The sequence below is a fragment of the Pimephales promelas genome, chromosome 9, assembly GCF_988280905.1.
Source record: "Pimephales promelas chromosome 9, fPimPro1.hap1.1, whole genome shotgun sequence".
Taxonomy (NCBI): Eukaryota; Metazoa; Chordata; class Actinopteri; order Cypriniformes; family Leuciscidae; genus Pimephales; species Pimephales promelas.
The window spans coordinates 28,038,440-28,094,376 of record NC_142777.1 but is presented as its reverse complement, the minus strand read 5'-3'; the positions used below and the strand labels follow the sequence as shown (position 1 = coordinate 28,094,376).

The 55,937-nt window shown below is 38.6% G+C and overlaps 1 protein-coding gene and 1 long non-coding RNA gene across 3 annotated transcripts; one reads left to right on the top strand and one right to left on the bottom strand.

Moving 5' to 3' along the window:
* Positions 1-13,041: 13,041 nt before the first annotated feature.
* Positions 13,042-18,760, bottom strand: pcdh18b (protocadherin 18b). 2 transcript variants are annotated; one of them, XM_039649085.2, is made up of 4 exons: positions 15,990-18,760; positions 15,569-15,657; positions 15,080-15,240; positions 13,042-14,377 (listed from the first exon to the last, which is right to left on the bottom strand). In XM_039649085.2, the coding sequence occupies exons 1-4, from the start codon at positions 18,480-18,482 to the stop codon at positions 13,635-13,637; spliced, it is 3,486 nt and encodes a 1,161-aa protein (XP_039505019.1). In that variant the 5' UTR covers positions 18,483-18,760; the 3' UTR covers positions 13,042-13,634. The 2 variants fall into 2 exon arrangements, with proteins under 2 accessions (XP_039505019.1, XP_039505020.1); XM_039649086.2 differs by having other exon boundaries at positions 15,569-15,624.
* Positions 18,761-20,962: 2,202 nt separating this feature from the next.
* On the top strand, positions 20,963-33,269 carry LOC148977569 (uncharacterized). The gene is made up of 3 exons (XR_016169703.1): positions 20,963-21,451; positions 22,764-22,801; positions 30,650-33,269. It is a non-coding gene; the product is annotated as an uncharacterized LOC148977569 (long non-coding RNA).
* Positions 33,270-55,937: the final 22,668 nt, after the last annotated feature.

The window sequence follows — 55,937 nt, the reverse complement described above, 5'->3', positions numbered from 1 at the left end:
TTTTTTTTGAACATTGAATTGTTTGTTCGGGTGAAGGTTGGGTGAGTTCCACCTCAAAGGACTAGTAGTGAGTGTGAAGGTTTCGGAAAGTGTCCTTGTACCAGGCTGCCATGGTAAGCATGTGTTTTCAGGGCTTACATAATTCGTGGTTGAACCATGGGAAAAGACAGTGACCTCACTTTTCCACCTTGTGTTTTCACAGTGTGTCTTACACATTCAGTCAAATGCAATGTACTACACATTACTCATTACCCCCTGTGTCTACACAACCTCAGAAATCATCTTTCACATTACTGAAAGCATGCAAGATTAATGTGTCATCTCCTAGCCTTCATATAAAACCATATGAATGAACATTAATATTAAATAGGTTTGCCTTAGGGAGATGAACCTCTCTCTGCTTAGTTTTCCTTATACTCTCCTCTCTCTCTCTCTCTCTCTCTCTCTCTCTCTCTCTCTCTCTCTCTCTCTCTCTCTCTCTCTCTCTCTCTCTCTCTCTCTCTCTCTCTCTCTCTCTCTCTCTCTCTCTCTCTCTCTCTCTCTCTCTCTCTCTCTCTCTCTCTCTCTCTCTCTCTCTCTCTCTGATGACTTATAGCTGTTACAATGTGAGAGCCACTTTAATTTGTCTAGTGTTCATGGTGCCATACATTCAGAAATATGGCTTTTCTGAGAGGGGAAAAGCATTGTGGGAACATCATGCACAACACAATGGTGACAGTTCATTTGTAACCCCCTTTGCCTCATGCTATTAAATGCAGACAGTGTGACTCCTTCCAATAAGGCTTCTAGTTTAATTAGTTCGTCAGGTTATCTGAAATTGTATGAATTTAAGATTTAAGAGATACTGATTTATTAGGTCACCTCTCAAAACAGAGGCCTGCAGGACTTTCTACCCTCTGAAAGCAAAGATCGGGCTCTCTATGGAGGTCACTTATTGTATCCTGTCAGATGGCAAGAATGATTTATTGTAGTATAGCTTAGCCTGACTGTGTCAGACTTCGAACTTCCACTCTATTTCAGTTCGCTTCTGTACTGAGATAGCGAGTTTTCCTCTGGCCTGAAAACAGCCGGCCAATCAATGAACAGAGGGCGGGCTGAGAGCCGTGATGTAGACACTAAGCACCGAGTTTAAGATTGTATTTTAGGTTAGGAAAATCGAAAACGACCGCGGATATGGACACACGGGATGTAATTCGCTCTGTTGTGGAGAATATTCGCAGCATTTGCAAACTAAAGCCCGAACAAGAAGAGTGTTTATTAAACATTTTGAATGGAGTTGATGTTGCGGCCCTACTGCTGACAGGTTTTGGGAAGTTTAATTTATCAACTATTACTGATCGTCAGCGAGAAACTGGGCAGGCCAAAGGCTGGCAAGGTGATAGTTGTGATTGTGTCCACCTTGGTTCCACTCAACCTGATTTCACGAGAATTCGTACGAATTTTACGAGGTGGCTAATTCGTAATAATTCGTATGACCTCACTCGTACGAATTAGTACGTTTTTGCTAAATCGTACATATTTTACAAATTGGCCAATTCGTATGAATTCGTACGAATGACCTACCCCTGATCCCGCCCCTAAACCTACCCATCACGTGGGTTTGGACAAATCGTACGAATTCGTACGAGTGAGTTCGAATTCGAACGATAGGAGGAGGTTAAGGAGGCAGCAAAACTCAATCAGCCGTGGTATTTCTTTGCTAAGTTTTATTTAGCATGCATTTAACCACTGATATAATAGACGGAAAATACCATTTACAGCCAATCCTGAAAATTTACCAAATGACATATGGTTATAAAGCTTTGTAACAGTTATAGCATCACCTATGTCCCGATCTCCATAAATAGAATTGCCCTAGGCTGGTTTGGTTCCGATCGGGCTAGTTTGCAAGAGTAGGTTTTGGACACAATTCAACATAGCAGAAACTTTTTCCTGCCTAAATCGAAATCGGATATATTTTTAATGATTTATTTAGTGTTTTGATGGGGGCAAAGCATGTTGATAAAATCCGGTACAAGCCGGATTGTATCAGTATTGCTCATTTACGTCCGTAGTACCTAGGCAGGTAAACACAATAACAAATACTCACTATAAACAAGACTCAACTAAAAACACAATGCATAAAAGCACATCACAACAATTACTAAAAAAATGTTACACCTTGTCCGTCTTGATTCTTAATCAGCGAGTTATGCACAAGTTAGTACGTTTGGTTGCTGTAGCGCCACCTATGGGCCAATCGGGGTCATTTTCTAATTTGGGGTTCTCCCCAAATTGAGACCTACCATCTGGTCGAGTTTCAAGTCTCTAGGCCTTACCTTTTTTTTTGTTGTTGTTGTTGTTTTAAACCACAACAATTACAATAGGTTTTCAGCACTTCGTGCTTGAACACCTAATAATAATCTAATTTAATTATAGTCTTAGTGGTGGTGTGTGGATATGTAGATGCAGTCTATATAATGCTTTATACCTCATGAATGCTTGGCAATTAACACTACTTATATTTATTTAGCAGACCATAACACTTATTTACATTACCTTATATTTGTATATAACATACCTGTACATATTTCATATGTTTTTATTATCTGTCTTGTCGCGGTCATTCTGTCTGTGCTGTGGAAGCTTCTGTCACCAAAACAAATTCTTTGTATGTTTAAATGAAGCTCATTCTGATTCTGATTTTGAAAGGTCATTGCTTTTTGGAAATACAGATTTGATGCCTTACTAGAAAATGTACCTGTCAACTTTATAGCAATTTTTACAGTCAAAAATAGAGGTACAGTATATTTTCTGGTCATGTGATTTTGTCAAACAATGAGGTGACCCGATCCACATAAAAAAATAAATAAATAGAAAAGAGCTTTTGATAGGTTGCTAAAAATGACGTGTATGTGAGTGTGCATTTTTAAACACATTATTTATTTAGGTGTAAATAAAGAGAGACTGAATGCAACTGTAAAAACACTACGGTGAATAAAATATCATCATAATTTCCTAAGACATTTTTTATGTAAGTTTTCTAAAATATGTTTACAATTTGCAAATGAGGTCGTTCCCAATTAAATATGCACTATTTTGCATAAATGTGAGAGAGAATATGAATATTGGATAAAGTCAGGTTCAAAAATTATAGTTTGCTGAATGTAAGATTTCTGTAGGACAAAAAGTTAATTTTGAGAAAACGGCCTTTATTTGTGTCTGCAGGATTTCATTCACAATACGCATATTTAGACACAGCGAAAGTAGATAATCACTTAAAAGTGTATTTTGGATGTTTTTCCTCCACTAGCCTGTTATGGAAGTGTAATAGCCCAAAATCTCAAAATCGACTTGTGATCAGAAAAAAAAAAAAACGGTCTCGGTTACGTTGCCTGTGTAGTGTCTTGCCTTATGAATATTTTGAACATACAGCATGACATGTAGATTTTTAGCATCATCTGTCAAAGGCTGAAAATTAATATTAATTCCTCTCAAAACATGAAAACTTTATTGATGATCAAATGAATAATTTGGATTTTACAGGAAATAAGTGAAACTTACTGATGGCTTTGTGAGTTATTGCGGCAAGTGTGTTTGTTTTAGAAACTTTGTTCTTTGTCATTCCTGTGTAGTTAAATATTAGGTGACAGATAAGTCATTCATTCTGACATAACTAGACCACACGTCAGACTGACACATTGAGCACTGAAGAGAGAGAAAGAGAAAGAGAGAGAACACACAATTCCATAATCCATACATAATTAACATGCTGCCTGTAGAAATATTTGAATATTTGTATTATATTTGAAGATAAGCTTGTACAGCCAAATCAAAGCAATCTGTACAATATTACCTTGCCAAATTGCACCGTGCAATATTTGATATTATATCTTTTTTTCATGCCGCATGTCGAGACACTATCACTAATCCAAATGTCTTTTTCATGAATACAGATGACTAAAATTAAACCTTGCACACGTAAATCCCCACGAAAGCCTAATATTCTACTCTGGGTCTGAATCAGTACCAGGGGCTGCAGTATACAAGCAATTCTTTATACACTTCTAGAAAATGTGATGTAGCCTCTTGAGGGGGTCGGTTTATCCTCTGTGCCAAAAAAAAACTCTGAATAAATGCATGTGAATGCACTAAAAATATGCCGTCCATGTCCATGGAGAGAGACATGGCTGGCTGTCATATCGGGCAGCTAGCATTAACTGTCTGGTCTGAGAGAAGAGGTAATATATCTGAAACATAGGGGTTTGGGTTTAACCTCGCTTTAGTTCCCACAAACACCTAAGGCTATGTCCTTTCCACTACACTGTGATTAACGGTTACTACTCCTGGCTCGGGTTAAAAGTGTGTTAAATGTGCGGTTTCGATTGCTCTGTTGTTATCCGCTGGTTAAAGCACATCTGTGTTCCGACTCTGGAAACCGTGTAGTGTGCCATAGGCTAACGGCTCTATTGAGATGCTCACTGAGCAGAATTATCACAGTAAATACAGACGCTGAATTTTTATTGTCTCATTATGATGAGTCACCGCCTCGACTGAATAATGGACGAGCCTCGTAGCGTGATTGGGCAGTTTCAGGACACACTTTAGTAATCCTAGCGTCATTATGAAGCGAATGATCTGCAGATCATCAATTTTACTGAATAACAGATAAAAATCACATCACCTGAGGAAATGAAATATCAGTAGCAAGGTGAGTATAGCGTTACACAATCTTTTTTGTTTTTAGCTCTATTGAACACATTGTATTTTTCCAGGGGTTCAGAAATAATATAAATAAAAAGAATTAATTTATGTTAATGGACATGCTTGCAAACAAGAAGTGTCTTCAAACAGGGATTCTGAGTACCAAAAGTATGAATGGGGACCTTAAGCTTTCTCTTATTCATTTGTTAAGACATATTTGAAGCAGCTGAATAAATTAGCTTGCTAATGCGACGTCACGTGAGGAGAAAAGGTAAACGCAAGTGAACAAAGAGCAGGGCCCTGTGAGGCCTCGACAACCTTCATTCGCCTTCTATCTGGGCTAATAAAACTTTGGGTAACACTTTAGAAAACGGTTCTTTTGTTAATGAATAACTACACAATAACTAATGAGTAACACAATATTAACAATCTGGTAACTATTATTGACTAACAAGAAATTCTGATTAACGAACTAGTAAGTAATAGCGCACAGACGAAAGTGGTAGTTCACTATTAAGTAATAAATAACTACATTTTTTTTAATACTTCCCAGAGAACTACTGAAAAAGTTTATTAATAATCTAGTAACTACTATTAACTAAAATAAACTCTTATTAACGAATTAGTAAGTAATAGCGCACAGATGAAAGTGTTACTAGATACTTCTGTGGGAATTACTAATTATTTTGATTCGTATTATAAAGTGAAGATCGTTGGAACTAACTAGTAATGACTCAAGTGTTACATGATCTAGTCATGATTTGTGCAAACGTTTGACATTTTTGGTGAACTTTAGTAACTTTTAGAAAATGTCTTTAGTAACACTTACTGAGTAATTACTAGTTAGTTCCAATGATCTTCACTTTATAATACGAATCCAAATAATTAGTAATTCCCACAGAAGTATCTAGAAACACTTTCATCTGTGAGTTATTACTTACTAATTTGTTAATAAGAGTTTATTTTAGTTAATAGTAGTTACTAGATTGTTAATAAACTTTTTCAGTAGTTCTCTGGGAAGTATTAAAAAAATAGTAGTTATTGATTAGTTAATAGTGAACTACCACTTTCGTCTGTGCGCTATTACTTACTAGTTCGTTAATCAGAGTTTCTTGTTAGTTAATGATAGTTACTAGATTGTTAATATTGTGTTACTCATTAGTAATGTGTAGTTATTCATTAACGAAGGAACCATATTCTAAAGTGTTACCAAACTTTGCTATGGTTGGAAGCAAATATTCTTTAAAATGGGAAATAGAAAGTTCGCAAAGACACTCAATGTTTGAGTTGTGTGTCATTTCTCAATAAATGTTTACCCACACCCCACGCAGCATAAATATTGAGTTACCACATGCATGTGGGGTAAACCTATTTATACAAAGTTGTTATAAATGGAGGCAGAAGCAGAATGAAGATTTATGTTATTATATCTGAATACATTGTGCCTCCATTGTGTCAGTTTGTTTGTTTAGTTGCATAAATATTCAACAGAGAGGCATTTTTAGATAAATGAATAGCTAAATAATTAATGCAATTAAAAGAAAAAGGTTTATTCTCACCTAAATACTCCTGAACATGTGAAATTTTAGGCTCAGTGTGTTAATTTAAAATCAAGATAACATTTACAGCAAGGCGTTAAAATCTAAATGTATAAATCTCATGTTTGCAATGTACTCCATTTTGCATGTAATTTTAAGAAAGTTGAATAGAGTGCTGTGTTTGTGTATGTGATAATATAGATGCTTAATCTCATCATGTATTTTCTGAACATATTTTTTCAACTTGTGATCTGAACTCATATTTCTTAGGTCTAATTGTTCTTTATTAAATTGTGTTTGTTCAAATGAGCTGCCGATAACCAGTCACTGGGACTGATGGGAAACATCCTTTTTTTTCTATCATTTCTCATTTGCCTTCCTCCCAGTTATTTGACTGGGGCGATGCATGGAGGTGAACAAATACACAAAGGCAGACTTACAAAGCCCACCTCAGCACATTTAGCTCCCAGTCAGATTACCTTTGATGCGGTTACAATCCTGAGATTTATACATGCTGAATTTCACTTTAGGGATCAATGAACTATGTCTCTCTCTATTTTTCTATCTGCCTGTCTATCTAGGTATATGCATTCTGCAGTCAGCCATGTGAAGGGCTTTGCTGCAGGATACAAGTGCTAATTCATTTCTCTCATTGCCTCTGCTTTTGCCAGGTCACTCAGGGGCCACTGCCTCGTGAATGGCTGTTGTGGCCCATCGATCGCCATTGTTGATCAGGGTCACTGTGGTTAATTTTGCACGAGACTAGAATGTGTTGTGTGTTGCGTTACAATTGTGGAGAACCTGTTGGTGCTTCAAAAAACCTGTCAATCCAACCCGATCTCAAGGGAATTCGTACGAATTTTACGAGGTGGCTAATTCGTAACAATTCGTACTACCTCACTCGTACGAATTAGTACGATTTGCTAAATCGTACATATTTTACGAATGAGCCAATTCGTATGAATTCGTACGAATGACCTACCCCTGACCCCGCCCCTAAACATAACCGTCACGTGGGTTTAGACAAATCGTACAAATTCGTACGAGTGAGGTCGTATGAATTAGTACGAATTAGCCACTTTTGAATCACTCGTACGAATTCGTACGAATTGGTCGTGAGATAGGGTAGGTCAATCACAGCTTTCAATCATGATGTCACAGCACCGATTTTATAGCATCAAATAACTAACTAAAAACAAACTTATTTAAAAAAAAGAACACTTTCATCACTTACATCAATTACATCATAAATTACATCAATTACAAATTACATCACCATGAAACTACAGTAAAGGACCGAAACTGTCTTTACAAAAAGATATTTGAAGTTTAAATTAATTGTTTGTTTCAGTGCAACCACTGAGACCCCCATTTCCCCAAGAAAATATTTTAGGGCCACCCTTTTAGGGGGGGGAGCTCAGGGGCTCCAATGCGTCATCGGCCCCCGTTTTAGCCCCGCCCAAAAAATCCATAACACAGCAGTGGTGAAAAACTGTTTAACAATCTTCAACGCATTCTCACCCCAAGGCGTCACCTTTGACCATGCTTCAATATTTGACGTTTTAGGCGCCCTTTAGCGTCACTTACATGACGCAATCCTACGGCGTCATCTAACTGACGCTAAAGGAAAGCGTCAGTTGGAGGACGCGGTTAGGTTTAGGTGTGGGGTGGGGGTAGGGTACACGCGATCCTAGGGCGTCATCTAACTGACGCTAAAGGGCGCCTAAAGCGTCAGATATTGAAGCATGTCCAAATGCTTCCCAAGGCGTCAGTTAGGTGACGCCTTGGGAGTGAGAATGGGCTGCAATCTTTGTACTTCACAGTTCACAGTATTTGTAATAAGTTTTAGCAATTACATTTCTAACATTTAAAATGTGTTTTTTTTTATTGCCTTCACATGGACTTTAATGACCTTAAATAAGTCTACCATTAATTAACACTGATGTATTTACTAAGCCATACAGGCAGTATAGGTAAATCTTAAGCAGTATAGATAAATCTGTCATATTCAATGGAGTTCATTCATTGCCTGAACAAGCACATGTATGTGTTGTTATTGGAGAGGATGTGGGTGTGGTGTTTAATGCTCATTTCTTGTAGATTTTTTTTTCTTTAGTCTTTGGTCTCTTGTAGTTAAACATGGCAGCTAGAAATACTGGCTGAAAAAAAGCCTAAATTCTATCTTATTCTTTTTTCCACTTATTTATACGTATACACTACCATTCAAAAGTTACACATAATATAGTGAAATACTATTATAACTGTAATGTATTCCTGTGATTGAAGTTTCAGCAGCCATTACATTTTTTTTTCTTTTTTTTTTTTTTGTGAACATTTTTTTTTCAGGATTCTTTGATAAAAGTTGTATGTGTGTGTGTGTGTGTGTGTGTGTGTGTGTCTTTGAGGTTTGTTTACAGTGTGTCTAGGTGTGTTGCTTGTGTATGATATGCACATATCTTTGAGGTTTGTTTACACTGTTACACTACGTTTTTGGACTGTGGAAGACTGAAAAGCATTAGCTTGTCGCTCATTAGGCTGAATAACTTTGTGGAATATCACCTGTCATCCTCCTCCACATCAAAGATTAACTGCTGTCTGCCTACAGGCCACAGCTCAGATTAATATAATGACAATTTTACTGACAGTGAGAGACATAAACGTTACCTTTTAAGATGGACAGAAGTGCTTTTCTTTTTTCTTTTTTTACATATGCATTTTATATCAATAATGACTTTCAGAGAACGACCACATTGATTTTGCTATTCAGCTTGAAGGGGTCACATAGATCTCCATGCGGTTGGTCTGCGGGGCAGGTTTATATTTTTTAATGAACTGATAAGGAACCCACCCAATGATAATGACTGTCTGGATGTGCATATTAATGCAATGTATGAAAGTGAGGGCATCTGTAGAAATAATGCCATCTAGTGGTGAAAATCAGCCCCAGTGATGTCAGACATAACACACCACACACCTTTTTGTCAGTAAAACATACTGGTGTCAGCATATATGCCGGCATTTCACTGCACATGCATTATGGATGACGAACAATCATGTTTGTCACATGAGGTCTCAGGTGCTGTGTGCTCAATTAAATGTCGATATATGCATATAATGTGTCTTAAATGTTTTCTAAGCACATAACCATTTATAAAATACTTTCCTCATTCCATAGGAATCACTGACTGGTCATATTATTACTATTACTCAGATTTATTTGTTTATTCAGAAAACAATATGCAAAAAGTCTACCTTTATTGGTGTGATGCCTTCCTACTTTGTATGATAGCTACCCATGAAGATATTGCTATAAACCTTTTAGGGGTAAATGAGATACAAAGATGGTCCTCTAAGTTAATTTACCTAGTGGCAAGCTGCTGTACCACTAAAGGAACAGAGAGAGAGAGAGCGAGTACTGCTGTAATATTACCAAATATAACTAGCTGTAAATTGTCAAAATATGAATGAAGCTCTAATGTCCAATGACAGTGTGCAACATGGCACAATGATAATTCTGATAGAAGTTATCATAATTCTCATAAAATTAATGATCATAACTTTTATGTTAAGGAACAGAGGTCGGAAATGAGTATGTAACCAAATAATTCATCATTCTGTTTATCTTATAAGGTCTTTAAACACATATAACCCCAGAAGCTGGAATGGAAGACGCCACAACCTTTTCTGGCTCAAGAGCTCTAAATTAATATGCACACTTATTAGACAAGAATTAATGAGCCAATTTAAAATGCCAAGTCTGTTCTTGTTCGTTTGATGGAGAATGAAAATAGGTGTATTCAGAAACAAATGGAATATAGTCCTGCAGTAAATGACTTTTTTATATATGCCAGCCACTCAAATATTGCATTCTGACTTTCATGTTGAAATATATTCAACCTATAGACTAGTTAAAGGGACAGTTCATCCAAAATACTTACCATTTTAAACCTAAATGACTTTCTTTCTTTTGTGGAACAAAAAACTACACGTTTTGAAGAATGATCCAGCTGTTTTACATATAATCAGTCACAAATTTTCACTGTATAAATACACAGACGTTTGTTTCTAAATATGAAAAGTTCAGATGCAAAAGCCTCTAAATGCCATTTGAAATTTTCTTCTAAAATGACCATTTTTATCAAGCTTGTATATTTAAGTTCAGTAATTTCACTTAAATGACAATTCATAGGTAATCTTCATTGCCATTTAAATGAAATTACTTAACTTAAATATTAGGGCTGTGCAAAAGTTAATTGCGATTAATCGCATCCAAAATAAAAGTCTGTGTTTACATAATATATTTGTGTGTGCTGTATATAATTATTTTGTATATATAAATATATATGCATGCATGTATATATTTAAGAATTATTTGCGCTTAAATTCTGTATATATTTATAAATACATAATCTATATTATATAAATATAAATATTTTATATATGAATAACATATTTTCTTAAATATATACATGCATGTGTGTGTATTTATATATACAAAATAATTATATACAGCACACACAAATATATTATGTAAACACAGACTTTTATTTTGGATGCGATTAATCGCAATTAACTTTTGCACAGCCCTATTAAATATACAAGCTTGATAAAAATGATCATTTTAGAAGAAAATTTCAAATGGCACTTAGAGGCTTTTGCATCTGAACTCTTCATATATTATTTTATGTTCCACAGAAGTCCATTGCTAGGTAGTACTTGGATATACACCTTGAAAGAGATACAAGTCAGCTATTGGCACTTCCAGACCATTAAACACACCAGCTCATGCCTTTCTTGTAATTTGCCATGCTTTACTGAAAAGCTGGCTGGCTACCAAAAGTGTCATACGGCGATGCTCTGGCCAACAGCTGCACTGAACAGCCACAGATGTTTTGCTGTTTTCATAATGCATCATGGGAGAAAGCATTTGGTCATAAAATATGTTCCACCTGAGAGATACGAGGGGAGAACGAGAATGGGGCGAAAACAAAATGATCTCTTTGTGTAATTTCGTGCTTTTATAGGAAGCAAATAAGACTAAAGCTATTTTAGTCTCTAAAAGACTCACAATCACCCACAGTTATTGCTGCTCCTAGATCGCACACACACATACACAAAGTGATAATGATAAGAGACTGTTAGCAGACTTATCATCAGGACTTGAAATGATGGAGGAAGAAGACAGGTGTATTTTTAGAGGTAGACACGTGAGAGACGAAGAGGAAGACGTGAATTTACACCCTCGACTCCACCGCAAGCTAATCAGAAACTCACCTCAGTAATTATGTCAATTTATCAACCTGCTTGGTGACAAGAACTCTCCAGAGTGACATGACTTTGTATGCAATGCGTAGCTTGGCATGTTTTCCCAGATGCAAAAAAGGCACAGCAAAAAATAGAGGGGAAGGAGAAACGGAATGAATTATTCATTTAAAGCAATACAAGTTTACTGTACAATTGAATTACAATGCACAAATATTGCAAAATTAGGCAGATTAGGTCTGTTCAGTGTCCTTAGGGCTACAGCACATAAGAAAAGAAGTCACAGGATTATGCATGTGTGTAATGTGTGTGAATAAAGAGAGTGAGAGGGAGATAGAAAGTAGCATAGGTTTTTCTTTCTCTCTCTCTCTCTTTATTTTTTCTTCACTTTAAGCTGAAAGTCAAGGCCAATGTATGTCAAAATAAGCTTTCAGAGAGGTTGTTATTTTCTTCCTTGAGCAACTCAAATAGGAGGGACAAAACATTCTCATTTTGTTTGAGTTTGAAAATTCTTAGCTTACAAAATAACACCTTATATTTAGTCATATACGTCTTTAAATGTCATCACTAAGCATTTAGTTTAGCATATTTTCAAGACTTGTGTTGCCAGAAAAGTAAATCTGGTTACTGAGAAGTTGGATGAAAAAGGTCAAGCTAAATTATGACTCTAAACTGTTTATCAGCTATTACTTTTGTAAATAACAAAAATATGCAGCATTAATTTGCTCTGAAATGTGTGTGATGGCAATATGCTAAATCCATGTCCTTGTGTAATATTTGGTCCCCATGAGGAAAAAAGCTTATGCATCATTTATTTTATTTTTTTAACTGCAGCTAGTTTTCCGTGATGGACAGGTTTAGGGGAATGGTTAGTGTAAGGGGAAAGAAGTTTGTACAGTCACGACTGAATTATGACAAATTATTACAATGTTTGAGTTTCAGACATTTGATGTTTTTTTTTTTTTTTTTTTTTTTTTTAATGAATTTTAATGCTAAATTTTAGGTAATACTTTATTCGAGTTATTTGTTCTCATCAACAACAACAACGACAACAAAGACGTGGAATATGCCAAGAACACAGTTGCTGTTGTTCTGCTATCCCGCCTCTAGGGGGCTCTAGTCAGAACAAATAATCTAATTTCTCCTTCAGTGATTACACTGTGAAACATAGTTTATATTACTTTAGTGACCTATTATTCACTTCTGTGTCTCACAATTATAAATTGAGTACATCAACAAGTATGGTTTTCTCTTTTACCTCACTTATCTCTGTGTGCATTATTCTTGCTTGCACCCTTTCAATCATTAATGAAATATAATGACTCTTTCCGTCAGTAGGCGGCGCTCATAACGAGTGCAGAGAATGTGACTAAAAATGGCATTTTCCCTGCAAGGTCTGTGAAGAGGAGGAACACAACTGCACACTCCCATTTTACTGGAAATTTCAGGAACATAAAAACTAAACGGAGTAACATGCTGTAATTTACAAGTATAGGCTATTGCTTTAAATATATAAAAATAAACAGAGAAACTTAAAAAAAAAGTCAAACCAGAAGTGTATGTTTGACATAATATCTTCATTTCTCTTTATTTTGTCATTTGTTTAATGTAAAACAGAATTGGCACAAAGTATACACCATTATAAATACCACTCACCCCTAAAACATGCTTTCAGTAACTGTCCCACCCCACATAACACATACTCAATAATATTAACGTACTTATATTATGCTCATATATAACAACACCACTGAAAAGGGAAAGATAAATAAGAAATAAGAATAAATAAGAATATTCACATCAAGGCATGTTGATTTTGATTATTTTCCCAACATGCATATATAAAAATAGAAATCTCTTTATATACATTTTAACTTAGGTATATACACATATATAAATATAAAGACTACAAATTGTATTTTTAAAATACAAAGATAAATACACTCACATTGTGTACACTGTGCCCCAAAACCAGAAAATACAAACATCATTTGGATAATTAGCATTCACAAAACACATTACATCCAGAAATGCAACTTTAATGACAATTGCAGGTCTCTGCGTTTTTTGTTTTTTTTTCATCTTCAGTCTCATATACATATATATGTATATAAAAAAAATATTTTATTGTAGAGAGCGAGAGTTTAGTCTTCAGCTTTGCCTGACATCTTGAAGGAGTTTGTTGATTTCAGCCACCAGCTCGCTGGCGTCCATAATTTCGCTGCGACTGTCACAGCGCTTCCCGTGCAAGTGGCCGAGCACAGACTCTAACTCGTCTTCCTCATGATTCTCCGGAATTTCTTCCATTGCAGGGAGCCATTTTGAAGAGGAAGCTGTTGTTGCCATGGTAGCTGGCAGAGGGGCGGGGAGTGGAGCCACCAGGGCAGTCATGTGACTAGCAGGGGCGTGGCCATGTCCAGGATTTTGAAAGTGTGTATTAGCAGCCCAAACAGCCACGTTCTGCTGATAAGTGGCAGGGCTTGGCTTTCCAGGTAAGTGGCCCTTCCTTCTTTCCAACGACCCCACCCCTGCAGCACACACTGTTGCCTTTTCAGTTTCATTAGTCTCGTTGTAATTATCCAGGGAGGACGGGAGGAGTCTCTGGAACACGCTGTTCATTTCAGACAACAGAGAACTCGTTCCGCACAGGTCTTCCCCATCACCTGCCTCCCCCTCTCCCTCCTCGCTCTCCTTACCAAATGTGGAGAAACACTTCTTCCTCAGTGTTGACTCGCCAGATTGTGGTGCTTCAGGGGTGGCTTTCTGCTGGGGATCTTCTCCGGGGATGTAGAGGTTACTGCGGTAGTCGGAGGAGGCTGGGGAAGGCAACGGAGGCATCCAGCACTGGTCAGAGTGACCGAGGACACGACACTCTTCAGTGCACAGCTTCATCGCTACAGTGATTAGAAAGGAAACAAAAGCATTAGTGGAAGAGGTTAGTTAATGATTGTTGTTTCTGGCACAACATGCAAAGACTGCACACACCCTTAGCTAGTCAAATACATCAATTGGAAGCCAAATGGCTAAACAAATCTTTCCAGTTCCATCCGAGCCAGCTTTGTTTTATGGAAAACAAATCAAATATGCCAACTTATAGCGTTCATTGAACATGTTCGGCATTACTCATTCATGTTCTAGGAGCTGATTATAGTGTCATTCATCTTGAAAGGCCATTTATAATAGATCTTACAGTTAATAAATGCCCAGTCTGGTGCATTTGCAAAACAGGCCCTCATTTATCTCACTCTCTCATGCAGAGAATGAATGATTGAACATGCTGATTTACAGAAATCTATGATCCATCCCTGTGCACAACCCAATTCATGTTCTAGTCACATTAATGATTGTATTATAGATCAAGCATATATATATTTTTTTCCATCAAAAACCATTTTGTGTTTCAAAGGCTGTTTCATCTTTAAGAGAAACATTGTAAATGGAGGTTATAGTCACAAGTGTGTGCGTGAAGTCTTGAGTAATGCTGTCCAGAGAACAATTACATTTCTTTGTTACATTTTTTTGTAACTTTTTTTAAAGGTCTGGTATCTACAGCTTCATCTAAAGGAGTCCTCCTCAGAATCTCATCTCTTGCTTACTTGGATGCAGTCTGTGGTGTCCATCAGGAGTGAAGAGCTCACTGAAGCCTTCTCCAAGAAGAGGAGACTCCCTCCCCATCTCACAATCACTGTCTCCTGCCTCACTATCCCCTCGTCCACTGTCCTTCAGGCTGAACTTATCCATCTCATTCAAAGCGTACCTAGGGACAATGAACAAACAAAATTGGCTATTACAATAGCTTTGACTTAGCTGCTGTATATCCACTATCACACTTTTTTTTTTTTACTTTTTAATTTATTGGTGCTGTGAAAAAAAAAATGGGCCTCTTAAGGAGGCAGCAGTTAATGCATAAACAAAAAAGGGGTTATTCAAAGGGCAGTTGACTTGCTAACATGATGCAGCTTTCATTTATGGTCAGCATCTATTACTAAAGTACTCCAGGGTGTCCAGACTCTCACGGACTAGAACTTTGAACCCTCTGTAGGACGGTCTGTTAAAGGCGGCAACAGGCTGAAGTGATTGGTTACCTGTAGCTCCGGGTGTATTTGTTGCCACGGAAACTGGGTCTGGGTTGGTACTGGCCCTGATGAAGTATGGACAGAAGCTGTGAGACTTGCTATAGCCAAAAAGAAAAGGAAACAGGGCGGGAAACAAACAAAGAAAGAAAAAAAATGGAAATAAAAATGAATAATGGCAGACCAGACAGCAAACCAACACAAATACAAACAAACCATGGTAGTGATCGGGTGGACAGGGGAGGGGATTGGTGGGGTGAATGAGGGAATGATATGGATGGATACTTAAGCATGATGAAACAATCTATGGCTATACGTACAAATAAACATGCTATAAATAAAACAAACATTGGGTATTGTAACAGGTTTAGGGGGAATTAAATAGGAATAAACAGAGTTCACTTTGAATAGTTACTGAACAAATTTTTTTTACCTCGACGGGGGGTGTGGCATGAGCAAGCTCTAGGGCGAAGTTCTCTGGCACGTGATTGGAGGAGATGGTGACCAGGCTGTTGAGTGATTGGCGGCTGTGGTGGCTCTGGCGACTCTCTGGAGCAGGTGAGGCTGACGGGGAGCGAGGATGGGCCCTCACAGGCAGGGTCCCATTTACAGTAGGGACCAATGTGATATCGGCCTTGTGGATCTGCCGAGCAGGTTTTTTGGGATGGTTTTGGTAGGTGGACTCAGCCACTCTGCAGTTATAGGAATGTCTTGGGTCCTTCTGCTCTCTCGAGCACCTGGTTGCGAACATCACCATAACGATGAGAAGTACACCACAGATGGCACCGAGGGAAATGATAATGATCATAGATACGTCTAGAGCCGATTGGTTGTTTATGTCTGAAGGGTTCAGGGAGTAGCTTTCTGGATAGTCCCGCAGACTAACGTGCAGAACGGCCCTCGCAGAGAGCCGAATCGATGCCCCTCTGTCTTGTACTAGGATTGCGAGATCAAATCCCTCACGCCCAGAGGCCTCAACGCTTCCGTTGGTTCGTAACTCACATCTACGTGGGTCAATGACAAAAAGTCCTTCATCATTACCACCAACTATGGAGCAAGTCAACTCGCTGTTGGCCCCTGCATCACGATCTGTGGCCTTTATGATTGTCACCAGATGACCAGCCTCAGCATGCCTCCATAATGGCACCTCAGCTGTGTGGTTTATTAGTAGTGGAGCAACAATGATGGGTACGTTATCATTTTCATCTAGTACAGTGAGGAAAACCGTGGCATTGCTGCTCTGCGAAACTGGGCCTCCGCCATCCCTCGCTTGCACGGTGAACGAAAGACGGCCAACTTCTTCCCGATCAAAGCTTCGGAGCGCGTACACAGCCCCGTTGGATGGGTCAATGGTCACATAGGTTGAAATAGAGCTACCTTGAACCTGGCTCTCCACAATTGAATAGGTCACCTGACCGTTAGAGCCCAAATCCGGGTCGGTGGCCACCACTGACGTCAGGTATGCCCCCGGCGAATTGTTCTCAGACTTGAAGATTTCATACCGGCTCTTTTCGAAGCGAGGAGGGTTGTCGTTTTCATCCTGCACCTGCACTATGAAGTGTTTGATGGTGGATAGGCTTGGCGAGCCGCGGTCTTCAGCGATCACCGTCAGGCTATATTCAGAGCGCTTCTCACGGTCCAGCGACACATTTGTGAGAATCATGTAGTTGTTCTCGTAGGTCTTCTGCAAGCGGAAATGCCCGTGGCCATGAAGACGGCACACAACCTCGCCGTTTAGACCTGAGTCGCTGTCATCCACGCGCACTAATGCGATGAAGGTATCGACAGGGGAGGCCTCTGAGATGTAGGCCACCTCCTCTTTACCCTGAGTCATAAGGTTGATGTTGATTTTTGGCTTGTTGTCGTTGACATCAACCACTTTGATGATTATCTTACAATGGCCTGGAATGGAGTTGGGACCCATATCCTGGGCCTGCACATCTATTTCATATGAGGAAGTAGTTTCGTAGTCCACTTTTTTAATTAGAGTGATGTGGCCATTATCTGGATTAATTTTAAATGTCTCCAGGATTTTGGGTGGCACGTGACTGCTGAAAGAATACACTATTTTCCCATTATTGCCTTCATCTGGGTCTGTGGCATTCAAGTCCACTAGTAGCGTGCCCAGTGATGAATTTTCTAGGAGGTTGACCACATAAGCCTGCTCGTCAAACGCCGGGCTATTATCGTTGGAATCAGATATGCTGATTTTAAGCAGTGTTGAACCAGATTTCGGCGGCACGCCAGAGTCTGACGCTGTGAGTTGTAGTTGGTAGCTGGACTGTGTTTCCCTGTCAAGGTCCCTCATCACAACAAGGTCTGCATACTTTGCGCCATCCGTTCTCGTCCTGATATCGATTTTGAAAAAGTTATTCCGAGTAAGCGAGTAGGTGTGTAGCGCGTTGTCCCCGACATCCGGGTCCAACGCGCTATCCAAAGGGAAGCGCGTGCCCACAGACGCGCTCTCGGATATCTCTATGGGGATTATGGCGCGCGAGAACTGCGGAGCGTTGTCGTTGATGTCCAACACTTCCACTTGAATGTGAAACAACTGGAGGTATTCCGTGGGAAGCGTGATCACGTCGAACTCGATAGTGCAGTTCAAGTTTTTCTCGCAGAGCTTCTCGCGGTCGATTTTGGTGGCGATGCTGATCTCTCCGTCCTCCTCGCGCACGGAAAGTAGAGGGGTGCTGCCTCTCTGCATCGCGCGGAAGCGCGGAGACACGGAGCTCGGGAGTTTGGATAAAATACCGGCTACATCCTCTTTCAGTCTGGCAATCACAGTCCCGACTCTCTGCTCCTCCGAAACTTTGTATTTTAAAGTCTTCCCTGAAACTCTGTGCGCCACGACCGCCAGAAGTATAAGTTTCAGAAGCATCTTGCAAAACAGTACATTCCTTTCGTTGGAGTATTTAGTTGTCCCCATTTTTGAAGCCGTGGGCAATTCCGCACACAGAGAAAACCGGCTGGTCGTTTGTTCGGTGTAAATTAAAGCATGATAAATCCTCAGATGCAAATGGAGTCGAGGATCCAGCACTTCCCCTCTCTGTGTGTTTTCAGCGCCTCGGAGAACGCGTCAAGACGCGGTATTGGTGCTGCACACATCCACTTTCCTCTTCGTCTGACTGTGTGTGAGTTGGTGCGCGGGTGTGTGGGAGGCGCAGCTCCTTGTGTGTGTGTGTGCTCTGTCTGTGACTCTGAGAACACTGACTGGCCCCTTGCAGCCCACCTCAGACTGTGGCCCCCACCCTCTCCAAACTCCAGCCTCCCCTCCTCGCCCCACGGCAGTACATCCATGAAAAGAAAAGAAAAGGCAATGAAGGAAAGAAAGAGCAGTGATTGAGGTGGAGCTGGCAAACAGATCTCGCCATGAGGAGGACAGAGTTTTAGAAGTGTGCCTTAACAATAGATAAAAGGACATTTATTCAAGACCAAACTTTCTTGAGTCACCCCGGCACACTTTGGGTACTTCCCACTATAGAAATATTTTCATCATTATAACACATTTGTTTCCACCTATTTCACCTATAATGCTGTCGTTTCCAGAGTTTCAGTTCATTTTACAAACAAGTGGTCGACATCGATCCCTGCATGTTTTCACTTTGGCTTCACTTTTACAGTGTTCTAATATTTAAAATCGTATTTATTGCACCAATCATTTTATAAACTTGAGTAAGAAAAATGTAGGGGAACAAAAAAAAAAAGAAAAAAATAGGCTATAAGCACTATATCCAGCCAGTAGTTTTCATACTTAGCGAATTTTGTAATAAAATGTCTAAACCACGCAGCTAGAATTCTGTGGATGAAGGGTAACTGGAGGATATCAGCGCGCTATTGTGTCTCACTGGAGAAGTTTGCGCGCGTGGCGAATCGCGCGCTGTGAAAAGGATTCCCCCAACCTCCCTTAACCCGCAGTCAATGTGATTTATCACTGAGGTCACACCCGGCCCCCGTGCACAATGCCACTTTACGACTCACGATCTCTGATTCCGCCGCATTAGCATCATTATGCGCATTCACCCACAAACAAAAAGCAAACATGAGCTTCTGGATGTTTCACGGCCATATGGCCATCACGGCCAATCGTCCAGAAAACCCAAACTCTTGTGCATATAAGTCAGTCCTGCGAGTGCGAGAAACACCTTTTAGCAGCTAGAAGTGGATATCACTGTATGTTTTTATATATATTAAATTATCCTATTTTAACGTCATACATAAGGTTCCTTTGCGCGTAACGCATGTGTAGTTTACTCATTCAGCGCACGCCCAAATCGTCTGTTTAAATACTACAACAAATTCACTAAGAGTTTAATCGAATGTCTATGTTTGTAGATGCGTTCTGATAAAACAGAACGTGTGCCGTATGGAGATGCACCGTGAGAATGCATTGAAATTCGGTCCTGTGACCTGTGGCTGTCCATCTGCCGTGGGCCAGCTGAAGTCTTAAGCTGTTCTCGGTGAAACTGCTCAACATAGCAGTGACCCTCAATCACTGTTTTTTGTAAGCAAATGTAATATTTTAGTTCGTGTTTTCTGCATGTAGTCAAGACCGTGTCATCATTTTCAATTAGTCATTTAACTGTTGTTCCCAGAGAGCCAAAGTGCAGGTGACTGCTTTCTTAACATCTAAACCTCAGGCGTTTGTCACACAACACTCAACGTTACCTACATGTTTTACTTAAGCAATTTACTGTTTGTTATCCATTCGGAAGACTTTCCGTGTGAAAGTCATCTTTGAAATGTAATTTCATTACTTCTTTGTCAGGTTTCTTGCTCAACAAAGTTCGAGTCAGTGTGTTTTAAACAAGTGGGTGGTTTAGCCTATTCACACGCCATGAAGACGCATGTGCCCAAGCAGATGCGCATAATCAAGTTGGGATGCTAATCACATATGCTATTTTCAAACTAGAATTAAGTGCATGAGATAGGCTAGCTCTGCAAAAGTGTAGGCTTATAGATTTGTATGTTGTGGTTTTCTGTGGAGTTCTCTTAAAGGAGTAGTTAACTTTAAAAAAAAAAAAAAAAAAAAAAAAAACTTTTGCTGATAATTTACTTATCACTTATAATTAGACCCAAGTTATTCATCGTCTGGTGTCGTTAAATTGAAATTCATAAAAGTATACAATCTGGTGTCGCCATTTGAAGCTGCACTGAAACTCTCATTTGGACCTTGAACCGTTTGGTTCCCAATGAAATCCATTATATGGAGAAAATCCTGGAATGTTTTCACCAAAAACCTTAATTTCTTTTCGACTGAAGAAAGAAAGACATCGACATCTTGGATGACATGGGGGTGACTAGCCTAAATTATCAGCAAAAGTTTTTTTTTTTTTTTTTTTTTTTTAAGTGAACTACTCCTTTAAAGTAGCTTAGGCTATGGGAACCAAATTACGCAGCTATATTAAACTATTGATTAAGCCTTTGTCTTCACGTTTTTGACTTTAAAAGTTGACAGGTGTGTTACTTTGTTCGTAAAGTGACCAAACAGTTGAATGTAGTTATAGGCTATAATAAACGTAAATAGTTTTACAGCAGCAGCCCAATTAAGCAAACGTGGCCTACAATGTAAGCGGGTGTTGAAATCTGCCTGCATCATATGTCCTCATCAGATGGCTTTTTTTTTTTTTTTTTAGATGCATTTTCAAGCTGTGGTCGTAAAGTCACCCCGGGCTGAAGATAGGGAGGGGGAATTAACTTTGTCATTGAAATGAAAAAGGATCGCGCGCACAATGGAGCATGGCAGGTGGGACGTCGCAATTCGCAGAGGGGCCGTGGAAACCGGCGGTGAAGCGGAGCGCGGAGGGAGGAGGGGATCACCGCGGAATTCTCCGGCGCCACGGGTCGAGAGGGCACCGTGGGTGTTTGTAAAGGCACGCGAGCATCTGCCGCTGTGTGGTAACTAATCCCCCTTCCTCCTTATTTCTCATACCGAGCTTTCTTTGCTCTGCAAACCGTCCCTCCCGTATTTCACTTCCTCTGTCTTGCTCAGCTTTCTCTCGGTTCGTGGCAGGTCATAATCATTTGGCATGTGCCCTTCATGAAACCTTTATTAACTCATGTCTTACATTTTGGGGGTTGCGCCCAAGGAGAGTTTGAGATTTACGCAATAAGACATTCTCGAAGACATACGGAATGCACACGTGCGTTTGTTTAGAAATAGTTTGCAGATCTCGATCATTCACTCTCTGTTTATACTTGAGCAAGATATATTTCTTCCACATGAGTCATGGAGAGAAATCTGCCCTCCCACAATCTCCATGTTAACTTTTAAAAAGGTCCTTACACAAACCAAAAAGCTATTTTGCTATCAGATGTCATAGAATAACCCTTTACAATTAAAATGTTTGTGCATGTGCATGAAATAATCCCATGTTGTTCTAAGCCTGTATGATTTTTTTTTTTCCCTTTCAGGGAAAAAAAAAAAAAAAAGTTTTTTTTAAGAATAGTTTTACTGTTTGCCCATGCAATGAAGTCAATTGGGGTTCAAAACAACACTGAACTGCACTGATTTATATTCTGTTTACAAAAACTCTGACATTTTACAAAGTATATTCTTCATCTTGTTCCACAGAAGATTGTATGTAAAATCTTCAAACATTGTATCCCTTTATGAAATGGTTCTTGATAAAAATGTGCTGAACTTGGATGAAATTCCCTTTTAATTTAATTGTTTGCAACTCAAGGCATTTCAAAGAGTTTGAAATCTCTTGCTATGCTTTCTGTATGATATGTGCCATTTCTAGAAAGTATAATGGAAAAAGTGTGCTGTCAGCATCTCGTAGTCTGGGAATACTAAATTGCGGATGGGCTTATCAGCTCATCAGAGATATGTCTGCAACAATCTGCGCTTATAATTAATAAGCTTGACACTAAAAATTAGATAATGCGCTTTAACATTGACTGTTTAAGAGTGCAGTATGTTTCCTCTCATCATCATCGTTCAACACACTCTCACACATTCATAAATACTTTGTTTTTGGTGAATTGGTGGCTAATATGAATTTATACAAACTCATTTGTTGTACACACCAACACCATAGACAGCTAGGTTTGGGGGTGGACCTTCATGCTTTCCATACGAATCACATTATATGAATTCATCAAATAGTTATGTTATCTCACGAGATGGGGTTTTGTTTGAGTTTTGCGATGACCACAGTGTAAAATACCAATAATAGTGCCAAAAATCTTCTTTTGTTTTCCACAGGAGCAAGAAAGTTACACCAGTGTTGGAAAATTATGAGGGTGAGTAAATGATGACAAGAACTTTTTTTGTTAATATCTCAGATTTAAAGTATAAATCAAGGAAAAGGGGAGTCTCACATTGGCGATTAACCAAAAAGACACTGAGATCCAACATTTAGACAAGCAGCCGTTTGATATTCAGTCAAACGCGGCTCACATTCACAAGCCACACAGACATGAATGTTCTGTTTTCTGATTTTTGTCCTAAAAAGACAGACCAAGAGTGTGTCTGCGCAACAGAATCTGTGGAAGAGGCTGATTCCCGTCCGCCTGGCAGCTGTTGCTGTGCCACCTGATCACTTGTTTTTGTAGCCGAATGATACCTTGCTTCAGTCGGCATGCCATTAACCTACGCCTATATCTGATGTCACGTTCGTAAAACGATTTTCTGTTTTTATTTTAGAGCTCACAAAACACAGCTCTTCTGTTTTTGATCATTACGGCTCGGTTATCTTGAGTGGGTTATCTGATTTTAAGAAGGAATTCACTCTCTTTTGCTCCTTCAGCTGATCAGAGCTGCATATTGACAAATGGAACCTCCTTACTGTGGTTTTTGTTCAACATGGAGGAATAACTTGAGCTATTCGTCTTTTTAGTTCAAAGCCATTTTCTGAGAACGACTTCACAAAAAAATGACAGTGCTGGAGATGGGGGGTGGAAAACAACCTTTTGTTCGTTCTTCTCGACACACTTCTTTTCTCGGAGAGCACAAAGGCACGCACACTTCTGGGGGCATTGGTGACTTCGGCGCATGTGGGGGCTCAAATGTGACATATTTCAGAAGGGGGTTCATTCAGTATGCAATAGATTTAAAGCCTCCCTCCTTTCCCTGTTCCCCTCGCTCAGCCTGCTTGGTTTGGCAGATGTGTGGGGGTCTTTTTGGGGGAGCCTGGGACGGCAGCGCGCCACGTGTTCACAATGTCAGCCTGATTTCTGTGGAAATTCTTATGAGCGAAGGATCGCCTTACACAAAGAAACAGAGCCACTTTCTCTCCCCGCTACTTTCCAACTCTCTTTTTCATACTCTCTGGTTTCTTCTTCACACTCACTTCATGTTATTTTTGGATTTTTTTTTTAGCAGTTTAAGACTCTCGCCTGCAGATCTGCACCCCCAGATAACACGTTGCAAACGTTAAAAATTAAATGTGATTTACAAGGGAAAGAACATATTGTTCCACCCTAAATGGATCTTTAGAAAAAACACATTCTTAAGTAACACCTTGCAAATGATAAAAGCATAGAAATTCCCACTTTACGGCCTGTGACTGTTTCCTGTATAAAAGTTATTTATGGTAAGAGCCAGAGAGTGACGGAACCCCCTCTGAGTTAAGCCAAGTAACTTTATCTCTCCTCCTAATGTGTTCAATTAAAACTCCAGACCCACACACACACACACACCTATAAAAACAGTGAGTGTGTTTATCTTTCTGGTTCCAATGGAGGGTAAAGGGGATAATTTTATAGCTAGAGGAAGTGATAGTCTGCCCATTCTGTCTAATACAAACACTGTATGGCTTTGGGTCAGCTTAAGAGTGTGTGCCGACCTCAGCACTCATTCGTCGTCTGCCTGTCCATTCATAACAGTTATGCATTATTCCATCTATCTGTCCAAGCATTCTGTGGATTTAGAAGGAAATCAGTGTCTGTTGCTTTAAGGCTAGAAAATCCAGGAAAATATGTGTCATACCATATAGATCCTGCTGTTCCTAACTGTTTTTTTTTTTTTTTTTTAAAGACCGCTATGAAACTGTATTAGGCCACATACGCTCTTTGTTTGATTTTTATATAAATCTTGTGGCGCAGCACATGAAATTAAGTATAACTTTTGTATTTAAATTTTTATTTTTTTTGTCCATGCAAGTCAAAGTCCGTGGCATTCATAAAAGTATACATTTGCTTTTCTTAGTGCTAATATGTGTGTGTTTGTGGTAGTAGTGTTATTTTAGTATCATTTCCATACAAATAGTACAACGCATTCTCACCCCAAGGCGTCACCTTTGACCATGCTTCAATATTTGACGTTTTAGGTGCCCTTTAGCGTCACTTACATGACGCGATCCTACGGCGTCATCTAACTGACGCTAAAGGAAAGCGTCTGTTAGAGGACGCGGTTAGGTTTAGGTGTGGGGTGGGGGTAGGGTACACGCGATCCTAGGGCGTCATCTAACTGACGCTAAAGGGCGCCTAAAGCGTCAGATATTGAAGCATGTCCAAATGCTTCCCAAGGCGTCAGTTAAGTGACGCCTTGGGTGTGAAAATGGGCTGAATAGTATTTATTAATATTTATATTAGCTTTAATATTTATTTTTTTATTAATTTTTGATGATTTGTAGTCTATTTTATTTCAGTAGTTTTAGTACTTGTTGCCGTGGCAACTTTTATTTTCTTTTTAAAATCTAATTGTTATATTTTATTTCAGGCATTATTTAAATTAACACGATATTTTTAAGTTTATTTAACAATAACAACAGTATGTATGTGTGTTTTTTTTTTTTTTTTAAATGTCCACAGTGCTAAAGATGGAGCAGATAGTAAACCAGACGTGCTTTAGTGTATCAGTATAACAAGACAATTTGGTGCTCATTAAAGTTTTAAAACCCTAAGAGCTTTATCGCATGTACAAATATGATTGCAGTATACTTCTCATTCATAATCCAAAATAATTGCCCAAAAAGTAAAAAAAAAGAAACTGAACATCACATTAGCCTACTGTGGAATGTGGGGTCTTTACAATCCTTTTAGCGCTAGTCAATGTTAGCATGATAGTTAATTGTTTTGCTAATGGGCAATTAGATTGAATCAGAGTGTGGGCTTGATAATTAAGAACAGCTCCAGAAAGGCAGCTAATGATCTTTAGTTTCTGTTGTTTTTAGGCTTTGTTGACAGTCGACTTAAAACCAAACAACCCTCGAGTCTCATCACTGTAACTAAAGATGCGGGGGGAAAACATGAGAGAATAGAGAAATAAGTCGAGTCTCTTTGTTTGATTTCCATTACACGAGAGTAGATGTTAAAACTTTATGGTGATTTGTACTCGGCTTTCGCCAAGATAAGCACAAACTAAGCTTTTTTTTTTTCTTCTTCCTTTTTTAAGCGAGGAGCACAGCAAAGTATCCTTATTTGTAACTTTTCTGGAAACGTTCCATCGGCTTCCCATCTGAGTGCCAAATTAACCGTCTTGGATTCCATGTTTTTAAAAGAAAACAAGAGGCACACTTTGGTTTGTTCTTTATTGCAGTGTGGCCGTCACATTTAGCAACCCCCCAGCCCAAAACACACACGATTCCTTATGCCAGCCAGTGATTTAACGCTTATCCAGCAAGCTCCCCCTGCAGCGACAGAGGGCATGCCATGAGAGAGGCCCTCTGTGGGGGGAAGGAGCACCGGATCGGAGTGCTGACACTCGTGGCTGTTCACATGCTGATGGTTCTTTGTTAGGGGACCAGGCAGGAGGTCTCCTTCAGGACCCCCTCCACATCTGACACACTTAGTAACTTTTGTATTGGCCTGGGCCCTTTGTCAGACTTCACATGACCTTTGACTTCCCACTCAGCCGCCAATCAGACACCCTGAGAGTGAGGGGACAGCAGGCTGAGAAAAAGAGTCAAGGAACAAAAGCTGCTGAATCACTTTATCGTGCAAACACATGAACCGCAGCTCTGAAGAGATTTCTCATCATCGTGGTCGCCATCTCTTTTTTTCAAGCCAGCTATTTGTCAGGCGAAATTCGAAGTCGTTAACACGAAGGATCTTGAAACGGCTTGTTATCCTTTGTCATTCACCTCAGTGTAAGGGAGAAAACCAGGAGCACAGTTTAATTTGAATGGGAACAGCTACTACATCTCAAAAAGCGTGTGAACTTTTAAACACCAAGTTAGAGATGTCCATGTCTTTGTTTGTCAAATGGGTGATAGTAATTAGCAGTCTCAATGCTGAATCATCTTTGAAAATCAATACAATTCTGCCCTCATTATTCATGTTACTCAAATAGGTTTTATAGTTTTCAATAATTAATGAGTGTATTCTTAGAGGTTGCCTTGTTGTAGTGGAATTACAAGGACAAAAGCGTCTCTTCATAAATATGAGAAGATGACGTTTTGTAATCTCTCCAACCGTATCTGTATCAGTTTTAATGCGCTTTATTGGCATGACTAATAATTGTGCATTTGTATTGCTGGATTTGAGTGGCACACAAAGAAAACACTGAAAAGCCAAAAATAGTGCAGCATAATGTGCCTCGTCTCTCGCTTTCTATCTCAGAGGCAAGCTTTATTGGAAAAGCTGTGAAAATGTACAAAATTGCTAAAGCTTTCAAAGTACTTACAGCTATTGCACATGAAGCATGATAAATGAGATATAACAGAAAATAGAATATGAATTTCCAGTTATTGCTCAGCAAAATCAGAGAGTGTTGATTAAAGGAGATGAAAGGAATTCTGAAACAGGAACAAGAAAAAAAAATAACAGTGGCTCAGTTTTCACTTTTCTTTCCTTGCCTTGAAAACAAGCCGATCAATGGAGCCCTTGTGGCCTACAGAAGTGCAATGATGTATCAGTTTGTCTGGAATTAAACGCTTTTTCTAGATTCTCTGTTTTCAAAGCGCAGTAATGATGTGAGAGGGAGCAGTGGGAGGCTCTTTGTAACCTCCCTTGAGGATGAAGAGATGGAAGATTAAGGTAGTGTGGGCTGAGATAGAATCCACTTTCATAAACTTATGCAGTGAAAAGTCGGACATATAGTGCAATCAGGACATAACGTGTGCATCAGTGGGCTATTTAGTAGTTAATTGCGGTACTATTGTTAAAAGCATTTAACTTGTGGTATGTAACTTGTTCCGCACCATTTGTGCTATCGGCATAAATGATATTTAATTTTTTTTACTGTTTGTTCCACTCTACTTGGCTGTGCTTGCATGTTCTACAGTCTGTGCATTAGTACTGTTTTTTTTAGTGACTTTCACATTTTTTATGTTCTGGTTACATAGTTACGCCAATAGCTAGAGGCTAATGACAAGTCCACCACTCATTTATTTTACTGGTTCATTAAAAAGAAAAACCTTAGATTGGTTCAACAACAAAACAAGTGACCGTTTTTAAGTCATTCATTCAATTGATTCATTCAAAAGCTGATTTATTTCAGCCCATTCTCACTCCCAAAGCGTCACCTAACTGACACCTTGGGAAGCATTTGGACATGCTTCAATATCTGACGCTTTAGGCGCCCTTTAGCGTCAGTTAGATGACGCCCTAGGATCGCGTGTACCCCACCCCCACCCCACACCTAAACCTAACCGCGTCCTCTTACTGACGCTTTCCTTTAGCGTCAGTTAGATGACGCCGTAGGATCGCGTCATGTAAGTGACGCTAAAGGGCGCCTAAAACGTCAAATATTGAAGCATGGTCAAAGGTGACGCCTTGGGGTGAGAATGCGTTGTTTATTTAGTGAAGTCGAGTTGTTTTGGAGATTAATTTAAAGGCACAGTATGCAAGATTGTTTGATCCACCAGGGGTTGCTAACCTTTTACAATAACAAAGGCGTATATTAATGACGTATATTCGGCATTAAGCGGAATTATGGATCTTGTCATCAAGCTGATGGATGTTTTATGGATGAGTGAATACATTGATGTTTTTAACTGTAGTATGAAGCAGGACGCGATTGCTAGACATATACCAGCGCCACACGAAACGCGAGTCCCGCGGATATAAAGGACTAATATGACATTTAATTCTACCAAACTACACGCTGAGTTACTCGCACAGGTCAGTTTATTAGAGGAAATAAACTTTAGCTAATGCAGCACTGCTTCACTTGCTCCAACAGTTTCACTATCACACTAAATGGCATTTGAGTGTGTTGAATGTTGTTAGTTAAGCCAAGTTCACACTACATGATTTTAAGCCCGATTTATGCCCGATTGGCAAATCGTTGAGTCGCCGACAGGTCAGGGTGTTATCGCGTGCAAATCGCGGGAGATTAGCGGACGATGAACGCTTGCCAATCTGTTAGTATGAAAGAGCCAACAACGCAGCGAAAACGCTCGCAGACGCCTTGCAGACGCGTCGCCGAGCCCAGAAAAATATCTAGCATGCTAGATATCTCGAGCAGTCGCGCGACTCAAACTCAGTGATGTCATGAGTACAGCCAATCATAGCAACGCATGGGTTGAGGACACCAGGTAAATCTTAGTTTTTCTCTCTTTTTTTGCATTTTTTCCCTCAGAGCAGATCGTCGAGCAAACAGTGTGCAGCACTAGTTTCTGTCTGACGTCCATCTTCACGTGTTGTGTTCTCTTCTTCGCTGGGTATTGGCGCAATATTTATTTATTTATTGCGTGTTTTTTTTCGTGACAAAACATGGTTTGTTGACAAGATAGAATCGTTGGGTGACAGAGTTGTTGTCAACTTGTTATTTATTTGATTATTTTCAGGATTTAGACCGTAACATAGTACTGAAACAGCTCTTATTGAGTCACAAATGATTTGCTCTTATCATCCGATCGTGGTTGTATCTCTATGCAGTGCGTTGTCAACTCGTGTAGTGAGTTACCTCCTGTTGTGGATCAATCACGTTGTGTTGTGTGGTGTGAACAGTTAACAACTTGAACACTCCAGATTTCACTGAGAGCAAGTCATGTAGTGTGAACCGCACAGTTCAGCCCGACGTTTTAAAATCATGTAGTGTGAACAAGGCATTAGGTTGTTTGTTGGCTGTATGAGACTAAGCTAGATTTGCATAACATACAGATCATATTCTAACTTTTCATCATGTTGAACTATATAACTTTGATTAGTTTTATATAACTTCGAACTATATAACTTTGATTAGTTTTATACATTGGCCTAGAGGTTTTTGGATATTTTACTGCAAAAATCCTGCATTATTGTACCTTTAAGAGATTACTTTAAAATCATTCAGAAGATTCAGAGATTCAGAATGAACTCATTCCAATTGATTTATCCGAACTTAGTGTCATAGCCACACAAAAAAGCCCAAAACAAGACGTCTACAGATGAGAGTCTGAAGCAAGCACTTTTGGAACAGTGCTGTCCTGCACCACTTCACAGATGATGAGTGGAAAGATAATTTTTGGTGGATACTACAGCATTTATTATATTCAACAACAACATCAGCCGGTTCTGTGGATCATACATCATTATGCCATTTCTACATCATTGCAACACTTTCCAGATTCGTTTTTTAATCCGATCAAGTGTTTACATGTCCCGCGGAAGAGATTAGAAAAGGTTTATCCCACCCGTCTCAAACCCGAACGTTTTTCATTCCGATTGAGGTGTTAACATGGCCTTTTCATTCGGATTGGACTTTTAAACCAATTGTAATCGCCTAAGTATGTAAACGCACCTAATATGTTAGCAAATAGCTGATTTGTTCAAATATAATGAATCATTCCGGAATTAAACACTATTGTGTGTTGTAATTTTCAGGAACTGTAAATGGCAATACTGTGTTTAAAATCTAAGTTGCTCAATATCACATGGATAATTCACCCAGAAATGAAAATTCTGTCATCACTTACTCACTCTCATGATATTCCATACCTTACTTTCTTCTATGAAACATAAAATAAGATATTTTGAAAAATCGATTTAAAAAAAAAAAGTGAAGTGATTTATTTATGCAATGAAAGTCAATGGGCTCCAGACAGTGTTGTTTGGACCCCTTTATGATTGAAATACCTATTTTATGTCCCATGGAAGAAAGTCAGGTTTGGAATCTGGGTTGGTGAAATCTAGTATGTCAGTATAATGTAGGGATTATGTTGCGTCATTTCAGCTGTGTGAATATCTAAAAGTGTTTTTCATTTTATCTATCTCTTTCTCTAGGGTACAGCATAAAAAGTATCCTATCAGTCTGGCACGCCGTAAGTTCAGAAAAGCACAGTCCCTTCACACATTCACGCACACACACCCCTCCCGTTCCAAACGGTGATAAATCAATTCCAGAACGCCCTCCTTGTCTCCAGCTCACTCAATCACTCACTCAGGCACACAATCACACACAGACAGACACACACACACTGCACAAAGTAAACTCTACCAATATCTCTCTGTCTCCCTCTTCTTGTCTCATGTGGCCCTTGCAATGCACCAAGTCCCATGCTTGCCATATGGTGGGGAACTGAGAGAGGGTTGCACAGTTCCAGATTTCTGTGCCTAACAAAGTAGGTATATGAATGTGTGTGTATATCTATATATCTATCTATCTATATATATATATACCCACAGGCTCATGGAAATTGGACAACAAATGCACAACGATCTGGATCACTACAGTTTTTGAGGTGTTATTTTAAAGTTCCTCGCTTGTTTTTGTTATCATCTGTTACTATGCTGGGAGGCTCTATCAGATCAATTTTCTTTTTTTGGTGGAATATTCAAGCTGAATTGATGGGATTTGTTTACCACAGCATGTTGATTACCATAAATTTGTTGATTTGTTAGCACTTTATTTCAATGCTCCACTTTAGATGTTCAACTAACTTTGCAACTACATGCCAACTGATAATACATACCCGAAACCTAACACCTAACCCTAACTATAGTCTACTAAAATTCCAATGTTAGAATGTCAGTGGACTTATAGTAGCTTATACTTTATGTCTAAAGTGGACCATTGAAATAATATCAGTGTAACCAATAATTTTGACTTGTCCCTCATTTTCACAGTGGAAGTGGCTGGACCAATTTTTTGAGGATTTAAGAGCAGAAATGTGAAGCGTACAATTTTATTAAAACGGTAAAATGAATTCCTCTGTAAAAATGTGTATATTATTTTTACATCCGTTTTCAGGTTTTAGACATTGTGGCCAATTTGTAAAAATGGGTATAACTTTACTCAGAAAATATTAACACTTTTCTCCACACTAAAAAAATTGTTCACACCATTTTGCTGCATTATTGAAACACTGAATAGGGCCAATCCGTAAATGCTAAAAATACCCACTTTTATTGAAAGTATTTTACTCTAACTTAGACTTCAGCTTTTTTTTTTTTAAAGGGAAAAAAGAAAAGAGTCAGACAGGCCTAAATGAATTGAGCTTAAGTTGTAGTGAACCCATAAAATGCCTCTGTTCCTTAGTGTGTCTTAAATGTCTCAACTTTTTTCTGGACTCGATTTATCATGGATAAAGTACGATTTTTTTTTTTTTTTTTTATGATTTGCACCGGTTGCAGTTATTGGAGTACACACACACATATGTCTGTGTCTGAATGTGACCACACGTGCTTATGCGTTAACAGGGTCTCCACAGGATATTAAAGGCCCTTGAATCATCTGTCCAGCTGGCGGACCCATTGGTATACACACTTTCTCACACATACACACACACATACACACAATTGCAGTTCACAGAAGGCACTCTGGCTCGCAGCCTACAAGCTGTTTAGGGGGAGGCATAATTACAACTCTTGACTCTTCCTCCATATTCCAGTCTGAGGGCATCCATAGCGAGGTCTCTCTGAACACATATAAAGAACACTCTGAGAATCTGCTGCAGACTCCCAGCTGGACACTGCAAACCCAAATGTCTTCAGACGGCATCTTGGCTGTTTTTCTGTCCCTCTCGCTATTCGATGTTTTTCTTTCTCGCTCACATCTGGATGCATAGTGGGTTAGTGATGAGTTAGGGGGGGATATTTTCATAGGAGTGTTTGAAGATCGTTGTGGTATGTAACGTTGTCTGGAAGCTGTATCTCATCTCCCGGTATCCCCCACCCTCTTTTCCTTAAACCATGAGCGGACCATTGCACTCTACTTTAAACAAACCCAAGCTCTTCTCTGTCTGATGGAGAACAATGAACTCTTTTTAGTCCTTTCCTCTTTTCTTCTTTCTCATCACTTAATTCATTTGGTTCCTATAAACATTCATTTCTACCAGGGGTGTTTTATCGGAAGAGTAAATGAGAAAATATTAGCAAGAACAGATATAATACAAAGTATTTTATGAAGTATTTTATGTGACTTAATAAATAGTATGTGTTAATATAAATTATGCAATATTATATTATAAATACTGTATCATGGTATTGGAAGTCTCACATGTACAAAAATTGTACAAACTTTAGATCGAGCTTGAACTTGAATTTATATTGGATTAAGAAAACCCATATCCAGAGATGCACCTCTGATGTGGAATAATATAAGTTTATTGTTGGAAAATAGAAGCCACTCTTTCATTAAATTCATGTGCAAGTGCTTACTTTTTCTCATACATTCCTTTCTGAATGTGTTTATCTGTTCTTTGCTTTTGCTGATGTGGCAGCTGTGACTGATGTAATGAAACAAAGCTGTGTATATCTGCGTTTGTCACAATAAAAGAAAGCATTGTTGGTGAATGTTTTTAAAGGGCTCTGTTAGTAATTAAGATGGTGATGACACTGTGCTAAAGGCTGAGTTATTGGTGATAGTTAAACAGGGTGAAAAAACTCAATATTTATGATGTGTATAAACTAAAACAGAGGGTTTTCAGGCACACTTGGTGACCCAGGCCATATCAGGCATAATAAAAATAATTCTCAGTAGTTTTGGTTTGTTTAGTCGTTCTTTATGTGAGTGTAAAAAAAGTACAGCCTTCCCTATAGAATAAATAATATAGAATAATATAGGCTACATATTTGTTTTATGTATTTTTTATCCATAAACGGTAATCCAGGTCCTGTACAGATGTTAGAGAGCTAGGGCTGACAGCATAAGTGTTCTCTCTTAAATAAACTGACTAATCAGAATTAAAATCAAACGATGCAACGGCGTTTGCTTCAATCCAAAATTCGGTCCAAAAGTCTTAAAATTAAATTTGCTTTGAAATTGCGATAGCTGCCACTAATAGGGCAACACATTCTCATCCTTTAGCGTCATATAGGTGACGCTATATGAAAAAACGGCCAAATACTACACACATGGCACCCGTTAATGTAACACACATTGTGATGGGTAGGTTTAGGTGTGGGGTAGAGTAAGGGAGTCTCGTATTAACGCTAAAGGATTTATGAAGCCTTGGGTTCGTGTGTTATATTAACGATAAAGGGTGCCATGTGCGTAATATTTGGCTGTTTTGTCATATAGCGTCACCTATATGACGCTAAAGGATGAGAACGGGCTGGATATGGCGACCTCACGTCTCTGGTCTCCTTTTTTGCAACTTTTCAAAAGATGATGACTATTATTATTATTTTTGAAGTTGCAATTAAAAAAATAACTTGACTCAAAAATCTGACAGAGCACATGCAACTTGAATAAACATAAAGCTTTTTATGCCCTCGTTTTCTCGTTCTTACTCTTTTTCCATTGCTCCGGCCGGGGCCCACAAGGATGTTATGGTTTTTCTATTGAAGTAAAAAAAAAAAAAGTTTACTTTCTGTGTGTGTGAGAGGTCATGTGCTTGTGCTTGCACAATGAAAGATAGATAGAAAGAAATAGCAAACAAAAGTAATTGATGGCACATCTGGAGACTGATTGGTCATATCATTTGTCTATCCCTTCTGGGAGATATAGCTCTGATAAACATCTACCAGCTACTATACCTTTCCTATTTTCCAGAGTGACCATTGCTTGCTCTTATAGAGCACCCAAGAGCATATGTCCAAACAGAGCCTGCTGTTGTGCTTTAGTGCAGTTATATTTTTGTACTGACACGGCTTATATTCTTTAAATAACGTTTGCAGGGATTTTAGGATCATTTTTGTGGTCTCATTGCACCACTTGGTTTCTGTTTTGGTTCAGCAATGGAATGCATTCCCCAGGCCTCAATAAAATTCGATTAGTTCCACTTGAGGACCGAGTAGTTAATTACATTTAGGTTGAATTAAATATAAGAATAACTATAAAGCCATAAAATAAGACTTGCATTGAAAAATGCTCGGAGGGAAATGCTTTGTCTTCCTTGTTTATTGTCAAGGCCATGTAATGAATCAAGAAATACAAAAAGTTTTCTAATCTTTACACCTCTCATAAAAGTTTAGTAGGAGGGTAGAGTAAAAAAATGTACTGCCAATGGGAAAAATGCAAACCATATGAGAGGTGGAGCATTGGCTGTATGGTAGAATGCATGTACTCCCTTAATCTTTCTTTCAGGGGCAAAATGGGTCAGGCATCGCGAGCACATGATGATTAGAGGAGGAGGACGGTCTGGCCAAGAGGACGCCGAGAGGGAAGGCATCCCGCTTCGGGAGATCACAGGATCTGTGGGACGACTGAGGGATCGCAAATCTCTGATCTGTTTGTGGAGGGGAGTTCAGACATCATTTATCATAAATCTGAATCTTACTGATTTGTGTTTCGTGTCCACCGGAGACCATTGGCTGCTCTCAGTGATTAATGTGGTTGTCTCATGACTAAAATAAAAACCTTGATTTGTAAAGGGCAATTGTACATGAGAGAGAGAGAGAGGTTGTGAAGAATAAAGGACCATTCATATCCAGCAAATGTTTGTTTTAAACAAGACTGTGAATATAGAAAAAAAAAACGATAGTTCTTTTTTTGATTGATTAAAAGATTTTCACTTTAATCTATACACATAATTATTTCATTTTGAAAGTAAGATAATAAGATTTATATATCATTATTGTGCATTACTTTAAAGGAGGTGTATTCATGTAATAGTGACTTTCATAATAGGCTTTTATTTTTATTGATGAAAAAAGTTTTAAGATATTTAAAAGTTTTGCCTATCCAATACGACGCCTGTGGTTCTTTCCAGATAGTCAAGGTTTAGCTGTGATACTTGCAAAAATCTGGACGGAATATGTTATTATTAGTATTATTATTATTATTATTATTATTTATTGTCCCACTGATCTGAAGGCACGGGCGAATCTGTCTGCACATGCGCCCGGAAGTGATCGCTTGAGTGTGTACGTCACTCATTGTTTACACAGAGATTTCGGAAGTTTCTGAAGTTTTTCGATATATTTAAATATGTTTAGCGAAAGGTAAAACTTCCGAAATCTTTATGTAAACAATGAGTGACGTACACGCGCAAGCGATCACTTCCGGCGCATGCGCAAACCGAAGCGCCCGTGCCTTCAGATCAGTTGGACATGGCTGTCGTTACACAAGGTAAAAACGATATAAATACTGTTCGTTTTCTCACACAAACCGTCTTAGGCCATCAATGTGTACTTACATTTATTATTATGATTGAGTCATTCAATCATTGTCACGTGTCTGTCCTGTCTTGTATTGCACATGGGTATCTTTATAGGCTTGTTCGACTTCATGCAGCTCTGCGCAGACCGATCGTCGGCTGACTTGAAACAGTGCATGCCGGTTAGAAATTTTGTCCGACTTGATGCAGCGCTGACTCCACGTGACTGTGACATATGCCATCAAAGTACCGCGAGAGCGATACGAGACTCGAGAGTAGCCGGAGGACTCAGCCAGCGCAGCTTCTCAAGAGCGGCTGCACGAGCTCTGATGATGTCACAGCTGTTCCACGATTCGCCGGATTCACCGCATGACAACGATCACGTGCGTTTCGTGTTTATTCTCATACGTTTAGTTCCACTAAAGCTCACAAATCAGTATTTTATAACAGTAAACACTCTTTTCATGTAGTCGCAATGTTATATTGTGTCATGTTTATCATGTTTATCAAAATAAAACTGATTAAAAAACGTTGATTCCACGTCATTGATTATAGGCTTATTTTGAACTTTATTCTAGTTCAAACAGATGCTGTATGAAGCAGTAATGAAAATGTGTCTGAAATATCTGTTTATTTGGCAAATGTTGCATTTATTTCACTTCAGCTGTGGTATAAGCATGCAAACACCACGTGAGCCGTCACTATGGGAACCAGAAATTGTCCGACTTCACGTCTCCGTTTGCAGCTCCTCCCCGCCTGCACGCGGCTGTTCTCGCCGATCGGTTGCAGCCGCAGGCGATGTCGAACACACCTTTTGTTATGTTGGGCCATGTGCTCCGGTCATTGTTTGATCCCTCCCCCTCGTTACCTGATTAGTGTTTGAGTTCTTCCACCTGTTCCCTCTTGATTTGTTCCCTATGTAAGTCTCCTCTTGTTTGCTGTCTTTGTCAGATCTTTGTCTAATGTTGCACCAGTTCCTTGTGATGGTCTTCATGTTCTTAGTCAGTGGTTGTTATTCTAGTTCAGTCTAATTTATGTTTTTCCCCCTTGTGGGTTTTTGTTTTGCGTTTTGTTTTCATTTGTTAATACATATCCATTCACTGCACTTGAGTCCTCCTCTCCACTTTTTTGTAATTGTATCGTGACAATCATGTTTAATTGTGACTTCTCTGTGAAGTGCTCTTTGAGGTGGACCACCTAAACCTGCATTATATGACAGATAGACAACAACGGTTTGATCGAAAAATATCAAAATTGAAAATCCTGTGGAAACAAAGACGCCTACATCTTGGATGCCCTTGAGGTAAGCGAAAACATATCAAAATTAATTTCAAAGTGAATTTTCCCTTTAATTGATTAATATACTTCACTTTTTAAAACTAAACTGTGTGAAAAAAAAAAATAATATATATATATATATATATATATATATATATATAATTTTTTTTTTTTTTTTTTTTTTTTTGTGTGTGTTCATGCAGTGTTCTGTGTCCTTCAGGTGCTTCATTGCTGCCAATGTAGAGTGTTCCAAACTGATCACTTATTTTTCCTTTCTTTTTTTTAACGGTTAGATTCTCCTTACAGCAGCTGTCTATGAAGGCAGTAGACCGCAAGACAGGCACCGAATGAGGAACCTAATGAGGGGAGGAAAAAGGTTAGTTGCAAGTAACATCAGCTTCTGTTCTTACAACTATGTTGGTGATGTGTGTGTGTGTGTGTGTGCTGAACACCCTGTACCCTGGCAGTGGAGTGGTCAGGAAATGTCATTTTTACCAGTAGTGGCTATTATGCCATCTAAAAATATCTCTCCGCCTTTGCCTGTCTGAGCAGAAATACACATCTGCAGTTCTACTGTGGATTCAATAACAATAATACATGAATCTGCGATACTGCATGTTCACAGATATTAAATTGCATGCAAAAGACATGGTGACTGGAATATCATGCTCTTAGAGCTGTTACAGTGGAATTGCTTTAACTTAGAAAAGCTCTTTCTTTATTTGTTCAGAATGTTGTCTGCTGGAGCATTAGTATCTTATTAACTGAACTTGATTCTTAACCACAATGCTAACCTTCTAAACATACAGTAAAGTATGTTCTTGTCTGAAGTCAGCTACTTTTGTGGGTGTTTCTTTAACGTTTTGCGTGTCAGAGGTTGACTTTTATTAAACCAAACATAATTTCCTCTGTTATTTTTTTCTCTCTATCCATAGGGGTCACAATAAAACTGTCCAAAACTAGTTTTAACCATGCCTTCATCCTTTATTATTACTTTTCAATTGCCCTTTCAATTTACCCATGTATTAGACCCAGACAATCTTTTAATCTGAACTATTGAAAATTCATTATTAAAATGAATATTACATCTTTGAATGAACAGAGAGTGCATCAATCTATTGAGTGAAAAATAAGTTATTTAAACCCAAATTGTGAATGTAAACTCCAATGTTCCTTTAGTTGTTGTCATTTACACAATGACCAAAATTGTCCTCTAATAAAGTTTAACCAAAAGTGGTTAACAAGGACACAACAGTGGCATTGTAGAGCATGCTTTAGATTAAATGAGACATTCAATGTGTAAAGAAAGCAAAGAAAAATCAAGGTAAACTTCACTTCAAAACAGAATATTTGGTTACACTTTATTTCGATGGTCACTTTAGACGTTCTACTAATTATAAGTAACTTTTCAACTAGATGTCAACTAATTGTCATTAGAATATTAGTATATTGTAGTAGACTGTTAGGTTATGGTTAGGTGTTAGGCTTTGAGTTAGGAGGATAAGTTTATTTGTAGTCGCCGAGTTACTTATTGGCGGGACCAACAAAATAAAGTGTTAGCAGATATTAAGCTGACGGTCTACTAATACACTCATGACAGTTAGTTGACATGTAATTAAAAAAAGTTACTTATAGTTGGTAGAATGTCTAAAGTGGACTACCAAAATAAAGTGTTACTGAATATTTTAAGTGTGGAAACATTATACAGTATAACCTGTGCAATAATCATGCTGTCTAATAAGCATCTTGAAATGCCAGACCTGTAAGGGTGATGTGTTATCTCGGCAAAGGAGAAGTGCTCACTAACACAGATTTAGACAGGTTTGTGAACAATGTTTGAGAGAAATAGGCCTAGGGCTATAGTAACTAACATATGTAACAATGGCACTGTAAAATAAAGTGTTACCAATTAGCCATAGCCAGAAAAAAAAGTGTTTTTATTCCAAAAACGCTGACAACGTGCAGTTGACATGAATTTTCCTGTATATACTCTTGTTGGACACTATTAGTGGTTAAATTAAAATGATTTAAAGTGCTGAAAAACTAAAAGTGCTTAAAGTGAGCTTATTTTATGCACAGAGCCAAAAGTATCCATAAGTGTGCGTGTGCAGTGCAGTGCATCTGTTGTTGAGTCTGTGAAAATTCCTGTTCTGTCAATGAGTCATTTTTGTCTCTTTCTGCCACTTAGCCTGTCTCTCTTTTGCTTTGCAGAATTAAATGAGAGAAAAAGACTGAGAAAACCTCCTGCTGTCAAATATACCTGTGCTCTCCTATGAGTGGGTCTTGCAGTGTGTCAGCTGCTTTTACAGGTAAGCTTATAATAGGATTGACGGCTCAATCGGACTAAAAAATCGGACCTTCATTGTAAACACCTTAATCAACCCGATTGAAATTTTGATCGGATTGAAAGGGGTGGTTTACTCCTTTTGTAATCCGATTAATAGAACATGTAAACACTTGATCGGATTGAAAACCAAAAAGACGCATGTGCAATGTCGTTAAAATAGCGCAATGACGTATGATGCACGGAATGTTCTTCCTGTTGAATAAAGTGAATATAAATGATGATTATATTACTAAAAAATGACTTATTTCACTCAGTGTCTGTGAAGTGAAGCAGGACAAGGTCCTGGTTTTGGGCGCAGGGTTTTACTGCATGATCAATATAAGCAGCGCGGCGAAATGGTTCATGCTCATTGTCTTCAAATCTTGACCAGAGACAGAAAATATTAAGTCTGCTGTTTAGTTATGCACGAACAGCAGCATATTCGTGCAAAAAATAAATTTAGATTTTATTCTTGTGACATATAAATGCACGCATCAACCCGATTACTTTATTTATTGTTCATGTAAACACCTTGTTCGGATTCACAATCGGATTTATTTCTAGAGCATTCAAATCTGGTAAACTGATGCTCAAGAACCTTTAATAGAATCACAAGAACCAATGGGGTTCATTCTCACGTCACAACACACGGTTGAGCTTCCTGGGGAAGAAACAGAAAAGCAAATTTAGAAAAATTGGTGTAGCTGCTGTTCATAACATTTCAAGCAAACAATAATCAAGTGCATTTCATCTGATATGGAGTACAAGATTAAAATCGTATTTATTTGGAACAACATGTGAGTATTAATAATACATTTTTAATTTCTGGGTGAATTATCCTTGTCTGCTTACTATTTAAAAAAATAATGCATGACAATATGCAATAAGCAGTGATCAACATTCACATCTGATAGTCAAAAAGGTCACATTTCAAAGATGAAGGTCTAGAAGTGCAATGCATTGTGGGATCGTAAATGCAGTGGACCTAGGTTTTCTACATGCGATCTTTCCTTTTCAAGTAGTTTTTCAAAGACAACATGATTGTTGTACACATTCCACAAAATAGAGACAAAGAAAAACCGCTATTAATTCAATTAGCACCACATTAAATGTTGCAATAAACTATTTCAGGCACACCGCTATCGTCTGTTCTTGTATTTCTGCGTGACCTACCTTTTGTTTGTGTGAAATGATATACAGAGCTCAAATGTCACAGATGGGAATTAAACTTTTGTACAAGATTGTTCCACAGCAACAAGACTCGCTAATTAATAATTAAGAATTTTTGCACATAGCTTGTTTGTTAACACTTTTGTCTCAAGCACAATGAGCTAGAACATCTAGAAAAACAATTTAATGATCTTGGAATAGATGTGCACAGCAGGTTTGCCTTATTGAAACGTAGTAAGCCATTTGTATAACTTCAAAACGCTGGTGGTAGATGCTGTAACTTATCTGGGTCCAAAAAGTAGCTTGTATTCTAATATATATATATATATTATTTTTTTTTATTTTTTTTTTTTCAAATTATAAACTAAAAGCAGATCAAACACTCTGTCTGTTATGTTATTTAAGTTCATACACTACACAGTGGATTGAGAAATGGTTGTATACTTGCAGCAGTCTTAACACCACTCTGCTTGCAGGGACACCAACTCACCAATTTAATTAGTCCGCCTGGCTAACATCATGTTCAAGTAACACAGCCCAAGCGTAATTGGCTTGAGGGTAGCAAACAAACACGCAAAACACAGCTCAGCATTAGCCATCTGATTCAATTGTTTAATTAGGACATGCATTCCGGCAAACACAAGGGGAACGGCCATAACTCGTGGCTCATGCTAATCTAGTGCAGTCTAACAGGCTATACTTGTTTCTACTCAACTATTGATCATCTATATTCAATTGGGCTTTAAGCTTATGTTACTTCAAGCTTAATTCAATATAACTATACTTGGGCGTTCAGGGAGAGTTCTCCAGCCAACAAGTTTAAAGAAATAGTTCACCCAAAAAATGTCGCTGTCATTTACTCACCCTCAAGTTGAGTTTATTTTTTCTGTTGAACACAAAAGAAGATATTTAGAAGAATATGGGTAACCAGAAAGTTGATGACATACTTTGACTTCCAAAGTGGGTGCTGTCAACTGTCTTGTGACCAACATTCTTCCAAATATCTTCTTCTGTGTTCAATAGAAGGAAGAAACTTATACAGATTTGGAACAACTTGAGGACGAGTAAGTGATAATAGCTTTATTTTTGGGTGAACTATCCCTTTAAGCAAGCAAATCATTTTGGGTCTATTGTTAGTAATTCAACAGACTCATGATGGTTGTGTCATGGTACAGGTTATAGTTGGCAAATCTGGTTGTGTGTGTGGATGAACCTCACAAAAATGGAATGCATATAAAACGAAGCTTCTTTTTTTTAGAAATTTTTGACATTGACAATTTTTTATTATTTAAACTGTTTTGTTTTACTTTTTTTGCATAAATTGAAGAGAGAACAAGTACTATGTGCTTTTAAGTCGTTTTTTAATGCATTTATTTATACACTTGTGTGTGTGAATAAAAGATAGAATGAAGGATGGCATGAAGAATTGCTGATTGATTGATTTGTGAACTTTTGAAAAGTTCAGTGTAAATGTGCTGTATCAAATCATTCACTTATACCTAGAGCAATTCAGCTGGGCCTATTTACATGTCTGTTTCTCATTCAACCTCCACAGAAAACCAAACACAGGAACATGTGTTATTGCTTTCCCCGTGTCTCTCTTACAACATGTGTGTATTGATTGCCTCTCCATATCTTTGTCTCCTCTCTTTTCTCAAGAGATCAACTAGTAGCTTACAAATAATAGCAAAGTATTTGTAACCAAACAATATAAGATAGTGATACACTTTGCCACCAGAATGACAAGAATGAGTTCTTTTCTTTTAATTCAACTTAGAGTTTGTGTCAGACAAAACCAATTGTTAGATTAAAAGCAAAGTTAAACAATGCATTGCTTTGTGCTGTGTTTTTCTCTTTTGAGTAATGAATTCAACCATATGAGATGCAGATTTTGCTCAAATGGTCTTGGAAAGATGAGAAACTACTTCCAGCGTGAATGAGAGAGATGGATGGAAAGATGGAATATTAATACCACTAGCATAGATAATGTGGCTAATTACCGTGGCAGAGACTGCAGCCAAGTATTATATTAGAAACGGCACTAAATTCAGAGACTACACACAATTGTGAACGTTGCTGCTCGGAAAGCACTGCCAAGGGGCCGATGATCACATCTAAGGGTATGCAATGCTCCCAAGCACATCTGTACAAAGTTACACCACATTTCCACACCACTGCGATTAAGAGCTGTCAGTCAGTTATATGTGTGTGCACAATTTTACAGATGAAAAAAATAATGACTTGTGCAAAGTCAGCTTAAATTCTCCCGAAGTGTTGGACCAAACGTTCTCTTTTTCAACATGGAAACTAGATTTAGCATCACCAGTTTTTTTTTTTTTTCTCTTTCTTTCCACACTTTGTCTAGAAGTACTGTGTGAGGCATTTGGATTATTGTGCAGGGGTGAGCATGTGGATTATTCCGCTTCAAGAACCCATTTTACATTCACTGTCATCGTGTTGTCTCACTACACACCATCTTCACAAACATGAGAGAAATAATGAGGTATGTTTGTGAGAGAAAAACAGATTTGGAGAGTTTAAACCCATATTTTGCCTCCAGAAATCTCCCACAAACTTTCCTCGCAGATACCTTTTTGAGCTACAGCTAAAATATAGATATTAAAAACTCCTCTGCACTGAAATATTCAAATGCCTTTAGCTAGCCAAAAGAACATCCTGGTAATATGTTTGATATTTTTTTCATGTTTAAGAGGCAGGATGTGAATAATTGATAGCTGCTTTTTAATGACCTGAAGATAATGTGCTACTGGAGCGAAAAGAGGCTGAATGTAGGCGGTAGAGAAATGTGGAGAGGAAAGGTGGTCAAAGAAACCAATGGGGATTGTGGGAGGGGGATTTAGGCCTGTGCATCAGAATCTCTTTGTAGATAGAAGATGACCCCCAGAGCACCATGTATCCTCTCCACATCTCAGAAGTTGATGAAACCCAAAAGTAGAACTGTGTGGATTCCAGAAAGTTATGCTTTCATGTAGAGCACCCGTAGCAAAGTGCTACAAAAGACTTTGTTGGCCGTAAGATCTGTCTGTTGGAAAGGAATAACATTGTGAAAAGTTGACAAGCCACCTGAGCCCTGAATTTTGATTAGGGTTGGGTGATATTTCACATGAAAGAAAATCAACAAAATAAATGTAAAGAATTCCTTGATGAACTAGTATTGTTAATATAGTGACATATCTCGTAAATTTGTATGAATTTGAATTATGTGCATTTTTATGGAGTTGCTCATTCATAAGACTTGCTGCATTAGACCTTTATTTAAATACAAGCCAAAATCAGAGAAAAAAAAATTAAGGGTTGTTCACACCAATAATTATAACTATATAAAGATAACCACAACGATAACTATATAAGCATCCACACCAGCAAACGACAAGGTTCTGTTTGGTTCTAAGCGAGCGCTACAGGTCTGGCGTCTGCTGCTTTAAATGCTCAAGCTCTTTAAAGTGTAATGGATTCTGATTGTCAATGTTTTTATCTTTCATAAAAAAAAATGTAAAAAAATCAATCTGAAAGTGATTCCAACAATATTCTTTCTCTGAGCCTTCATAGTTGATGTGTTAACTCTGCTATTCTTTTATATTTAGAATGATTTTTAGAACTATCTTTATCGTTATCATTATGGTTATTGTCCTTGATGTGAACGGGCCTTGACCCGTGCCGGTTTTCCACCGACAGGCTGCTGGTGCCAGAGCTGCAACATTTCCACTACGAAATAAAATCCATTTCTGGGCCAAAAGAATCCACACATTTTTGAGGCCCAGTCTCAACTAGTCTAAAACCGGGAACATCAGAAGCTGATTAGTGGGATAATATCTGCTGTTTACAAGTATCGAATGGAAGAACTGATTACAATTAATGTTATTTGTTGCATCAAGCAGCTTGTGATTGCATAAAGAATGATTTTGAATATTAAAATTACACTTATCAGCGACCATGAAGGGATATGCTGCTTCGTCATCAGTTGATGTGAACTGTTGGTATTTTTTTGGAGCTATACACTTAAATATAGAATAGATCTTGATTTTTGTCCTTGGACTGCAGTGCATTTTCTCCTCTGTTCTCTAAAGAAATCTCTAAACTGACATGGGTGAACAGACCCAGAGGGATTCTCTCCTGATTTTGAATGGAAATCTTTGGAATTAGGCTATATGGAATGTGTTTTGTGTCAATGGTCCAAAATTTAAATAAACATTCATGTATGGCTGTTCCAAATCTGCAGAGCTTTCACAGTAGTTTCTCTGTAGGGCTGATAATAAACAGTTTAACTTGTATACAGTAATAAGACATTGGAATTACAATATTAACAGAAAATACACGCTAACACCATGAGATAAAAAAGAGGAATGAGGATATATATATATTATTAGAACCATTAAAGAACCAAAAACATTCATCTTTACAATCTCCTTTAGTTTTGAGTCATATCCTTGTAGAGTGAGAATATGTGGTAGTTAACATTGAAGATACAGAGGATGAGAGGTATTGCCCAGCAGTGTTTAGAATAGCTGTAAGCATGAGACTGAGAGCTGAGCGAGAGTCGGTCAGTGCTGCCAGATCAGGGGAAAGAAAATTAATTGAAAAAAGCTGTTGGACTGTGTTTCTAAAGTTTGGACTGGACTGAATCAGCAACAGAGAGAAAGTCACCCATGAGAGAAAGAGAGACAGACAAAGAGACAGGTAGAGAAATAAACAAAACAGTCAGTCACAGTTCCAGGGCCAAGTGTGTTAACAGTCTCTGGCATGGGCTGTGCAGAGACTTGAATGCCATTGTCCAATCACACATCATAGCTGCTATGTGAGCAGGTCCGCCAAACATTGACTCCAAGGAAGATGCTTGTAAATCGGACACTAGGTTCCCGAGAGATTGTCTGGAGGATTTGTGTTCTTTCCGTTTCCAAAAGCCAAAAACAGCGCGAGCAGTGCCTACAATGGATAAAACCGTATGGACGGCCCTACTCCCAGTTAAATGTCTCGAACATGGTTAACTCATGTGCAGCGTTTGTGAGACACTGACATTAGTCAAAGAAACATGGAGAAAGCAGATCAAGAGGATCCGCAAAGGAATTACGTTTTCTAAAGGGTTGTTGTCAGCCGCAGTCAACTACACTCTAAAAAATGCTGGGTTGTTTTAACCCAACTTTGGGTCAAATATGGACTAACCCAGCCGTTGGGTTAAATTTTTACATTACATTTTTAACCCAACATTTCGGGGTTGTCCATATTTGACCCAAAATTGGGTTAAAACAACCCAGCATTTTTTAGAGTGTAGCAGTGCAGCAACTGTAGACTCCAGTTTAGAGGAGTGCACGCTCGCAACGGGGAAAGCATGAAGCTTGACAGTTCATATATCAATATCGTAACGAATGAATGGTTATCTGCATCTTTCCGTCTTTTATTTATAGTTACTTCTTAAACACGAAAATCGCGTTCTGCATGAAACGCAAGCGGTTGCCATGGTAATGAAAAAGCGAATGTATAATCCTGTATCTAAGTCAAAAATTACTAAATATGCAGAACAAGTTATATATTTCTAACTCCAAACAATTAGCCACTGAACCAGCTTATAAAATCTTCAAGGCTGGGCTGGTTGCATTTGACAGGTCATGGGGTTTCTCAAATGTTTGAGACCGGTAAGCATTAGACTACTAGTCCTGTCTCCTTCATTGTGCATTTTTATATTCTGAATATATCCCTCCACTGCATACTGTAACCCCTTTTGCCTCGGTCTGGAGGATATCGCTGAGGTATTGCTCCAAAAATACACCCCTTTAAAAGTATACCTCTTCCCGTCATGTCAATCTGTTGTGCTGCTCGTGTTTGACCATTTGTTTGACGGCCGTAATAACAATAACTAGGGGGCGTGGCTTTTGCGAATGGTCACTTGTAGAAGGAATGCAATTAAGGGACATGTAGATGGAAGATTGTGGAAAGTAGGGGAGAGAGAAACTGAGAACATGGAAGAGATAGAGTACAGAAGCCAGTTTATGGATGTACATCTGCTCCTGTCATGTTTATGCCCTAGAAGCAATGTCAGAGACTGACAAGCTTCTGAGAATCCTATGTCTCTAAAAGCTTCAGTCTGTCAGCTGTGCACACACAAAGAAAAGCAAATGAATCCAAGTGACTGGCCTAGTCCGAAATCATGAGTTTCTCTTTTGATAGTAATTATCTTGTGCTGTGCTCTATATAGCATGAACGTGTGTAGTATAAATATGTGGAATGTACATATGTGTCGTACATGTGACCTACCAGTGTCATTTTTGCTCCTTCACTGCCATTCACAAATCCATTGGATAGTAAAATGTCTATCACTGCTGTCACATCACTTCAATATTGCGCCGGAAGTGGCAAGTCATCTGGGTACTTTTTCTTAAGCCGTGTTTCCACCGCAATTACCAGGAACTATTTGGAACTATTTTTTTTTTTGCCCCAGACCGCTTGCTTACTGCGTTTACACCGCGGACTAAAGGAAGGGAAGATGTGGTGACGTTGAACTGCGTTCGAGTGCTCCTCCCAGTCTGTGCGTTTGTTTTGAGTTTTGTATGGAGGAGATTCAAGCTGTGCTGCTTTTATGTGCGATTGGTTTACTAACAGCATGTTCAGCGCACAAGTCCCACCCCGAAGTTCCGTAACTCTAAAAAAAGTACTACCTCGCTAGCAGGCAGGGACTTTCTGGTGGGAAAATTTTTACCCGGAACTTCATTTAGACCCTGGTTCCTGCGGTGTAAACACACTGAGTACCACCCCAAAGTTCCTAGTTCCTGGGGAAAGTTCCTGCAGTGGAAACGCAGCTTTATTTATTTATTTTTTGCCTACTATAAAGCATGGAAGTTGTGGCAAGCAGGGCGAGGCTGAGAGGTGTGGGAAAAAAGCGAGTTATGGCAAGTGATAATGAGGGTCACCTGCGCACCACACCTGAATTTTCTGTCCCACGGAGGGGCTCCGGAATGATAAAAAGAGAAGTGATGACAGAGAAGGACTCGATCATTATCACTCGCGAGGCCAGCCTCGCACTGTTCTGATGCAACCACTGTCTTTATAAGTGAGTCATTTAAACAATTCATTCAAAAACAGCTTCAATCAGGAATGAATCAAGTGACTGTCTTAAAGAGTGAGTGACTGAATCATCCATTCAAGAGATTCGATCAAAAACATGTTCAAGCACTTGTTCAAATATTTTCAAGATTTGTTATCACAACATTTTTTTTTTCTTTTGTCAAATCAACTTAAATAATTTATTTAGTTCAGATAACTTATTATTTCGAGTTTCTGGTGATTAAATCAATCTCCTTCATTGTATTAACTCACTTTTTCTATTTCAATTAACTTAAAATTTTAAGGCAACCAGGTTACTTAATTTTTTAAGTTAAACCAACTATATTTTTTTACCATGCTATTATGTAGCACAATTGTTGATTGTGAAAAAAAAAAAAAAAACACGGTCTCTGTAGACACCGCAGGCTCCACAAACGGCAACAAAAACAATCATGTCTTACCCGGACCACGAAACCTAACAAACAGTGTTCCAGCCAATCACTGGCAAGAAGTACTTGAGGGTGGGTCTGGGGGGTTAGTGCGCGTGCACATGAAGGGTGTGTGTGTGTGTGTGTGTGAAGGAGAGCAGCGAAGCATCAGAGGGAAGTTTGAAAAATTACCGACACACGACCAAAGAGACGTCGTTCTGAGGAACAAATTAAAAAGGAGTCGGATAAAGAATGTGCGAAGTTCCAAATTTACATCGGTAGCAAAGCTTTTGAACGATGGCGAGAACTCCGGCGGCAGAAGGGCTTCCAGTCCGACGTCAGGTTGCTCTATATTTGCTTGACAGGTGGGTAACGTTAAATTGTTTTTTTTCTTCTAAATTGACGCTTATGTTCGCCAAACCCACACAAGGATATAATTAGCTAGAACTATGCACGTTCACAATTATTTCAGGAAGCACGGAAGGGAGGGGGAGGAGATGAGATGCGGAGGAGGGCGGGTCTAGCTCCGATTTGTTTGAAAATATTCGAACGTCAACACCCAGGATCGCTTTGAGAACCTTTAATCGGAACAATTTTAAATTTTGTTGACCATTTTATAAAATCAAATATAGTTTTAGTGAATTCCCCAAATAATTGTTTGCAGAAGGAAAAAGCAAAAATGACAAATCCACACACACACACACACACACAAAGATCTAACCATGGCCAGCACATGTAGAGCCAAAGCCAGTCTTTAAGTCAAAGTGAGTGTATTGGTTAAATGAAAAAAGAAAACAGAAGGAAAAAAATAAGAAAAAAAAATACCTATCCAAGTTTTCTGAAAAGCATGACTTAAAAAAAACACATTCTCTTTTAACCTCTGGCATTTCTCCATTGTCCCACCTCTTGCTTTCCATGTTTGCATCTTTCTTTGGAGGCACACCAAGGCTGTGCATTTGTATGTATGCACGGTTAGCCGAGAGTGCATGTGGTTTCAAAGCAACAGAATGTGATGAGGCAGCTCTTTGTTTGAAGTGAAGGATGTGTGTGTGTGCCTGTGTGTGTGTGTGTGTTTGGGGGTGTTTGGGGTGCAGAGAGCTCTGAGTTGAATAAAAACGACTTTAAATGGTGATCCTTTAAATGGCCTCTGGACTAAATTCAAAACGGCCGTCAAAAGAACAGAGAGACAGAAGTTCGAACACAGCCAAAGAAACGTGTGTCCAAGAAAGTTAAAAGGCAGTACAGTCATTTGTACTTTTCTGAACCAAAAGATTAAAAAAGATTCCAACAAAACAAGTCTAAAACTATGAGTGCTTAATACATGCTATGCATGAGTGTAGTATAAGCTCAGAGCTGTGAGTGCTGGCAGCTGTCTGATCAGAGAGGAGGGGGGGAACTTTGGTGAGTTGGTCTGAAGGTCAGTAAAACACAAGGGAGAGAAGAAATAATGGCTTGGCATGAGGAAACTGTAGAACGACTTGCTGCAACAGCAGAAGAGGAAGGACCATTTGAAAACAAAGCACGATCATGTTGCTGCATCTTTAACAAACACCCTCACTAGTAGTTTGTGTGCTTGGATGCATTGTATGAGTGCTCAAGTATGAGAGAGAAAGAGAGGGAAAATCATAGGGAGAAAGAGTTGGCTGTTAAAGGAATAGATCATCCAAAAATGAGAATTCTGTCATCATTTACTCCCCCTCATGTTGTTCCAAACCAGAAAGACTGACTTTCTTCCATGGCACATAAAAGGATATGTTTTTGAAGAACTGTACTAGTTGCTATTTTTCCATGCAGTTACAATGAATTAGGGCTGAGGCTTTTAAACCTCAAAAAAGAGATAAAAGCACCATGAAAGTTTCTTTAAAATATGCACGATAAATTACATTAAAGACTTTTTTTAAAATTATTATTATTATTTAAATGCATCAGTGGACATTGAATATACAGTATATTGGATTATATATACAGTATACACTCTAAAAAATGCTGGGTTGTTTTAACCCAATTTTGGGTCAAATATGGACAAACCCGAAATGTTGGGTTAGTCCATATTTGACCCAAAGTTGGGTTAAAACAACCCAGCATTTTTTAGAGTGTGTATATATATATATATATATATATATATATATATATATATATATTGGATTACTTTTTCCATCATTATTTTTCATTTGAAGATAATCATTAAACAGAAATAATTTAATGAGATAGATCAATGTAATCAAATCTCCAAAATAAATATACATTTTTGGACTTTACATTATAATTATGTAATGCCTAAACTTGTGTATGGCATATTCATCAATAAATTATGAAAATGATTGTAGAATTTCATTGCTTTGCATTGCATTGTAAATTAATAGAATTGTATTAATATTGGTATGAACATGATTATCATTGGGTCAGTGAGTTGAGAACCAAAGTCTGATTTGTTGACAACTTTAGACTTTTTGTTAACAGGATCAGGTCATTCATATAAAAGTTTTAAATATAGAAAGAATCAGTTCATGCTTTGGCTCATCACATAAACATGCCAAAGAGATTTTTTTAGAAGAATTTTTGTTTGCTATCACATGACTTGGTTTGGAATATAGTGCATGTGTAATATGAGACTTTTACATTGCATGGTCAACTTTTTGAAATTTGAAAACCCAATCCATTATACATTGTACATGCATTGTACTAAATGAAGAGTGTGTGTGTGTGTGTCTTGCAAAAGAACAAAAAGAAAACTGAAATTTTGATTAGTAGGCGACCTTCAGGCGATATCCAGATGCCCTAACTAGTAGCTTGTGTACCAGGCTGCACAGTGTACAAGCTTGTGAGTGAGAGAGAGAGAAAGGGGTGTTAACGGCCAGAAATCTGCAGGCTATCAACAACTCCGCATAGCCTCTGGGGAGTCCCTTTGGAAATGTAGTGCTTTGGGAAATGCACTCACACAATTTATTTGGGCTCAATAAACCTGGTGAGGAATTTGCTCAGTATACATCACATACTCACTTCCATCTCTTCCCCGGCAAAGCAGAGGAAATGAAGGAGTCGAATAAATATCCATAAAATTCGAACGCAAGCCCTTTTGTTGATTTGTGAATCTGGTGAATCTGTGATACCCAAAAGAGTGAGAGGGGAAAAAAAAGAAGCGTGTGAGAGAGAAAGAGAGACAGAGGTCCTTCCTGGATATTTATACACCACTGACTCACACTAGAGGAATCACATTAGCCATGGCTGCCATGTTTTTATTGGAGCTCCAGCCGGGCCATTCTAACCAGCGAGGGCCCCCTCTTCCCATTTTAGTCCCCCTCTCTATATCTCTCTCTCCTATTTTTTAAAACCCTTAGCTCAGGCACTCGGTTAATGATGTGTCATTTCCTGTCATTGCTTCTACTGTGTTAGAGTCTTGTTAAACTCCGATATAGGCCTACAGTATGTGAAATATATGTGCCTCAGAAAATACTGTGAAGGTTGTCATGAAGTTTCATGACACAGTAGATAGTTTCATCTGAAGCAAGATCCAAAAAAAATCCCTCTTTGTTTGCATCAATCTGCTTGTCTGCGTTTGTGTGCTTTGGACTTCCGCGGGTTACCACTAGGTGGCGACATGAGTGATTCATTAAATCATTTATTTATTCACTCAACTGATTAATTCAAAACACTGGTTCATTCAGGAACAAATCAAGTTTACTTTTTTATGAATGAGTCATTGAATCGTTTACTCAACTGATTTGCTATAAACAACTTGAATAATTCATGAATAAAACACCATTACTGTGTGTTGCTCAGATAAGCTACGGTTCTGCTTTAGTGTCATTTGTAACTATTTGTGTTGGTCGAGCAAGAACAAACAACGTAACTGGCAATGTTGTAATGTGAGTTTCTCTTGTTTATTAAAGAGTTGCAGAAAAGCTAAATCATTCAATCTGCCTTTGTTGCTATAACATCACCTTATTCAATACATGTTTGGGCATTGATACAATTTAGCAACAGATCATGAATCTGTGGTGTAATCATACATGACTTTTAAAATCCGGAAATAATTAAAAAACAACAAAAAAAAACAAAACAAACAAACTAGGGAACAATTGCTGAATTTGTAAATGGTTATAGATAATAAATAAATAAAAATAATAACATACAAACCACTACCATGCTTTCACATAATTCTCCTCATGCTCCTCATTTGCTAGACTTGTGACAAATGAAAACTATGTGTTCAAAAATTGATCCTCTGACTGGATAGTCATAATCTGGAGCTAAAAAATGGAGTCATACATTATGCGATGGTTCTCTAAAATGCCAGCTAGCATTGATTTGTGCAATATATTTCAGCCTTAAGACGTATTTCCAAACAGAGGTTGGTCCTTGGGGCATGTCCTGATTTTGCAGAGTTAGATGCGTTCCTGTGTCAACATATTTTGTTGATCCTGGGACAACAGTCCAGTCAAAAATAATAATAAAAAAAAAGAATCATAACCAAACCTCTACCCCAACTCCTAACACTTCCCATAAAATGATGGGGAAATAATAGGTGAATAACACTGATGTAGAAGCTTCTATTTTAACATAACTCAACATAAACTGTTAACTTGTCCCTCAAATCTGATTGATTGATTGATTGATTGATTGATTGATTGATTGATTGATTGGAATTGATTGGAATGTTGTTCCAGGATCAACAAAGATGTTACACATTGTGAAATCAGATTCTGTCTTTGGGACACTCATAAAATGTTTCCTTAAAGGGTAATTCCACCGGTGGAGACATGAATATGTATTGAAAGTGAGTCATATGTGTTGTAGAATAGTATCATAAATTTCTAATTTGGGTCCTTCTTGGCCGATAAAAGGCAGAAAATTGATTTTTTTAGTCCTGGTGGATTATAGACAACAATCCCCATAGTGCATTGCAATGCTCAGCTCTGCAGGCCACTCCCACTATTCCTCCCATCAATGTAGACTAGAGTTGAGCTCCACTCACGCTACCACCTGGAAATCATTTCTCACAATTTGTAGTGAAGAGTTATTTTGCGAGCCAATAATAGACTTACTCCTTGTTTAAGTGTCGAAATGGGGTTTCATTTGCAGGCTCCTCGTCCACAGCAGGCAGATTGTCCGCATTAGGTCCAACCCCCTATGGGTGGGTTTGAAGGGGTGGGGACTAGTGCTTGTAGTCTTTACACAGAAATCCCCCTCTTACACTTCCTCCTAAAATGACGTAAAAGAACGCTTTTTGCGTCATTGTTTGAGGAAGCGAAAAAGGTAAATAGTGGATTTCTCTCGTCTCAGGGGTAAATGAGAAAGTGTTGCACGACCATTCAATAGTAGCTATGACTGGATTTCCAACAATGGAAATCTTTATGCAAATGGGTGGAGTGTCCCTTGTTAGATTATTATTATTTACATACTTGTCCATAGTTGTATTGCAGTTTTCACACAGCAGTTTTTCTGGTGTGATATTGCTTTAATAGACACAGATGATTCTTTTTATCCCATATGGCTTGCCCTCCAGTGTTTGAAGACATAGAAACAGACAGCTGGTTGGGCTGGTTAGGGATGAACAAGTGTGTGTTCGGATGTGTGTGTTCTCTCAGCCCTTTTAATGAGTGTTTCTCCCCAATTATCCGCCTGTTGGATTACTGTAAAGAAAGCAAGGCCTCGGGCATGGGTCATAATTCTCTCTATAAATCTCCATTCCTCCATCCAATTTTGTATTGGCTACTTCTATTGCTATCTTTCTCTCGCTCTCCCCCCATTGTTAATGAACCACAATAACATTATAGACACCATCCATCCAGACCCCCAGCTTGAATGCAACAGCACTTCCTCATGCATATGTATGATCTGAATAATTATGTATATCTTAATCCAAGAAGTGTGTGGGCTGATTAAACATGCCTACAGTCTTTGAACATAGGCAATTCCTCAACAGAGCAAAATAAACAAACAGAATTTTATCGTGCACTCTGAAAAAAGGGAGAAGGAGAGAGAAGCAAAAGTGTGAATATGAATGTCACTTATTATTTAAATGCATTATTTGGGGCTGTGGGAATAATAAACTATAATAAAAAGTCTTTGAAATCGGTGTGAAGTCCATGAATAATAGAGGTCTGTTTTAAACTGTTTCAAGGGGAATTCTGCCTAACGACCAACGGCTAATGTCCCATCATCCTTTTCACCCCTGTCGTGCTTGCTGATTGGTCAGACATTGCACACAGGGGATGGAGAGAGAGAGAAAAAAAGACACTTTCTTGTAATTGCATCAGTGTTCCTTACATTAAGGAAATTAAGAAATCGAACAAAAGCTTCAGGCAAGCAGAGCATGTTGGTATCACCGGCTCGCAGAAGATAAACTGAGTTTTTTTTTTTTTTTTTTGGCCTTGTTTCTTACGACTACAGCACAAAAATGGAAAGAGACTCTAGTTAAGAAAGTTTGCTCTCACTAAAGACCATTTTCTTTAGCTCAGAGGATACGCTATCCACACTCAGGAGACTTAATGAAGTTCTCAGTTTGGATTTACTCAGGTGTGAACTTTGTCTCTTATATTTCTCCTACAGTTTTTTGGGGGAGAAATTAAATTGAAACCATTTTTGGCTTGCAGTAAGAGAATAGTGAAATAAATGTGGAAGTTCATCATTTGGATTTTGGAGAAATTGAACAGAAATAATGAAATATTTGATGATGTCTCCTGGCGTAGTCGACATTGACTGAATGGGGATCGCACTAGGCCAATCATCTTCAAGTACTATTGAACGAGCCAATGATTGGTGTGCGTGATTTACACCGCAAACTCCGCCCTCGTTGTGCGGGTATAAATACGGAAGTGTATGCACGCACTAGTTGCTTTTTCGCTGAGGAGCTGAGCGTAACTCAGAGTCAGCGATGGTCCATCAGTAGTGACTACATCCTCCGTTCCCTCCTTCAGGGAATGGTGGGTTGCTTACGCAATCAGGACGTTCGCTTTCAGTCGAGAACGTCAGATGTAGTCGACGTTGACAGAATGGGGATCAACCACTGAAGACGCCACTAAAGCGGTCACCTTCCAGGGCCTAGACAAAACCCTCCTGTCACTGGGGTGACATCCCTGTTTAAAATGTGGCTAGCAAAAGTGCTGTGTGGCTAGTAATTTTGGAAAAACACTTGCCACATTGGCTAGTGAGCAAAAAAGTTATCAAGCGCTGTTGGTCATACTTCCAAAAAGAATAATCTGTGATTCTGAATGACAGTATCCATACCGGCGTGGTGACTGACAGCCTCAGTCTCCTCAAACATTGTGTTCATCCTTTGCTGTGCCGTGTTGAGGGTGTTGAAGTACAAGTCGCATAAAGTTGGTAATTCCGCGAATGACTGCAATGGCAGATTTCGAACGGAGGTGGTGACAAAGAGAAAAAATGCCGGACTGCAGCTTTAATTATGTGTACATTAATTTGAAATTATAATATAGTACATTTTGAGCTGTGGCTTTTTTCTCTGTCTGTTTTACATGCACTGTCTCTGCTTTGGATCTCACAAAAAAACATCACAATGAGAACGAAAACTTGTGAAGGAAATGATCATGCAATGACAAGACATACCATACCATGTATTTAATGCACATTTTTCTTATTTTACTGCAGAACTGTGAAGAGCTACTTTAGACTTCATAATATGGCTAGCCAGATGTACCATTATATGACAAATATACTATTTTCTCAGATGCCCTTCATATTCAACTCTCTTGGGATGCAAACTGACAACTGTAAAATGTGGTTTAAATTTATTACTTTTGCATTTAAGG

Bases quoted from the DNA above. Each gene is read 5' to 3' on its own strand.
- pcdh18b (XM_039649085.2), bottom strand. From the start codon at position 18,482: ATGGGGACAACTAAATACTCCAACGAAAGGAATGTACTGTTTTGCAAG. The intron at 15,658-15,989 runs GTAAAAAAAATT...TTTTGGCTATAG, and splicing joins ATGCCACACCCCCCGTCGAG to CAAGTCTCACAGCTTCTGTC. The intron at 15,241-15,568 runs GTAACCAATCAC...CATTGTCCCTAG, and splicing joins AAATACACCCGGAGCTACAG to GTACGCTTTGAATGAGATGG.